Below are 72,089 nucleotides of genomic sequence, written 5' to 3'. Positions count from 1 at the left end.
CGACTTAACTCTGTGATCTGCCTGTATTGTTTGCAAGTCAAAGGTTTTCACTGTGCCTCAATTCATTGTTGGGTATCACTAAAAGGACAGCTAAACTAAACTGACTCTGTGTAGAATGAGGAGTCAAGAACAGTTGGATCTCTGTGCTGCTCGAACTCAGGCCATGTTCTCAGAGCTATTAGGCAGAGAGGTGTGTTGTCAGGGATTAGGAGAATTCCTAGAAGTTGTGGAAGTTCACAAGAATTAGGGTGCCAGTAAGTCAGTACAGTTGCGATAGAGGTTTGAAACATCCTTAAGTACTATATGTGTCATGCAAATTTGCAATTCTAGAGCTCTGCAAATCCAACAAATAAGTTTATCACTCATTGAGCTTACATGCCAGTAAAGGGCTGGAGCTATGCATATAAATGATCACTGGAATGCAGTTTTGGAGTCCAGTGGAGCTTGGACTGAGGAAAGGAAGTTTTTTGACCTGAGTGGGAGCTATCATGGAAACAGTCCATGATGGTGTGGCTCTTGGAAAGGAATTCGATCCATAAAAGTGAAAAATTCTGATCTCTTGTGAAGTTAAATGAGAGTTGATGACCCACTGCATCATTAACATCCGGGGTGGATGCTGAGAAAACCATGGGATGTATCTTGGTCGCTTTTGCTATTTGATGTGCACTGTGGGTGTTCAGTCACAGAATATTACCCTTGTTTATCACAATGTGTGTTTGAAACAAGTTACATATGCATTGTAGATTGTACTACTGTTTTAACTTGTACAGTAAAGTATTGTTTATTTAAAATCATGGAATTTTGAGGCTTTATTCTTTAATAGATCTCAAATTTTGCCTACTATAATAAAAAAGGTTATTTGTTCCTCAGCAGATTGTAACATAATTTAATAATCTCGTCCATGATCATCATAATTTGGGTGTCTGGTTTGGGATCATTTACATGTACCTTGACTATTGTCTTTTAGAAATCTAAATACATAACATCCACAACTCCCCACCCCCTTCAAAAACATTACTCATTGTTTTGTCAAAGAACTCGAAATTAGTTAAACATAATTTGACTTTCACTGAACCATGTTGAATTGGCCTGATTGCTTGAGATTTTCCAATCTTTCCAAATAGATTCCATCATTTTCAGATGTTAAGCTAATGAGCATGCAGTATTCTGCTTCTTTTCTTCTTTCCTTTCTTGAATAAAGGAGTTATGTTTATGATTTCCAAATCTAATGGGACTTATCCAGAATCGAGGAAGTTTTGAAAATTAAACCAGTGCATCTGCTATATCAGCAGTTACTTCTTTTCAAACCCGAGGATGAAACTTATCTCTCTATCTATGGACTTGGCAGCTTTTAATCTTTTCCCTCATGGTTATAATCGTTTTAATTTCCTTCCTCTTTTTCAACTCTTCATTCACAATTGATCCAAAGAGGTTACTTGTATCTCTACAGTGAAGATAGATGCACAATTGATGGTCATTTTGCCGTCTTTTTCACATTGGCAAGACAAAATGCAGACTGGGTGACCACTTTGTGGAATATGTCTGCTCCATGTGTAGGAATGACCCTGATTTTCCAGTTGCTTGCCATTTCAATAAACCACCCAGCTCACATGCTATCTTTTCTGTACTGGCTTTGCTGCAATGTTCCAACAGAGCACAACATGAGCTCAGGTGACACCCCTCCCCAGAACACTCAACCCCGCCATCCTCCCCCCCACCCCATTTTCCACTTTAGTCTCTCGGATTCAATATTGAATACCACAACTTCAGACCCGATGACATTTTGCTTACATTCTTCCATGGGTTTGTCTCATTTGTGTTTTGTTTATTCTGAACTCATTTTCACCCTTCCACAGCTTAATTTACATCCACTTCTCAATTTATTTTTCACTCCAATTAGCAACCTTTTTGTCTTTTTACTGTGTCTCCACACCTTCTAACCTCTCAGCACTTCCTGCTCCTTTGTTAAAAATATGAAAACACTCTTTTCCCACCCTTCACTTCCAAAGAAGAATCATATTAGACTCAAAATGCTATCCCAATAATCCCATCATAATTAATATCTCTGAACACCATGAACAAACAGCAGTAATTGATTAAAATATTTTAACATAATTTGCTCTATTTTATTGAATACACAATTATAGCCTTGTTTGTCGCTTTGTATCATAGAGTCATAGTCATGGAAACGTACAGCACAGAAACAGACCCTTTGGTCCAACTCGTCCATGCCAACTGGATATCTCAATAATTTAGTCCCATTTGCCAGCACTTGGCCCATGTCCCTCGAAACCCTCCTATTCATATACCCACCTAGATACCTTTTAAATGTTGTAATTATACCAGCCTCACCACTTCCTCTGGTAGCTCATTCCTTACATGCAATACCCTGTGTGTGAAAAAGTTGCCCCTTAGGTCCCTTTTATATCTTCCCCCTCTCACCCTAAACCTATGCCCTCTAATTTTGAACTCCCCACCCCAGGGAAGAGGGATTGTCTAGTTATCCTATTCATGCCCCTCATTATTTTATAAACGTCTATGAGGGCAGGATAGAGGCAGCTAGGAAACAATACAATGATTCCTTAAAAGATGTAAGATCAATCATTTCTTCATCATAACAGTGGGAAGCAAAATGTGTTATCCATGGTTAATTGGGAAATAGCATGCAAGTTGGAATCCCACCTGAATTCCAGGTCAGCTCAATATCATCTTCCCCTCCAAGCTAGCTGACACATTAATCAAGACAGCCCCCAAAATCATCACTACAAGATTTGCAATAAGGATTTTAAAATTACAAGTGAAGCCTCAGGTTTCTTTTAGATTACCTACAGTATGGAAACAGGCCCTTTGGCCCAACAAGTCCACACCAACCCTCTGAAGAACAACCCACCCAGACACATTCCCCCATCCTATATTTACCCCTGACGAATGCGTCAAACGTCAATGGGCAATTGGGTATGGGCAATTCACCTGACCTGTACACCTTTGGATTGTGGGAGGAAATTGGAGCAAGCCCATACAGACATGGGGAAAATGTGCTAACTCCACAGAGACAGTTGCCCAAGGTGGGAATTGAACCTAGGTTCCTAGCACTGTGAGGCATGAGTGCTCACCGCTGAGCTATCGTGCCACCTGTGTGTTTGCTATTTCCTTGCTGGTGGGCTGTGATGTTCTGAGATTAGTGCCTCTCCTCCCTGATTCTGAGTGACAAACTAATCGGTGAGCTGAGAGCACTTTGCTATAGATCCCACTGTAATAAAACACCACCCAGTCAATGAAACAGCAATGAAATGATTCAACACAGAAAGAGACGCATTAATGTGTTGAACAACTGAAGATGTTTGGGGTTGTAGGTAACACAGTTGAAATGAAAAGGCTAGTGGAGCTCGGAGCTGACAAAGTTGGTTATTAAAAAGCTACAAGGAAGGAAACTGACTTTATTCAGGAAAATAGTTATGTTCCAGTCAGGCTTATGCAAATTGAGACTTGCTTTAAGATGTCCATTAATCCTCTGAGCACTTACTTTTTGCTTAAGCCTGTGGTTCAACCATTTTCCCGTGCAATAATAACTTTGAAATATAATTTCTGCCTTGGGCAAGAACTTAATTCTAATCTCTTTAATTTAAAGCTACGAATAACCAAGAGCGGTTTAAGCTTGTTCATTACTTAAAATAACATAAATCGTACTAAAATATTTAAAAGAGCAAATGACTTTTGTTACTGGAGTTCAGAGGTGGTAGCTGTAATGATATAAATAGATGGAGCATGCTCAAAACAACCAGTGTAAAAATGATCTTTCACCCACAAGCCAAAATGAATAGCTCGGAATCCCCAAGGAGAGGAATTCCCAAATAAAAGGTTGATTAAAAACTGGCAATAATGTTCCAAAAGAGCAAGGCACATGATGTTAAAAGGTGTTGAATATTAATTGATCTTTGTATACCTGGGCTTTAACATTTGAACTTCAGCTTTCGTTTCATGTCTGTTCAAGTCACTGTTGACTGAATCTCAACCTTAAATAATCCTGGCTCTTGAAGGAAAGCCTTCACTTACCAATTGTAGTCACGTAAAGGCTTTCCCAAGATTAAAACAAAGAGGAATTTTTACTAATCTCATTGTATTTTTTGTCTCTTTATTCTTCCATAAAATATGTTGTCACCAGCAAGATCAGCATTTATTTTCCTGTATCGAAAAGGCTGGTGCTGGAAAAGCACAGCAGGTCAGGCAGCATCCAAGGAGCAGGAGAGTCAATGTTTTTGGCATAAGCCCTTCATGAGGAATCCTTCCTGTCCCTAATTTTCCTGGAAATCAGTGCCTTCTTTGACCTTTTCAGTGGGCAGTTAAAAGATAACCACATTGTTGTATGTAGGCCAGTCCAGGCAGGAATGGCAGCTTTCCTTCCCTGAAGAACATTAGTGAAACAGATGGGGTTTAGGACAACTGACAAATGCTCCATGGCACCATTGCTGAGATTAGCTTCAAGACCAGGTTTGATCATTGTTTTCAAATTCCATCAGTGACTTCCATTAAAAATGAAGGCATTTGAATTTTTATTTATTTAATGGAAGATTAAACTATAAAAAATACTGTAATGAACTCAATCATGACACTTGGATTACATTTATCTTGTTTGCAAAGGTGAATGGTGGTTACTTCAATTTCTTGGACAGGAGAAAGTTCCAGGGCCATTAGGAAATGGGTTCAGTTGGAATAAGTGGATAATTTGGTCAAGGACAGACAAAGCAAATTAGAAACCCTCTTTCTGCACTCTGTGATTCTATGATCTAAATTTGGAAAGACCCAACCACAGACTGCTGCTCCTGGAATGTTGCAGGGGCAGTCTGACCAGTTGACTTCATAGAATCACTGCAATGTGGTGGCAGGCCTTTTGTCCCATCGAGTCCACACTGACCTTCTGAACAGCATCCTCCTAGACCTACCCCCCCAACCCTATCTCTATAACTCTGCATTTCCCACAGCTAATGCACCTAGCCTGCACATCCCTTTACACAATGGGCAATTTAGAATGGCCTAACCATCTAACCTGCATATCTTTGGGCTGTGGGAGGAAACTGGAGCAGCGAGAGGAAACCCACATAGACACAGGGAGAGTGTGCAAAATCCACAGAGGCAGTCACTGAGGCTGGTATCGAACCTGGGCCCTTGGCAGTGCCAACCACTGAGCCACTTGTTGGTTCCATAACTAACAGAGTGGCAGAATGGGGAAGGGGTGGAGATGTCCTGGGAAGGACAAACATCCACTGTTGCTTTCAAAAACTAAGAAATAAGTTCAAGAGTAGGCCACACAGTGTGTTCATCCATTCCATGGATTGGCAGGAAAGGGGACTGCAACACAGAGGCTACCTTCCACATTACTATTTGTGTATGCACAGATCGATCATGGCCTTTTGATACTGGGGCACAGGCTTTATCGGGCATTCTACCCATGCTGCAAATTAATGTTATAGTTGTGCTAGCCTGGCTGCAGTGACCACGCAGGTGTCCATATCTCCATGATAAATCACACAGGCCTGATGCCAAGCGAAGTGATAATCGAGTAATAGACCGTAGTGCACTCCATATTATCAGTTATTGTGGTGCAAGACCTTCCTAGGACTAGATGTGTAATCTCAATAACTTTCTATTTATGGTTGGGTCCCATCCAACAGGGGTTGCCAGTTCTGCAGGAAATCTGGAGAACCACAATAGCTTATACATGATTGTAATCAGGTCCAGAGAGTTAAAAAGGGACTGGGCCTTGAGCTCAGATCACAATGTGGTTTTCCCAACTCTCTGCAATTTAACATTGAGGCAGAAGTCTCTCTGGCTATTCAACTAATGGTTGCAGTCGGGATGGCTAATATGAATGGTGTAAAATATATGAATGTTGCAGATCACTGTCACACAGGACATTTATAATTAATTCAGTCTCACAGTTGAGTGCAATCAAAGAAGTTTATCACATAGAATGTATCAAAACTTGTGGCATGGAATGTTTACCTTGGCACATTGGTTTTAAACATTTCACGCATCAGTGAAAATGTATTTTTAAGTCTGGCATAAAAACAAACAGAAGATCCTGAGCTATCATTCTGTTAATTTTAGGCTTACAGATTGGTGGAATATTTTGTTGAGAATGAATGTATTTGTGTGTGTGTGTATATGGGGTGCTGTGGGGTAGAAGGGGAGGTGTTGAGTCAGGTCCGAGGTAAGGTAGATTTTATATCACTGGCATCTATGAATTTCACCTCCACATATCTGCCAAAGGACTGATTGCAAGCAACTCTGCCATGGCTTTTGCAAAGCAGGGTGATTTCCACAATTACTGAGTGGCAGCTTGCACAGGAAGGGAGGATAGGAATTCAGTTCCTTTCCCAAGGAACATACAAAACCTTTATAGCCTTTGCTCGTGATGTTTAATTTGTGTCACTTTGAAGGAACACAGGAGGATTTCATCCATTTCAAACTACAGCTTTTACAGAAATGGATTAGAGTGTGGAACTGCAGTCTGGAAACAGACCCTTCGGCCCAACAAGTCCACACTGACCCTCCAAAGAGTAATCCACCCAGACCCATTTCCCTCTGACGAATGCACCTAACACTACGGGCAATTTAGCATGGCCAATTCACCTGACTTGCACATCTTTGGACTGTGGGAGGAAACTGGAGCATCCAGAGGAAACCCACACAGACACAGGAGAATGTGCAAACTCTACACAGACAGTCGCCCGAGGCTGCAATCGAACCTGGGACTTCTGGCATTGTGAGGCAGCAGTGCTAACCACTGAGCCACTGTGTTACTAAATTACTGCCATGTTACTAAGAGGCTTTGCTGCATTCACATTTGCTCAATAACTGATCGATTTACTTCTGTGAGAATATTTTTTATGATGTCTGTAAAGGAATATCAGTACAAGGCTCATGTTTATAACGGTTCAAATGGAAAAATAGAAATGCTCTGTCTTTAATGGACACCAAAAAATAGCCAAACTCTTTCTCAGGCTAGACCAAGGGGCATTGGATCCAATACTTAAAGACAACATGCACTATTTGCAAACCTACATATCCCTGTGTAAGTAAAAGCTACATTGCATTACTGGTGAAAAGTTGGAAAATTTCCAACTATAAAGTGTCAATAAACAATTCAGTCAACCAGTCAAAGAGATTTCATCATCGACTTGTTAAGCCTGCTAATCTGGAACAATCATTTAAGATGTATGATTCACAAAGTCTTACAATCACTAGTCAAACCTCGGTGCCAAGACTGGGCTTAGTTCCATCTTCTCCTGAGAAGGGTGACCTCACATCACACCTGTGCAAAACCATAAGCCAAACCACACATGTGAGAAGGTTAGCCAAAATCCAAGGCCTAATGCTAATATTTCTCCGAATCTAGCTACCCAAATGTGAGGATAGAGAAGAAGTTGTAAGTTTTGGACAGAAAACACCAGGAGTGTGACAGAAAGCCCCATCCATTTTAATAGGTGGGTTGTATTGGATGTTTGCTGTCCATCCATGTTTTGTCATCTTAAAAATGGCTGCGAGATGATAAAGAATGTCAAGGGTAACAGGTTTGATTCTAATTCCTGCTTTTTCGAGTTCCAGTCAGGAAAAGGTAGTACAAACCCTCCCCCAGCCAGCTTGCGCTTTCCATTAGTTTTATTTTAAGATACTAATCCAAATGAGGATCAAAAAATGGATATGTTTTGGAGAAATTGTTGGCCCAGTTGCCTCAAAAGCAATCCAGTGAAAACTATATTTCATGAAAGAGCTGCCCTTCTATCAAATGGTGTGCTCAAAATGACTGGAAAACCTTAGCACCCAATCAATCCACAATGTTAAAACTGTGCGCCAGTATTTCTGCACTTGTTTACATGAAGAGACAAAGACAAAGTAGCAAATAAAGGACTGTTGCTTCAACATTTACCCAACAAAAGAAAGTCAAGAGAAAAACAATAATAAATGGAAAGAAAGCAATAGGCACTTGTGAAGAGACTGATTTTACAGTGTGGGTGGTAATAGAGATTCCTCCTGGGATGCCTAGCAATTCTAATTGCCATCAACAACTTGGGTTCAGAAAATCAATGCAAAGCATTTGAATTTGCAGCTGATCAATACATGGAATGTCTATTTGCATAACACTGTATCACATCATTGAGATATCCCAAAGTGCTACAGATCCAATTAATTATGTCTGTGGAACAATCACTGTTAATTAGGTACATTTGATAACATATATGTGGAGTGAGGTGCATGAGAATAGTTTGTCAATGGAAGCATCAGATAAAAAGATCTGGTAGAGAACTGGAGTAAATGTGAGTCGTAAAGTCTACTGCTGTATTTTCACTTGGTCTTTTATTTGAATTAATCTACTCTGCTGGAACCAATATTAATTTTTCTGGTAGAATTTGCTTCTGGCCTAGACTGTTGTCTCTGCTTCTTGGGAAGGTCTGAAGGACCAAAGCAGTGGGCCCCTGAATCATTTTAGCAAGATGGCAGCATAGAGGTAATGAGACTTTTCATGACTTCCTCTCCTTTTGTTTCATGCCCAACCCAGATCTGCTGAAAGCCCCAACCCTTTTGATCCGATCCTCCTATGTATTTACTCCTTTATCGGTACACTTGGTTCTCTTAAAGCACTATGGGATTTCACACCCAGCAACAATGGTTAGTCTCCGGTTGGTGAAGTTCCCATCAGAAATACCGTCCCCTTCCAAATGGCAATGATTTAAGGTCATTGTTCTAGCAGGGTTCACAATCTCACTGGATGAGAATCCCAGTCACCATTTCATCATCCCTGTCTTGATTTAATCATAGAATAATAAAATGGTTAAAGGACTTTCAGTCTGCCATGTCTATGATGGCTCTAGAGCAGAGCAGTTCACTTGCTTCCACTCTTTCACCTTTTCACTGGAGCCTTGCACATTTCTAACCTTTGGCACTTAAGCAACTCTTCTTTAGAAAACCTTGTTTGAATCTATATCTCACCACAATCTCAGAAAGGTGAATTTCAGATCCAAACCACTCACTATAGAAAAGTGTTTACCTCATTTCACCTTTGGTTCACTTGTCAACACTTTACATCAGTGTTCTCTAATTCACAACCCAATTTACCAAAGGAAACTATTTCTCTCTATCTATTCTGCATGGGCTTTTGATGAACACCTCTATCAAGTGTCCTCTCAATCTTCTGTCTGTCAGAAGAACAACTGCATTCTATCCTGCAACAGAAGTTCTTCAGCTCTTGAGTCACTCTTGCAAATCTTAAAGCCTTGACCTCTTTCCCAAGTGTATATTCTATCAGGTGACAGCATGAAGCTTGACCCAATCTGGGGAGATCGTATTGGCTTGGGTGGGAACAATGTGGAACAATTTAGAATCGTGGGAGTGTTGATGTATAATCTAGATCTCTTCATTGGCCTTGTAACAATGAATATCAACTGGTGCAACTTTTATCTAATTGCTATCATGCAATAAATTATGGCTTGTTAAGACAAAAGTCTTTTATTGAGAATCAGTCGTGATTGTTCTTTGACTACAATAAAGAGATCGTCAGATTCAATCAAAGGAAGGAGCATTTGTGACAGCTGACTTACATTCACAAATACCAACATGTGGTGTCCAGAACTGAACCAGCATTTTATAAATGTTCATCTTAACTCATAACTAAAATTTACACTCCGCTGTCAGATATGGCAATTTTCAAATGTTAAAATTAAAGTACCCGCGGTTGTATAAGGTGTCTGGCTTTGAAGCAGTTAAGGTGGAGGACTGTATTAAGTCTACCCAACATGAAGAATTCACATGAATCTATATAGAGAGAAAAGCTCTAATCTCAATTAAAGCAGACCTATTACTGAGGTCTTCTTAGTAACAATGTTTATCATACCAATTTAAGTTGTACCTAATTGCTATCATGCCTTAAAATATGTCTTGTTTAAGACAAGAGCCTCTTATCATTAAACAACTAAATGGCATTCCTCTATACTCGAGCAGTTAGGTCCTAAAAAGGAGGATGGTGGCAACAAATCTACTTTTATATCTTTCAGCGAGGTGACAATGATGAGGATCCACCATTAAATGTGGTGAGCAGTGCTGTGGATTGGTATCAGATTTAGCTGCACCACGCCAAAGGGTAGGCAGCACTACACACACTCCATGGAACTCAGAAGAATCTTTAACATGGGGTTTTAAGAAGGGTGCTTATGCAAAAGACTGCATCCAAAAGAATTGGATTTTCAAGAATCCAGGGGAAGACAAGCTTGTACCAAGTTTGACAAGGCAGATTCAAGAGTCATTAAAAAGCATTTCAAAAATACACAGCGATGAGTTCCATGGAGCTGGAATACTTGTCTCAGATGCTGATGGAGCTTTGAGCCAGACAACAAATGTGCTTCACAGGCTGCATGTGTAAAGTTGAAATCCTTGGTGTGCAAAGGTAAAACATTGAAAATTATAATGTAGTTAAGAGGCTGAAAAGGCTAGAATTAACAAGAAGTACTTACAGCTCAGAGCAAGCATTGCCACCACAGCAGGCAGGCACCATGATGCATGGCTACAGCAAGGGAAATCAAAGGCCACTGAAGTAATTTAAAAATGAGGTCACAGCACTGGGAATGCAGAAAAGCCAGAATTAAAGAAATAAAGCGGTAATAAAAAAGTATCAACAGACAGACAGACAGACAGAGTCCAACAGAAGAAGGTAGTAAGTAGTCAACTGAGGCCACAGTAAAAGTGGAAGACCCAAAGTTGAAACTACAGTTAAGGCAGGAAGAATATTATTAAAGCTGCTGATAGCATAATTCATTCTGTGAAACCATTAAAGAGAACAGGAATTCGTATCAAAACTGTAAGTTCATGCTTTTCGAGACCTAAGTGATAAATCTAGGGAAAGCTGTTGCAGGAATGGAACATAGTTTTCAAACCATAGGCAGTAGGATTCATCTAGTGAAATCATTTGAGAGGATGGGAATCATTTGTTGTACTGCAAAAGGTGAAAATCCTTTGGTTTGACTGCAAAAGTTTGGGAGAAGCCTCCAATAGAGCAGTAGAAAGAAGCAGCATTGCTGGATTGCACAGTTAAAAGCTTTGGAGGGGGTAGCATTTCCAAAAGCATGTGGGGAATCAGGCTGCAGGCGAAGCAGAGAAATTTATAGGGGTGAGAGACAAAGAAAATGATGGAGGAAACATTAAGGTGTATAGGATCGGGGGGGGACAGGGTGTACGGAAGGACTTAAATGCTCCACAGTGACCACAATTCTGTAAGTTTTAGAATACTCATAGACAAAGGTGAGAGTGGTCCTAAGGGAAGAATACTAAACTGGGCCAAGGCCAGTTATATCAAAATTAGGCAGGAGCTGGGAAATGTGGATTGGACACAGTTATTTGAAGGGAAGTCCACATTTGATATGTGGGAGGCTTTCAAAGACGGGTTAAAGGTAGTGCAGTATATGCATGTCCTGTTGAAGGCAAAGGATGGGAAAGGCAAGATTCATGAACTATGGATGTCAGGAGAAATTGCACAACAAGCCAAGAGGAAAAGGGAAGTCTAGGCAGCTAAGAACAGAATGGGCCCTGGAGGAATATCAGAGGAGTAGGAACTGTCTTAAATGAGGAATCCAGCAGGCTAAAAGGGGTCATGAAATAGCTTTAGTGAGCAGAATTAAGGAGAATCCCAAAGCATTTTATTCTTATATAAGAAGCAAGCGGGTAACTAGAGAAAGGATTGATCCACTAAAGGGTAATGAAGGAAGGCTGTGTGTCGAACCTGAGAGAATGGGTGAGATTCTGAATGATTACTTTGCATCAGTGTTCACTGAGGAGAGGAACATCATGAATGTTGAGATTAGAGATAGAAGTTTGATTAGTCTGGATCACGTTGACATAAGTAGGGAAGATGTGTGTTGGATAGGCTAGAGGTTATTAAGGTGGACAAATAACCAGGACAAGATGGGATCTATCCCAGGTTGCTGAGGAAGGTGACAGAGGAAGTAGCTGGGGCCCTGACAGATATCTTTGTGGCATCCTTAAACACAGGTGAGGTGCCAAAGGACTAGAAGGTTGCTCATGTTGTCCCCCTGTCCAAGAAGGGTAGCAGGGATATTCCAGGTAACTACAGACCAGTGAGCCTGACGTCAGTGGTGGAAAAGTTGCTGGAGAAGGTACTGAAGGAAAGGATTTATTTATATGTGGGAAAGAATGGGCTTATCAGTGATAGACAACATGGTTTTGTGCAGGGGAGATCGTGCCTTACCAACTTAATAGAGTTCTTTGAAGAAGTGACCAAGTTGACAGATGAAGAAAGGCTGTTGATGTCATACACATGGACTTTAGTAAGGTGTTTAATAAGGTCCTCCATGGTAAACTAATAGAGAAAGTGAAGTCACATGGTGTGCAGGGTATTCTAGTTAGGTGGATAAGGAACTGGTTGAGCAACAGGAGACAGAGAGTAGTAGTTGAAGGGAGTGTCTTGAAATAGAGATAGGTGACCAGTGGTGTTCCACAGGGGTCAGTGTTGGGCCACTGTTGTTTATGATATACATAAATGATCTGGAAGAGGGCACGGTTGGTATGATCAGCAAGTTTGCAGATGACACAAAGATTGGTGGAGTAGCAGAAAGCATAAGGGACTGTCAAAGAATGCAGGAAAATATATATAGACTGGAGAGTTGGGTGGAAATGTGACAGATGGTGTTCAATCAAGACAAATATGAGGTGATGCATTTAGGCAAGACTAATTCTAGAGCGAATTATACAATTAACGGAAGAGCCTTGGGAAAAGTTGATAGACAGAAGGATCTGGGAGTGCAGGTCCATTGTACCATGAAGGTTGCTGCACAGATGGATAGAGTGGTCAAGAAGGCATATAGTATGCTTGTCTTCATTGGATTGGGTATTGAGTATTAGAGCTGGCAGGTCATGTTAAAATTGTACACAACGTTGGTTTGGCCGCATTTAGAATACTGTGTACAGTTCTGGTCACCACATTACCAAAAGGATGTGGACACTTTAAAGAGAGTGCAGAGAAAGTGTACGAGGATATTGCCTGGTATGGAAGATGCTAGCTATGAAGAGAGGTCAAGTAGGTTAGATTTGTTTTCATTAGAAAAAAGGAGATTGAGGGGGATCTGATTGAGGTTTACAAAATCATGAAGGGTGTAGACAGCATGGATAGAGATAAGTTTTTTCCCAGGGTGAAGGATTCAATAACGAGAGGTCACGTTTTCAAGGTGAGAGGTGAAATGTTTAAGGGGGATACACGCGGCAAGTACTTCACACAGAGGGTGGTGGATGTGTGTAACACGTTGCCAACAGAGGTGGTAGAGGCAGGCACGGTGGATTCATTTAAGATGCGTCTGGACAGATGCATGAGCAGGTGGGGAGCTGAGGGATACAGATGCTTAGGAATTGGGCAACAGGTTTAGACAGTAGATTTGGATCGCTCAGGCTTGGAGGGCCGAAGGGCTTGTTCCTGGGCTGTAAATTTTCTTTGTTCTTTGTTCTTTCTCTGGATAGAGTGCAGAGAAGATTTACTAAAACTTTGCCAGGCCTGGAGAATTGTAGCTACAAGGAGAGATTGGAGAGGTTTGGCTTGTTTTCCTTGGAATGGAGGAGGCTGAGGAGTGGCATGATTTATGTAAAATTGTGTCAGGTAGGGAGAAAGTAGACAGGAGGAACCTGTTTCCACTGGCAGGAAATTCAAAAACCACAAGTCATAGGTTCAAGCTAAGTGGCAGAAGGATTTGAAAGGAAGTGAGTTCACTACCTGATTTGGTGGTGGAGGTAAAAACGCTAAGCTCTTTTTAAAAGTACCTTGATCTGCATGTTAAGTGCTGTAAGTTGCGGGGCTACATACTGTGTGCAGGAAGATGGGATTACAATGGCTACCTGGGTGTCTTCGGGTTGGCATGGACAAGGTGGGCCAAATAGCCACCTTCTTTGCTGTCTGATTTCTATGGTTCTATGCAGTACAGCACTGGAGGGCATGTTAGACTGGAGGGGAGAGTGACTGGTGTCCACTGGAGTGTTGAGGACAAGGGCAGCTATCACTAAAGTGTAGCATCAGGATTCATTAGGTATGAAGGGCTTCTGGAGGCAAGGTCCAATGCGCTGGGCCTCCATCTGGGAGGATGGATAGAAATAGACTCAGTACCTGTGCAAAAGAAGGAGCCCGATGCTGACAGTGTCCACTGTGAGCTGCATTGCCAGCTATCACTTGCCATTCGCTCAATGCAAAATGCAAATAGAAAATGGCAGGAACAACATCCAATGTGGACTAAGTCTGTGTCACTTTGATGGGTGAAAACACAGGACCTATATCTGCTGCTTAAGAAAACAAAAATAAAGACAAATGTTACACATTGATTTGAGGTGAGAGAATGGAGCTCTACGATTGAGGGAGTAGCAGCCATGCTGGTTATGTTCTATACAGAGTGACTTTATAGCTTCTGTGCTTTTATATTGCCAGAGTTTACATCACAGATTGCCAATACCTATCTGTGTTCACAGCAGTACTTCAAAAATGGCATGGCCATCTTCTGTGCTACAAGTTATTCTGGGAATAGTGTGTGATGAGATGGGGCTAGAGTTGGACGTGGGGATACAATAGGGACTGAGTAGATAGGTATGAAAAGTATTTGGTAAGCTTTGGGAAGAATACCTTAGAAAAATTCAATACAAGTCACACTTTGACAAAAGAAGTAAGATTCAAATCTGAGTCTTTTCCAGGTTTACTGAAGTACAACACAGTTACAGAGCATAAGAAAGCCAAATAGCTTTCCACACAAAGACATTCATAAGGTAGAGATAACTACAACATATGAGAAATGAAATGGATTCTGAGGGAAAATTGCTGATCCAAGCAAATGTTTTGCCATGAAGAGGTTCATGACAATGGACAACTTATCAATTTTAAGTTCAATACAGGAACAAGTGTCACTATATAATCACATGGTGTGCGATTGGTGAAGAAAGAAGGAAGCCTACCACAGGGAAATAAGTGTTCCAGAAAAAACAGACTTCAAATTTAAAGTTATGCTACAAGAAATTCTGCAACATGAGGGAAAAATAGTGTGTTCATAATCTCTTCACAACCAGGCACTCACAAGGATAAATGCTTATTTTTGAACTGAACAATTGGCAGTGAATATCCAAGAGGCAGCCAGCCATGACATGACAGTTCAAACCGATATTAGTCAGAGAAAAACTGGTCAATAAGCAACCATGGAACTGCATCATGAACCTTAGACTGCAAGGAAATGGTAGTTGTTGAACAGCCAGAGGACAAGCAATGGAAGGTTACACTGGCCTTTCTATACCCATGGCAGAATCCTCCAAAAATGATAGAATACATTGACATGATCACTGTTGGCATGAGAGAATAGTTTCATTTGACTCTACAGAATTCTCAGAAATGTTTACCATTAGCGTTAACACTGAAAAGAGCTCAGGCGAAAAATAAATCAGCAAAATTTGTGAGAAGCTGCACATAATGAGGATGAAAATGAGTTGTAGGACCCATCTGAGTTGATTGAAGAATCTTTAACTGAAGTTGCTCAGATAAGAATGCAACCTCGTGAACGAATTATTACAGCAGCTTTGAATTTAATGTCAGATGCTGAAGTGCCACAAGTTCAAGAAGAACTTGTCAATTACTCATCTTCGAAGGAATAACTATCAGTAAGTACTTGTGGCAGGGATCATGCAGCAAAGAGAAAGTGAGGACTGCAGATGCTGGAGATCAGAGTCAGGAGTGTGATGCTGGAAAAGCACAGCAGGTCAGGCAGCATCCGAGGAGCAAGAGAGTCGACTTTTCGGGCATAAGCCCTTCATCAGGAATGAGAGCTCTCGTTCCTGACGAAGGGCTTATGCCCGAAAAGTCGATCCTCCTGCTCCTGCCTGACCTCCTGTGCTTTTCCAGGCCACAGTTTTGACACTAAGTAAGCAGCAATCCTCAAGTCGCATGTCTGAGCAAGTGAATGTGATGATTCACCAGTAAGTCAACAAAAGGCTTTGTATGCATGCATCCAACCTCATTAACAAGTTGAAGTTTAGTGTTTATTTACTTCAGCAGAGGTTTGCCAGCACATTGGGAATACAATTTGCTTAAACTGATTGAAGGTGAGCTACATCTGACTCCATGGGATAAGGAATTATATAAGGAATGACCTCAGTTTGAAGACAACATAAAAAAAATTGCCTGATTCTCGGATCCAGAACATTGTCAAGAGGAAAATATCTACATCATCAGAGCAGCTACCCTCCATGTCGGACGTGTGTGAGATTAAAGGTGTCCAGATGATGGTACAGGGCAATTACTTGTGCCAGCACAAAAGAGGTCCCCTGGAAAGGAAATTCAAGAGGTTCAAGATCTTCCAGCCATTGCTTTAGAGTGATTGCTTGGTTCAGCAGGATCAACAACCTTTCGCAAGATACCCAGGAAATAAAGGGATTTAAAAGGGACTTATAGACCTTACACAGTCAAGAATAGAAAGAAGGTCCTCAAACCAAAGACCTGTCAATCTTCCAAATCCAAGGAGAACTTTTTCTGGAGGAAAAGTGAAACCTCCAGATCCCTGAACTTGTGGAGTCAGAGACTTGGAAGGAGATAAGTTAGTAATAAACATAATTATATGCACAAAATCGTTAACATTAATAAAGGGAAAAAATTTAGCGGTGCAGTGTTGTCTAAGATGTTTGGGTTTGAAAGAGTTAATGCTGAGAAATGTATTAAGCTCTACCCAATTTGATGATCGCATAGGGCTTAGAGGAGAACAGCTCTGATTCTTAAAGGAGATAGACTTACCATCAGAACCTCTACAATAATTTGAATAACAATGTCTATTCACTTACACCTGATTGCTATCATATAATAAATTACATTCTGTTTAAGACAAAAGCCTCTTCCTGTTCAATAACCCAGTTTTCCCCTACCACAGACTAGTCAGGTTCTTTAGATTTCAAGATAAATGAAGGATGGTGGCAACTAATCTACTTGATGTAACTTTCATCGAAGTGATGTAGTGTGGATCAATCATGTATCATCTGCTCTCTCAGGTGGACACAAACGATTCCATGGCAAAATGGTGAAGAGAAACAGGAAGTTACCCCCATGTCCTCGCCAAACCTAGCCTTCAACCAGCATTGTAAAATCAGCAGACTGTCTGGTTATTATTGTCTTGCTGTTTGTGTGATCTCGCAGTGTACAAGTTGGTTGTGGTGTTTCTAACATTAAAGCAATGAGTACTTTTCAAAAATTTCTCATTGTCTGTAAATTTAATACTCATTTTGCAAGTTTATTAATGCCCTTATTTGTTCCAAACTGACTTCTCATGATTAATGTTACCTTTAATCTTTCCTCGACTGAGCTACATATTTGTCTCTCCACATTCTTTTCATCCTCATAGTATCCTCATTGTGTTCAACTAAAGACTTACTACAGAGCGTTCCACTGTGACATCGTCTCTTGATCCTCAAACCTCAGTCTTTCCTCCCTCCATTTTTCTTTTCTCTGATATCACATAAGCTTTTGAAACCTAGGTTTGGCATCATTTAATCAGCACTTCCGGATTTATCTCTTTTTTTTAATCAACCACGTTGGTGTTGTCCTGATATAGAACCTTGACCTTTCACCCTAGTTTCGTAATAGCAGCAAATAAAGTTCACGATTAAAGAGGAAACTTTCACTTGCAACACCAGAGAGGAAATAAGAAAATGACTTTTAAAACTGTGTGGTAATCTGATCTTTTAAAGCCCTCATATATGGGGATTTAACATATATCTTACTCCTTCCCTCAGCATAGAAGAGATTAGGTTCAATAAAGGATTCAGAGCTGAAAATGGGCTCCTGATGAAGGGCTCTGGCCCGAAACGTCGAATTTCCTGTTCCTTGGATGCTGCCTGACCTGCTGTGCTTTAACCAGCAACACATTTTCAGCTCTGATCTCCAGCATCTGCAGACCTCACTTTTTACTCAATAAAGGATTCACACAGCTATTTAAGAGCAATTTATATCTGCAGAAGGATAGTATAGAAAAGTGAACACCAATTGCTCACTTCTGTGAGCAATTAATTTTCTGCTTCTCTCATGAGGAGGAATGCGTAAAATGTATTTGTAAAACCTTTGTCACTGAGTACAGTCAGCAACTGTACAGTTAGATACACTTTTCTATATTCCTGCAATAGGGTTAGGTTAATGTACGGTTAAAATTGCAGGACAAAACTAATGCTTTGTAAGATCTCACATTCCAGGTTGCTTTTTTAAACTAGACCTTCTGTTCAGATGGCCAATGTGCTCACTTGACAGAGGCTGGGTTCTGGGTCTTGCAATGCTATGAGGATCCCAAAGGCAATTTAACAGCTGACTGAGCAAAGTGCCTGTTACATTAATGTTATATATGGGTCTGGAAGGGTTAATGCTGAGGATAGCTAAAAGCACCACCTGCAATGACCATGTCATGTGGACTTGTGGGCGGAACAAGTTAGGATTTAAAGGAGTGAGACCTAAAGTCTGGTCTTCTTCAAAGTTTCTCTATATTTTCTAATTGACCTTTTCAGAGATGATATTACACACCTCTGGAGCAGTAAGATCTGAATGCAAGCCTCCTGGCTCAGAGGTCAGGATACTACCACTGTGCTACAAGAACCCAAAATCAAAGTCTCTCTAACAATGTCTTGTGTATCAATATAACCTGTAATTTGTTCCAGTGAACTATATCTTGTCAACGAGAAGTGATGTTTATCGTTAGACTAGGAGATGTCCCAGAATACAGCAGGCCCTGTAGTTTCCTATGCTCTAACATGAAGATGGCAGAAACCTTCACCTTTGAACAACTCATATAATATAGTAGGCTGGAACACAGTTGAATTAATTTCCTCATCATATATATCTCTCCTTGTACTATTCCCATCTCTGAGCCTCCAATTTGTAGACTGAAGTGCATAAAAACTGAAGAACTGAGGATAGTGTAAATCAGAAATAGAAACAGGAACAGAAATTGTTGGAAATGCTTGGCAGATCTGTCAGCATCTGTGGAGAAAAATCAGAGTTAACGTTTCGGGTCGAGTGACCCTTCCTCAGAACTTCAAGTGAATATTGTGCTGGACTAGCCAATAGTCCACCACTGGATCTGACTCCACCATTTCAAGAAATATCACATCTTTGTCACTGTGGCCAAATCCCATTGCTAATGTGACAAAACCTTGGAATTCTGGAATGGTCTTGGATTCATTAATGGATGGCATCTCCATGGTGGTGATGAGGGAATAGTCATTGAAACATAGAGTGATGCAGCATGAAAAGAGATCCTTTGTTCCAACTAGCCCATGCTGAACATAATCCCACACTAAATTAGTTCCGCCTGCCTGGCACATCTCCCTCCAAATCTTTCCTGATTTGGAAGTGTTGGTGTTGGACTGGGGTGTACAAAGTTAAAAATTACACAAAACCAGGCAATAGTCTAACAGGCTTATTTGAAAGCACTAGCTTTCGGAGGGCTGCGCCTTCATCAGGTGGTTGTAGAGTATAAGATCATTCTTTTGAGAGAATTTATTGCAAAAGTTTACAGTGAGGTGTAACTGAAATTATACATTGAAAAAGACCTGGATTATTTGTTAAGTCTCTCATCTTTTAGAATGGGAATGTTGATTTCAGTTCTTCACTATTTATGTATCTATCCAAATTTCTTTTAAATGTTGTAATTGTACCCACATCCACTATGGAGTTATAGAGTCATAGAGTCATAGGCACTGAAACAAACCCTTCAGTCCAACTTGTCCATGCTGACCAAGTATCCTGAACTAATCTAAACCACCTGATGAAGGAGCGGTGCTCAGAAAGCTAGTGTTTCCAATTAAACCTATTGGACTATAATCTAGTGTTATGTGATTTTTAACTTTGAACACCCCAGTCCAACACCGGCATCTCCAAATCATAACCTAGTCCCATTTGTCAGCGCTTGGTCCGTATCCTTCTAAACCCTCCCACTTCCTCAGGATGTTCATTCCACACTCGAACCACCCTCTGTGTAAAATATTTGCCTCGTATGTCTTTGACCTTTCTACAAAAGATTTTAGTGTACTTCAATTTTTGGCAACTGTATTTTTTTAACGTGAGTTCTTCTCAGAGATTTCTAAAATCCAATTGACTCCGAGCCATGCCCAACCAAAACTCTACTGTTTACATCTTACCCATTCATTCATTCATTATCCATCTCTTCCTTAACCTAAATTCCCTAAATTCAAAATCCTCATCCTTGTGTAGAAATTGGTTAATGATTTATTTCTTCCCTGTCTCTGAACCTGGGCCATTCCTGCATGTCCACCTGTGGTCTTTTGCTTTGCCTAATTAAGCATACCATCCTCCCATCACTGCACCAAGAACACCTTATAAATTTCCTCTTTACACCTATTCTTTTTCTGACTTTAGAAGCCTTCTCAATACTTCATCCCTCATAACAAATCTGCTCATTCCTCTTTTGTTGTTACGCCCATTTCTGCTTGGATTGTTTATTATTTGAAAGGCCTTGTATAACTGCAGAAAGTGCTGGGTAAATCCAATAGGCATGGCATCATCTATGGAGAGAGAAACTGAGTTAATGTCTCAGGTCCAATATGACTTGCCTTAGTCATAGAGTCACAGAGGCCGGGGTTCTTTAGCAGTAAAATCATGCCATCTGAACTGCTGTGCTCTTCCAGCACCACTAATCCAGAATAGAGTCACAGAGTCACAGAGAACTGCAGCACAGAGAAAAGACCCTTCACTCCTTCGAGTCTATGCCAATCAAATAGAACACCTAACTGTTCTAATCCCATTTACCAGCACTTGGACCGTAGCCTTGTGTACTTTGCATCGCAAATGTACATCTCAATACTTCTTAAATGGTATAAGGGTTTCTATCTCTGCCATCCTTACAGGCAGTGAATTTCAGATTCCCACCATTTTCTGAGTAAATATTTCTTTCCTCATTTCCTCATTTCCCCTCTGAACTTCCTGTCCTTTGTCTTAAATCTTTGCCCAGGTCATTGATTCTTCCACCAAAAGAACAAATGTTTTTCTGCCCACCCTATCTATGCCTCTCATAATTTAATACCTTTCAAACATGTCACTCCACAGTCTTCTCTGCTCCATGGAAAACAACCCCAATTTGCCCAATCTCTCTTGAGAACGGAAACTCTGCGGCCCAAGTAATGCCCTGGTAAATCTCCTCTGCACCCTCTCCATGGCTATCACATCCCTCCTGTAATATAGATTCCAGAACTGCAAACAATGCTTTAGCTATATTCTAACCAACTTCCTATACAGTTCCATAATTACTTCCCTGCTCTCCCATCTGTCTATCCCATTTTCTTAGGGATCAGTGGGCATGCACAATGGTGTCTCCGATCCTTGGTGCTTCCTTGGGTTCTATGCTCATCACATATTCCTTTGTCTTGTTTCTCATGCACAAGCACATCACCTCATGCTTATCTGGATTAAATTCTATTTGCCACTGATCAGCCCACCTGACCAACAATCTAAGGACATCCTCCTCACCATCTAACATACCAACAAGTTTGCATCATCTGTGAAGTTGCTAATAAACCCTCCTACATTCAAGTCCAAATCAGTTATATATCCCACCAACTGCAAGGGTCCCATCACTGATCCCTGCAGAACTCCATTGGACACAAGCTTCCAATTACATAACATCCTTTAATCATCACTCTCTGCTTCCTGCCACTTTAGCAATCCTGTATCCAATTTGCCAAATTTCCTTGGATCCCATGGACTCTTACCTTCACTATCAGTCTCCCATGCAGGATCTTACCAAAAGCCTTGCTGAAGTCCAAATGAACTATGTCAAATGCATTGCCCTCATCTACATAACTGGTTACCTCTTCATTAATTTTAATCAAGTTGGCCAGAGGTGGCCTCCTCTGAACAAAACCATGTTCTTGCTTAATTCTATCCCGCAGAATTGCTTCCAATACTTTCTCTACCACTGAGGTTAGACTATCAGGCCTGTAGTTTCCTGGTTTATCCTTTGCTCCCTTCTTGAATAATGGTACCACATCAACTGTGCTGTGGCACCTCTCCTGTGGCCAGAGAGGAATTGCAAGTTATTGCCAAAGCTGCTGTTATTTCCTCCCTTCTCTCATGCAACAGATTGGAATATATATTAGCCAGCCTTCTCACCTCTTAGGTGGTGTTCAGAAGAACAGGCATTTTGGGTCTGAAAAACAACTCTGCTTCACCCTCCACAGATGTTGCCAGTTTCTCCAACATATTGCTTTTATTTCAGTTTACAGGCATCGGTAGTATTTTGCTTTACCCTTACTGTAAATGCAATTTGTTGCTTAATACAGTAATATTTCAACTGTAAAAATCACAGAAATTTAATACTATTGAGTACATGTTCAAATAAAGACATTGCCTCGCTTATATTAATATGTATTGTTTTAGTTCATTCATAAATGTGAAGTTCAAAGCAATTTACAAATATTTTGCAATGTAGTGGCATCTCACTTCATAATAAATATTAGTTTCAAAGCACTCAGTAATATGCTTCTGTCACAGTTGGTGCCACCATCTAAAGCTATAAGCAATTCTGTAAATGGGAACATCTTCATATAATGAAGGATAAAGTGCAGGCCCATTAGCTTACCTGAATTTCCAAATCATTGCAATATTCTAAAATAAACAGGTATTGCTGGAGGTACACGGTGTGGCTGTATAGAGGAAAGGCCAACATTTTTGGTGTAACATAGCTGAATTGTTGTTTTTAAACTTTGAATTATTTGCCTGTTCTCTCCCTTAACGAGCCCATTTTCTATGTTTTTTTTATTTCAGTTCTTTGGCATTGACAATTTTAAACTGCAATGTTATATTTGTGTCTGCCAAAATGTCATGTATCTTCAGCTTAATCCAAAACTTCAGGGCCTTCATAAATTTAGAATACACCAGCAGTCATTTAAAACAACAGTGTCAGATCACAATAATTTAGTGATGTGTCAGATCATCCAGCTGTTTTAGCCAATTCCACACAGGGAGTACTTACTGTCTGCTTTTCTCTTTTGGAACATATTGTGCTAGCCCATTGTGTGACTCATCCATTTTGTGAGCTTCTTATAGAATCCCATATATTCACTCTTCAGGTTTTTTTTTTGCCTCTCTTGTCACTGTCAGTCTTACAAGACTGGGTAAGAAACTTCTGCTCTATATCACTGCAGGGTACACTATTCCTTCAATGAATCTAACATTGTATTCACTTAACTGGTGCTGACACTGGGCTTGTATGATTAATACGATACTAATCAACATGCAGCCACTTGAACTGAGCACTGAATGAAGCCATGACTCACAGTTCCTGTACTTGCCTCCAACACAAAGATCCCAAGTTTCTTTGTGAGTACAATGTATCCGCATCATTCAAGAATGTTCCAAGTTGTCTTAATAATTATACCTCGCCTTGGAGTCACAAGATTGCCAGTTCAAATTTCAGTTCAGAGGCTCAAACACAAAATCTAAGTTGACCTTCCAGTGTGCTGCTGAGGGAGTGCCTCTCTGTCAGAGGCGCAGTCTTTAAGATAAGGTACTGAACCAAAGCCCTGTCAGCCTAGATGGCATATAAGGCTCCCAGGCACCATTTTGAAGAGGAGAAACCTAATCAGTGGGCAATATTAAATGAAGTCAACTGGGGTTTCCTCCAGCAGCTGGGGAGTCAGTAAGAGCGACACGTTTATCTTCTGTGGGGATCGCAAGCTATATTGAGTACCCAGCATTGGGCGACAAAGTTTTCAGAGGGACTCTATCCCTGGGATCAAGAACATGGAGATTGGAAATCGGCCACCCATGCCCAAGAAATGTCAGCCCTTCCGAGGTTTGCTCCACACCCACACCAGATCCCAGCTCCCAGCCCTGCCGAGTTTTCACCATCCCTCCAGACCTCCCCCTCACTGAGGACGAACGATTAGTCCTCAGCAAAGGACTCCCCTTCATCCCCCTCCGTCCACGAATCAATGAATTTAATACACACCGTGACGTAATTACACCGGCACCACTCCCCACCTCTTCCTCCGCTGCATTGATGACTGCATTGGCGCCACCTAGTGTTCCCACGAGGAGGTTGAGCAGTTCATCAACTTCACCAACATATTCCACCCTGACCGTAAATTTACCTGGACCATCTCTGACACCTCACTCGCCTTCCTGGACCTCTGCATCGCTATTAATGACGACCGACTTGACACCGACATTTGTTACAAGCCTACCGACTCCCACAGCTACCTGGATTACACCTCTTCCCACCCTACCTCCTGCAAAAATGCCATCCCGTATTCTCAATTCCTCCACCTCCGCCGTATCTGCTCCCAGGAGGTCCAGTTTCACCACAGAACACAGCAGATGGCCTTCTTCTTTAGAGACCGCAATTTCCCTTCCCATGTGGTTAAAGATGCCCTCCAACGCATGTCATCCACATCCCGCACCTCCTCACTCACACCCCACCCCTCCAACCGTAATAAGGACAGAACCCCGCGCTGCTCACCTTCTACCCTACCAATCTTCGCATAAACCACACCATCCGCTGACATTTCTGCCACCTCCAAATGGATCCCACCACCAGGGATATGTTTCCCTCCCCACCCCTTTCTGCCTTCAGCAAAGACCATTCCCTCCGTAACTACCTGGTCAGGTCTACGCCCCCAACAACCCACCCTCCCGTCCTGGCACTGCAGGAATTGCAAAACCTGCGCCCACACCTCCTCCCTCACCTCTATCAAAGGCCCTAAAGGAGCCTTCCGCATCCATCAAAGTTTTACCTGCATATCATTTATTGTATCCGTTGCTCCCGATGCAGTCTCCTCTACATTGGGGAGACTGGATGCCTCCTAGCAGAGTGCTTTAGGGAACATCTCTGGACACCCGCACCAATCAACCCCACAGCCCCGTGGCCCAACATTTCAACTCCCCCTCCCACTCTGCCAAGGACATGGATGTCCTGGACCTCCTTCACTGCCACTCCCTCACCACCCGACGCCTGGAGAAAGAACACCTCATCTTCCGCATCGGAACACTTCAACCCCAGGGCATCAATGTGGACTTCACCAGTTTCCTCATTTCCCCTTCCCCCACCTCACCCCAGTTCCAAGCTTCCAGCTCAGCACTGTCCCCATGATTTGTCCTACCCGCTTATCTTCTTTTCCACCTATCCATTCCACACTCCTCTCTGACCTATCACCTTCATCCCACCCCCATCCACCCATTGTACTCTTTGCTACCTTCCCCCACCCTCCTCCCTGGCCTATCACCTTCATCCCCACCCCCACTCACCTATTGTACTCTGTGCTACTTTCTCCCCATTCCCACCATCCTCTCATTTATCTCTCCACCCTTCAGGCACTCTGCCTGTATTCTTGATGAAGGGCTTTTGCCCGAAACGTCAAATTTTACTGCTCCTCGGATGCTGCCTGAACTACTGTGCTTTTCCAGCACCACTAATCCAGAACGAGGTTTGCAACTGTTCATTGCAAACGGCAGAAGTGGGAGTTCAGTGGACACTACTTGCAATGCAGCTGAGAGAGAGGCCTACAGTTGTGAGGGACACAAGGCCAAAGGTGGAATGAGGATTGGAGAATGAGTGTTAGTGGGAGAGGGAGGGGAAATGGTAGCAATGGCAAGGATTGGTTTTAGTAGACTCTCCCTTTTCAATCCCTCATTAGGCATTGAGTGGGAGACCACGCTATTGCTCTAGGGAGCCAGAAAATAAAACTAGCCTCGGAATCTCATGTGGTGATAGCCAAGCCTACCATTGAGTGTGTTAAGGGTGCTGGGTTGAGGCTTTTAATTGAGCATTAATTGCTTGTTTAAAGATCTCAATGATATAGGGGAGGTGATGGTCTAGTGGTTTTATCACTGGATATTAATCCAGAGAGCTAGGTCATGTTCTGGGGATCCTGGTTTGCATCCTGCCACAGCAGATAGTGGAATTCAAATTACATAAAAATCTGGGATTAGGAGTCTAACGATGACCACAAATCCATTGGTGATAGTCAGAAAAAAAAAGATCTGGTTCACTAATGAGGGAAGTAATCTGCCCTCCTAGTCTGGCCTACATGTGACTCCAGACCCAAGGCAATATGGTTGACTCTTAACTTCCCTCTGGTCAATTAGGGATCGGCAATAAATTCTGCCCTAGCCAGTGACATCCTCATCCTGTGAATGAATAAAACAAATGGTGACAAAGAAGGAATGCCATTCATCAGCCTCCCTGTCCTGTACTTAGCTGAGGCAGTACCAAGGAAATGCTGGGGTTCTGACCCTCTACCCTCCTGTTTGACTACATCCCCTGCTTCCCTAACTCCAAACGCAGCTTGCGGTCAGGAATTAAATTCTGCTGATTCTCAATTTTTTTTTTCTCTAACAGAACATCTAGTCACGTTCAAACTTTTATTTGTGGGACCTTGCTGTGTAATTATTGCCTTTCCCACTTTACAACATTGACCAACACTGGCTAAAAAGCACTTTGGCATGTCCTGAGGTCATGAAAGGCACATATAAATGCAATTTCCTTTTCCAACAGATAAGAGTTCAATTTCTAAACTGCATCGAAGAGAGACGAACTGAGAAATGTTTTCATCAAACGAATCAGTATAAGTAAAGAATATTTACAAGAGTAATAGTGTATAGTATTATCAGTATGTGATGCTTATTGATCCAAAAATAAATTAAATGAAAGAAAAATGATCGGTGACTAATATTTAAATGCACAGTTTCAAAACAAATTAGAAAGCATTATTTGAACCATTGAAGTTAATTATTTTACCATGCTGCTCATTAAAATCTGTTTTTAATCGTTATCTGATGATAAAACTGGGCCAGAACACTTAAATGAGTGATCAGTGTGCCAGGATCCTGTTTGTCCCTTGTTAAATGTCTATGACAAGTATTTACGGTGTATCCTTTTTGCAAATTTATTGTCTATGGTTGAGGATTTATGCCAAGAACATAAACAAATCCACCCATCAGCTATGAAGGCCTTTTGACCAAGCAGGTCTCCCAGAGGGTTAGGAAGCAGACAGAACTATTTTAAATATGACAGAACTTTCTTACTAAATTGACTGAAAACAACAAAGAATGGAGATCTCGCAGGTCAGTCAGCATCCATGGAGAGAGAGCAAACTAAATTGATCAGACCAAAGAGTCATCTAGACTTGAAACATTAGCTTGCTATCCCTTTCCATGGATGACAATAGACAATATAGACAATAGACAATAGGTGCAAGAGTAGGCCATTCTGCCCTTTGAGCCAGCACCACCATTCATTATGATCATGGCTGATCATCCTCAATCCGTATCCTGTTCCTGCTTTAACTCCATAACCCTTGATTCCACTATCCTTAAGAGCTCTATCCAACTCTTTCTTGAAAGATGCTGCTTGACCTGCTCTCATGTCCAGCATTTGTTCTTTACAGTACATATTCCAGTATCTGCAGTAATTTATTCTGACATTGTGTTGCTTCTGAATTTCTTCTCTTAACTTTACCCTTTATGCATTCACGGGATTACAGTGTCACTGCCTAGGCCGTGCATCCCTAACTGCCCAGTTAAGAGTCAACCACATTGCTGTGCGTCTGCAGTCACATGGAGGCCAGACTAGGAAAGGACGGCAGTTTCCTTCCCTAAAGGACACTAGCGAATCAGATGGGTTTTCCTCAAAAGTCAACAATGGATTCATGGTCATCATTAGACTCCTAATTCCAGATTCTTTTATTGAGTTCAAATTCTACTATCTGCATGGAAGGTAGGATTTGAACACAGTTCCCCAGAGCATTAGGTAAATTTCTGGATTAATAATCTGGCCATTATATCAGTAGTTCATTGCCTCCTCATTTATGACTCCATTCCAAGCCTCTTTCTTGCTCTCTCATTCTCTGAAGTACAAATATCTACCACAGCTTCACTTCAAGAATGTTAATGTTGCTTCAACACACACTTGAAACCAGGGAGCTGGAGGCTAGCTAGGATCTCAGTGGCACTGTAGTGCAAAGAGTTACAGTGGACCCCACCACCAGAGATATATTTCCGTCCCCTTCCCTGTCAGTGTTCCGAAAAGACCACTCCCTCAGTGACTCCCATGTCAGGTCCACACCCCCCACCAACCCAACCTCCAGTCCTGGCACCTTCCCCTGCAACCGCAAGAAATGCAAAACTTGCGCCCACACCTCCCCCCTTACTTCCCTCCAAGCTCCAAGGGATCCTTCCATATCCACCACAAATTCACCCGCACCTCCTCTCATATCATTAACTGCATCTGCTGCACCCGATGTGGCCTCCTCTATATTGGGGAGACAGGTCGCCTACTTGCGGAACGTTTCAGAGAACACCTCTGGGATACCCGGACCAACCAACTCAACCACCCCATGGCTCAACACTTCAACTCCCCCTCCCACTCTACCAAGGACATGTAGGTCCTTGGACTCCTCCATCGCCAGACCATAGCAACATGATGGTTGGAGGAAGAGTGCCTTATCTTCTGCCTAGGAACCCTCCAACCACAAGGGATGAACTCAGATTTCTCCAGTTTCCTTATTTCCCCTCCCCCCACCTTGTCTCAGTCCCTACCCTCAAACTCAGCACCACCTTCCTAACCTGCAATCTTCTTCCTGACCTCTCCACCCCACCCCCACTCCGGCCTATCAGCCTCACCTTGACCTCCTTCCACCTATCGCATTTCCAACGCCCCTCCCCCAAGTCCCTCCTCCCTACCTTTTATCTTGGCCTGCTGGACACACTTTCCTCATTCCTGAAGAAGGGCTTATGCCCGAAGCAGGAGAATCAACGTTACTTGGATGCTGCCTGACCTGCTGCACTTTTCCAGCAACACATTTTCAGCTCTGATCTCCAGCATCTGCAGTCCTCACTTTCTCCTCCTATTTCCAGAGAAGAGCAATGGAATGATTCCTGAAGAAGGGCTTATGTCCGAAACATCGATTCTCCTGCTCCTTGGATGCTGCCTGGCCTGCTGCGCTTTTCCAGCTACACATTATCAGCTCTGATCTCCAGCATCTGCAGTCCTCACTTTCTCCATATAAATAAGTTTGCCTACATTTATAACTGGGCAATGAAGTTGAAGAGTAGCATCGTGGTTAAGGGGTAGGCTTAACCTGTACTCAGTTTGTGGATTAGTGATGCTGAAAGAGCACAGCAGTTCAGGCAGCATCTGAGGAGCAGTAAAATCGATGTTTTGGGCAAAAATCCCTTCATTAGGAATAAGGGCTTTTGCCCGAAACATTGATTTTTACTGCTCCTCGGATGCAGCCTGAACTGCTGTGCACTTCCAGCACTACTAATCCAGAATCTAGTTTCCAGCATCTGCAGTCATTGTTTTTACCTGTACTCAGTTTGTGTCTATCATGATTAAATAAAAGGCAATGTTGGCCAACAATCAAGACTCCTGAAAACGTTATCAAGCCCATTCGTGGTGCAATCAAAGTGGAATCACAGAGTTATTATCTGGGAAAACTGCCAATACCTGTCATGCCTCCACAGACACTTCAACTTTCTGTCAGATCAAATTTCAGGCCTCCCTCTTTGCTGACAGTGTGGAATTGCCAAACCTTCAGGATCATCCGAGAGTCAACAGAAATTGAAGATTAACTTCCTTCAGCCATACTTGGGCTGTCATGGAGCTGAGGACAGGAATGGATACAATGGTCAAATTCTCTTTGTGAATGTAGAATGCGTTGGTGGTTGGACTTACATTCGGTTTTCATTGCATGAAGCTTTAAATTCCCTGAGTTAACATATTACATCTGGAATTAATTTGCCAGTGGCAGTAACTGGACCTTGCATCTTTGGATGGAAATTCCTGCAACTGATTCTATTTTCATCATTTGAATATCTGATACCTTCACTATGCTCCAAATTACTGAAAAAGGCACCAAAAAGTCAAAAATGTTAATTTTCTGAAAATTAATAGTATTAATAACAAAGGGAGCACAGGCTGCCTGACATTCAAACATTAAGACTGTAAGGTAATTAGTTTATTGAGCGGAAAGAGTTAGGCATAAGTTGGGATCTCTTCCAGGGCAGGAGGAATCAATACAAAAGGACGGATTGCCCAGAGGGGCACCAATATCTTGGAAGAAGATTTACTAGTGTCACTTGTGAGGGTTTAAACTAAAGTAGTGGGATCAGCATGTGGAACAATTATGGAGAATATAGAGATTAAGTCAGTATGTTTAATAAGAAGAACAGGCACTTTAATGATGAAGGCGGAACTGGCAGTCTGACATATATTTATTTTAATGCATGGAGCATCTTAATGCTTAGATCCTGGATTAGTACATGGAGCTACAATGCTATAGACATTACAGAAACTTGGTTGAGAAGGGCAGGACTGGCAGCTCACTGTTCCGGGGATTTTATGGCTCAGGTCTGATAGAGATAGATGTAAAAGTGGTGGGGAGTTGCAGAACTGATTAAGGAGGGTGTGCTAAGAGAAGTTATCTGTAAGGCTAATCCAGCGAGTTCATATAGGTAGAACTAAGGAATAAGAACAGTGTAATCGTTATAATAGGGTTAAACATGAATCCTCCCAATAGCCATCAGGAGAAAGGAGGGTTTCTTGAAACAATGGTAGTCATGATTTGGAGATGCTGGTGTTGGACAGGGGTGTACAAAGTTAAAAATCACACAATATCAGGTTATAGTGCAACAGGTTTATTTGGAAGCACTAGCATTTGGAGCGCTGCTCCTTCAGCAGGAGCACCTGATGAAGGAGCAGCGCTTCGAAAGTTAGTGCTTCCAAATAAAACTGTTGGACTATAACCTGGTGTTGTGTGATTTTTAACTTCTTGAAACAATGTCGATAGTCAATCTAGGAAAGGGGTGTAATCAACCCTGTTTTGGGAATGAGCCTGGCCAGGTGGAGTAAGTATCAGTAGAGGATCATTTTTAGAAGAGTGATATAATTTCATAAACTTTAACATAGTTATGGATAAGGATATGGCTGGTTGTTGGGGGAAATTCAATAGCAGAATGGGGAAGGCTGTTTGAGGGTAAATCCACATCTGGCATGTGGGAGTCTTTAAAAGGCCAATTGATCAAAATTCAGATCAACATATTCCTCTATGAATGAAATGTAAGGATGGCAAGATTTGGGAACCCTAGATGAGGAGAGATACTGAAAAATTAGTCCGAAAGAAAAAAACAACCATGTGTAAGGTTTAGGAAACTGAAATCAGACAAGAACCTTGAGGAATATCATGGAAGCAGGAAAGGATTTTAGCAATGAACTAGGAAGGTTGAAAGGGGCAATGAAAATGTCCTTGGCAAGATCAGTGTTAGGAAAGTTAATGGAGAAGAGTCTTTGGGACAGGATTTACACACTTTGGAAAAAAAAAAATTTTTAGGGATATTCAGCATGGCTTTATGCAGGGAAGGTCTTGTCTCACAAACTTGATTGATTTTTTTTTGTGGGGCCGTTGCATACAGGAAATGTTTCCAAACTTTAACCTTTATTTGTCCACAGCCAAAGTGAACAAAAGTCAACCAAACAGAAGCTTCATTGCCTCTTGGTACAGAAATGAACTGCTTGCATGCTGAACACCAAGAATTTTACTCTCTATGAATGACTACCACAACCAACTCTTACTCTTCTAGACCCAGGTGTCAATTAATGGTTTGTAGTGCCAGATGCTCAGTGTTCTTATCTTCTTCCTCAAGAGACTGCTCCAAGTCTTCAGCTCATCAGCCTGCATCAAATCCCCTCCTTGCCAGTTTCAGTTGTGCAGAGAATTGAACACTGGAATTATGTGCTACAATCAGTCCAGAATGTACTGCAAAGTCTTCCAAACTCCAGCGAAGCCCCATTGTCAGCAAACCCTCTGATGAAGAATGCACAGCAGGAATATTAGAGTTCTCAAAGATATAAGCATTTGGCATATCCTGACCACTGGGCACAAAGTAACGATGATCACAATTACTTGCACATTGATGGGATGGAAGCTTTATTGATTGATGAAGTCAGCGCCCTTATGATATGAACCTCTCAACATGATCTGTATACCGTTTATAGTGCCATGTATCTGGGAGAACCAGTTATCGCCAAAGCCTACAGACAGGCAATGAGATAAAGTGTTGTGATCTGATGCAAAAGTCATTGGTAACAGCTTTGATATATTTGTAGCTGGATGATTGTGAGATCTCACATAGGCCCTCAGTAACTCCTTGGAAGGATCCAGTTGTATAAAAACTCATTGACACTGTCATGCTGATGGTTAGCGGGATAAAAAGACCACCCACCACTTCAGGTCTCAGGTATTATCCCAGCATTGGCACTTGGCCGTGTCCCAGGGCATCCTTAGTCTGCAGTGACATTCTGCCTCACTCATCTGAAGGGAAGAACATCAAGAGAAATAACCTCGAGCTTTCCTGTATTTCCCACATATCTTCATGTGGAGGCTATTCAGTATCTGCTAAAGATTGCTTCTGGTTCTATGCTAGTGCAGCATCTGTTCCTGCTGCATTTTTCTTCAGCAGCTGTGAGGAGAACACCTGCTCAGGCTGGAGTTACCAGTCACACTTGCATTGAACCTGTTTGGGGGAACAGAAGAAAGAGAACAGGTGTTTTGTAATGCAAGCAATGGAGCATTCTGCCAAGGAGTGCCATGAAATAATTCGACACAGAATATTGACATCAGAACCCAACCGTCATATTGCATCGATACAGTCGGAATTCTTTCAAGGTCTCCTGGAATGACTTCTGCTTCACAGAGGTGCCTCTGCAAGGATCAATGACATGGTAAAGATTGCTTCTTATTAACATTTGCACCCTACACAGTTGTATGCTACATGCATTTTACACACATTATTCTGATGTTTCACAAGATTTCAATCTCCAACTCTGCTAGTGCATGGTTGATGCAATTATTCCTTGACACCTGCCCATTACTGAGGAGGCCAGCCATATGTTGGCCCAGGAAACATCATCTATGCTGGGCATGGTTGCAGTCATTGTCCATATACAGCCTTTTGGAATTGAAAGATCATGAAGGATAATACAGATTGCATTAAGCATTTTAAATCCCAAACTCCGTCTGGTTTTCAGATTTCCTTCTAAAACCTCCACGCCCATTTCCACCTGGCAATCCTGGTCAGTCCCTCACTATTGATCCCATCCATGTTCCCACCTGCTCCCTGGAGTACGACTCCAACTCTCATTCCCAACCCTGAGCCCTGTCAGTCTGGTCCAGTCCTGCCCATCATCACCACACTCATTTCCCCTGTCAGGGATATACTGGATGCGACAACCTAGAACCTCCACCCACTCCCCCCACCCTGACAGCATGTCCTCCCTGTGTTACTGGCTCCCTCGTTATATGTCACCTTTCACCCCTCCACTGATCTTCATAGAATCAAAGAGATATCCCAACCCAATCTAGTCCCACCTGCGAGCACCCAGCCCATATCCCTCCAAACCCTTCCTATTCATATACCCATTCAAATGCCTCTTAAATGTTGCAATTGTACCAGCCTTCACCACATCCTCTGGCAGCTCATTCCATACAAGTACCACCCTCTGCATGAAAAAGTTGCCCCTTAGGTCTCTTTCATATCTTTCCCCTCTCACACTAAATCTATGCCCTCGAGTTCTGTACTCCCCGATCCCAGGGAAAAGACTGTGCCTATTTATCCTATCCATGCCCCTCATAATTTTGTAAACCTCTATAAGATCACCCCTCAGCCTCCGACGCTCCAGGGAAAACAGCACCAGCCTGTTCAGCCTCTCCGTCCTTGTCCGCCCAATATCTCAGGGAGCTGCTTCTAATCCCCAGTGTTGAGTCCCATCTCCATTTCCCTGTCACAACAGCGTTTCCTGATAAACCCCCTCTTAATGTTCATTCTCTGAGTTCCCAGGACTGACTGAGGTCCACACCCTTGATCAACTTGCACATCCCCAACTCATGACTGACCAGAACCCTGACTACTGTCCATTCAGATCCCTGACTGATGATCCATCAATGATCCAACCAGTTAGCTGGACCTACTGGACTGATTGTACCCTGGTCCCAGACTGTAGTGAGACAGAGTCCCTGACCTAGACAGTGCAAGCAGACTATTGACTGTTACCAAGCCTCTGGACTCTGAGTTGACACTTCACTTGACTGAGTGGACTAGGACCCCTGACTGATGACAGCCCAGCCGCCTTGACTTGAGTAAGCACTATTCCCTTTCAACTTTGAGACATGGCTATTTGGTTGACACACATGTTCACCATGTATGCTTTGTGGCACCTTTGTACATGTGAAATTGATACAGCACAATGCCGTATAGCATCATGTTCACACCCTTGATTGATTGATTACTGCTGGCAACCCATTCAAACTGCCTGGTTTCATGTTTGAGTTAAACAGCAAGACAAGACAAAGATACTGGCAATTTTTAATGTCAGAATGAGGAGGTAAAGTACAAAAGGGCCAAGAGAAAACTAACGTCAGGATGCAAAGGGCATCCAAGGCAGCAGAAGGTGTACATGTGCATTGAGGGCCAATGAGCAGCCCTGAGTTGCAGACTGGTCCAGTCTATGAGCTGTGTGCCAGTCCATGTGCACAATGTGTGCCATGTGTAGCCCAGTGTCCACACAGCAGCATGGTCATGAGAGATGCCAGTACACTCCACATTGCAACACCAAAATGCTGTGGTATACCCGAGGTGGACTGGAGATGTGGCATGATTACATGGTGAGGCTGGTACATGTTAGGTGTAAATGTCATGGACATAGGACATGTGCAGATGCTGTACATGGACCATGCACTAAGATGTGTTGCTGAGTGTCCAGGATGCAGATTGTGGAGGAGTATGTGATGAGCTGGAGTCGCTAGGTACCTGCTGAGAATTTAATGAGAGGAATCAGACAGGAATTCTCAGCATTTAAGTTCTATCCGATGTGTGGATATTAATGAGCAGACATTGGATAATAATGAAGGTTATAATGAGCAATCATCCACGGTAATGGATCTTGTGCTTCTCGCGAGCAAGAATCTCATCTTGTTTTCAAGGACTTGATTAAATAAGTAGACCTTTCGACTGCTAACTTGAGAAGGGCCTCACTTGAGACCACACCAGAATCTTCCAAGTATCTCACCAATGGGAAGATTCTGTTGTTCATGTCAATAGAAAAGGAAATCAAGCTGTGACATGAACTGCTGATTTTTAAACTATCAAAGTTCCATTTTACTCTCATCATGTCTCTTCACAATTGCTTCTCCATGTAAGTCTCTCCTTTATGGATCTCTCAGTCTCTTTCACTTTGCAGACCCGCCAAACCACAATTTGGTAAATAGTGCAACACGTGGATAATATAAAATATGAATTAACAGCTGATTTTATATCCAATTTCATGGATACAATCAGTAGCCATTAAAATGGGCTCCTGGTTCACTAAACAGACTAGGAACAGGAGGGTTTCCTTACTCAGTACTTAGACCGACGAAGGGAGAGGCCATTTTGGAATTGGTGCTCGGCAACGAGCCAGGACAGGTGCCAGATCTCGCGCTGGGAGAGCACTTTGGTGAAAGTGATCACAACTGCTTCACATTTAGCTTAGCCTTGGAGAGTGAAAGTTGCAGACACTGAGGGAAGTTATTTAATTGGAGAAAAGGAAATTATGATGCTATCAGGCAGGAGTTGGGAAGTACAGACTGGGAGCAATTATTCCACAGAAAGGGCACAGCAGACATATGGAGACTATTTAAGGAGAATTGTTGTGAATGATGCACAAATTTGTTCCTCTGAGACAGGTAAGAAGGGGTAAGATTAAGGAACCTTAGATGACGAGAACAGAGGAGCTTCTTGTCAAAAGGAAGAAGGCAGTTAATGTAAAGTGGAGGAAGCAAGGATCTAGCCCAGCTTTAGAGGATTACAGGCTTGTTAGAAAGGAGCTCAGAAATGGAAAAGGGGCACGAGAAGGATTAGGGAGAACCCAAAGGCGTTTTACTCATACACGAGGAATAAAAGAATGATCAGGGAGAAGGTAGCGCCGATCAGGGATAGCGGAGGGAACTTACATGTGGAGTCTAAGCAGAGTGGGGAAGCACTAAATGAGTTTTTTACTTCAGTTTACACCAAGGAAAGGGAACTTGTTGTAAATAAAAACTTAGAGGAGCCGGGATATAGTCTTGACCAGATCAAGATGATGTGCTCGAAATTTCGGAAAACATTAGGATTGCTAAGTCCCCAGGGCCAGACAGATTTATCCTAGGCTGCTCTGGGAAGCGAGAAAGAAGGTTGGTAAGCCGCTGGCGAGGATCTTTGCCTCCTCACTCTCCACAGGAGTCATACCGGAGGATTAGAAGGAGGCAAATGTTGTTCCACTTTTCAAAAAGGGTAATAGGAAAATCCCTGGCAATTACAGACCAGTCAGTCTCACGTCTGTGGTCAGAAAAGTTGTGGAAAGAATTCTGAGGGATAGGATTTATGACTATTTGGCAAAGCATAGTGTGATTAAAGGCAGTCAGCATGGCTTTGTGAGGGGCAGGTCATGCCTCACAAATCTTACTGAGTGCTTTGTGGAGGTGTCAAGACAGGTCGACGACAGTCGAGCAGTGGATGTGGTGTATATGGACTTCAGCAAGGCATTTGATAGGGTTCCCCATGGTAGGCTCATTCATAAAGCCAGGAAGTATGGGATACAGGGAGATTTGGCTATCTGGATTCAGAATTGGTTGGCTGACAGAAGGCAGAAAGTGGTTGTAGATGGAAAGTATTCTGCCTGGAAGACAGTGTTGCGTGGGGTCCCACAGGGCTGTGTTCTTGTGCCTCTGCTCTTTGTAGTTTTTATAAATGACTTGGATGAGGAGGTTGAAGGGTGGGTTAGTAAATTTGCAGATGATACAAAGGTTGGAGGTGTTGTCGATAGTATAGAGAGCTACTGCAGGCTGCAGCACGACATAGACAGGATGCAGAGCTGGGCGGAGAAATGGCAGATGGAGTTCAACCTGGATAAATGCGAAGTGATGCATTTTGGAAGGTAGAACTTGAATGCTGAATATAGGATTAAAGACAGGATTCTTGGCAGTGAGAAGGAACAGAGGGATCTGGGTGTGCAAGTACATACATCCCTCAAAGTTGCCACCCAAGTGGATAGGGTTGTTAAGAAAGTATATGATGTTTTGGCTTTCATTAACGGGGGATTGAGTTTAAGAGCTGTGAGGTTTTGCTGCAGCCCTACAAGTCCCTGGTGAGGCCACACTTGGAATATTGTGTCCAGTTCTGGTCGCCCTATTATAGGAAAGATACAGAGGCTTTGGAGAGGGTGCAAAGAAGGTTTACCTAGATGCTGCCTGGACTGGAGGGCTTGTCTTATGAAAAAAGGTTGAATAAGCTCAGACTTTTCCTTCTGGAGAGAAAGAGAAAGAGAGGAGACCTGATCGAGGTGTACAAAATAATGAAAGGAATGGATAGTCAATAGCCAGAGACTTTTTCCCGAGGCAGGATTAACTGGTACAAGAAGTCATAGTTTGAAGATATTAGGAAGAAGGTATAAAGGAGACATCTGAGGTAGGCTTTTTACATGGAATGCGTTGCCAGCTGAGGTGGTGGAAGCAGAATCATTGGGGACATTTAAGCGACTGCTGGACATGCACATGGATAGCAGTGAGGTGAAGGGTGCGTAGGTAATGTAATATTTTACATTAGGATTAAGTCTCGGCACAACATCGTGGACCTAAGGGCCTGTTCTGTGCTGTATTTTTCTATGTTCTATGTTCTAACAGAAAATACAGTGGGATTTTGACATTCCTCATTAGAACTTCAATCCAGTTGCAACAAAAAGTCACTTTCTCAACATGAAAGGAAACTATTTACATTCCCATTCAGGCTATGAGGGCATCTCGAAACATAACAGAATTTCGATTAGATTTAAAATGGATTTCGATTAGATTAGATTACAGTGTGGAAACAGGCCCTTCGGCCCAACAAGTCCACACCGACCCGCCGAAGCGCAATCCACCCATTTCCGTACATATACCCCTTACCTAACACTACGGGCAATTTAGCATGGCCAATTCACCTGACCCGCACATCTTTGGACTGTGGGAAGAAACCGGAGCACCCGGAGGAAACCCACGCAGACACGGGGAGAACGTGCAAACTCCACACAGTCAGTCGCCTGAGGCGGGAATTGAACCCAGGTCCCTGGCGCTGTGAGGCAGCAGTGCTAACCACTGTGCCACCGTGCCGCCCCATTATATTTTGGCAGAAAGGCCTGAGACAGTGGCCTTCTCCACTGAATTTTGGCAGCAACTGCCCCAAACTTTAGTGCGTCCCTCAGCACGTAGTCCTGGACCTTGGAAAGTGTTGTTACACTGTACCAGATAGTGAGCTACAGTGCATCATGCTCCAAGCAATGCACGATTCAAGCGCACCAGCAGTACACTAACACATGACGATTGATGTCACGGTGACTTCAAAGCTTACTTCAGAGGCTCATTTACATTTTAATTAAATCCTATCATCACACAAAAATGGTTCTCAATGTATTATTTTAAAAAGTAAATAAAAGGATAATATTTCAAGTTGAAATGAAAATTTGTTATGTAAAGAACTCTGTACAGATTATTGCTCTCTCCAGATACTAATTATCTTCTGTCACAGCTTCTGATTCTATTTCTTTCCAACACATTGCTGGAGTGAATCTTTGAGGGTTAGTAGCATTGGTAAATTAACTTAATGATGGCCGAAAGTATGCCGGTAATCAGTTGAATCCTCTTTAACACATTGGATCATGTGAAGTCGCACCAGCCATTACAAAACCAAATCGAAAAGCTTTTCCCTACCAATTTGATCACTCTCAAGTTTTACTTATTTAGCCCTCAGTGCTAGTAGGTACATATTTCTAATTTAATCACAACTGTGTGCTTCCTGATAGCATCAGCAGGGCACACAGCCCTCCTCTGTCAATCTTTCATTTAATGATTAAAGACACGTTTAGTATAAATAAACTGTAATTGTAAAAGTAGTTGAACTGAAAGAGAACAAAAGGCATGGAGTGAGTTGGCGTAAGCACCATTCTAGGTGTTCATAAAAAAACAAATGTCTTGAGGCAATAGATTTTTAAAATTTGATTTAAAATTGCAGTACCCCCTCTTCGTGTTGGAAACAGACCAAATCTCCATTGATACGTGCCAATTCTTTTGGCCCCAGTTTTAATGAGAAGGTGAGAAAGACAGGAGTCATAGGGGCTCGGTCAGTCTTCACAGGATTGGGCTTCTCAATCATAATATTTTAACACTTTACCTACCTGACTCTATAGCCTGCTGGCTGGGATTAAAATCAAATCTTTATGCTTGTCATGGTCTTTAAACAGATTTATGTCATTTTTCTTGAATCCCCTGTAACTCTGTTACTCTGGATTTGAACTATAGATGCTGCTCTTTTCCAGTAACTGCAGCTACAGGGACAAGGACGGAGAGTGTGTTAAGAAAAAAAGCAGCAATCAATACTATAGTTCAGTCCTAACTGCCCACAGAAGTGGTCATGCAGACGACTCCGTTCATGTTCAATTAAGGATGTGATGAGCAATGCTCACATCACATGAATAAATAATAAAACAGCAAACTCCTCTCTGTAAGTGTCAACACAAACAGATAATATTATTTTGGTGTAAAAATTCAATATGGGAAGTCACAGTGTTTTTGTTTTGAACAGGTGAGTAGAGTGGTGAGGGTGATTTTGAATTCTGCTGTTGAGTAAAATGAAGAGGATTGAATGACCCGCCCAGTTCTCGGTTTTCCAGCTCTTTTCTTCAGCAGAATGGGGAAAGAAGAAACGTGGTTTATCCAATATTGCCCATTTTGCAACATCACTTAAAGTTAAAATTGCTCCCTGAGTCTCTGAGTGCTCTTGAGTAAATGGTGTTAGATATAAATTCCACTCTCTCACACTCTGGAGCACAATCTGTGTGGACACCATGGATGTTATGAATCTAGGAGGAGAAAGTGAGGTGTGCAGATGCTGGAGATCAGAGCTGAAAATATGTTGCTGGAAAAGCGCAGCAGGTTAGGCAGCATCCAAGGAACAGAAGATTCGATGTTTCGGGCATAAGCCCTGAAGGTTCCTGAAGAAGGGCTTATGCCCGAAACGTTGAATCTCCTGTTCCTTGGATGCTGCATGACCTGCTGCGCTTTTCCAGCAACACATTTTCAACATGTTATGAATATACCCAAGAATACCCAAGAGCCATCCATACTGAAGGGAAACAGACCCTTCGGCCCAACTCGTCCATGTTGACCAGGTTTCCGAAATATAACCAGTCGCATTTGCCTGTTTTTGGCCTTTATCCCTCTTATCCTTGCCTATCCATGTACCTGTCTAAATTTCTTTTAAACATCGTAATTGTACTCACCTCTACTACTTCCTCCAGCATCTCGTTCCATATACCTACCATCATCTGTGTGAAAAAAACTGCTCCTCAGGTCCTTTTTTAAATCTTTCCCCTCTCATCTTTAAACTATGCCTTCTAGTCTTGGACTCCCCTACCATAGGAAAAGATATCATGATTTCATAAATTTTGATAAGATTACCCCTCAAAAACATCCCAGCCTATACATCCTCTTCTTATAACTTAAACTTTCCAGTCTAGGTAACATCCTTATAAATCTTTTTTGCACCCTTTCAAGTTTAATGAAATCTTTCCTACAGCAGGGTGGCCAGAATTTTATGCAGTATTCCAAATGTGGCCTTACCAATGCCTTGAACAACTGTAACATGACATCTCAACTCCTTTACTCAGTGTTCTGACTGATGAAGGCAAGTGTGACACTTTTAAGGAGCTGTGTACCTGCATCCCTAGTTCTCTCTTTTCGACAACCTTCCCCAAATCCTAGCATTAACTGTGTAAGTCCTGTCCTGGTTTATCTCACCAAAATGCAACACCTCGCATTTGTCTGAATTAAAATTCATCTGCCATTCTTGGTCCACTGGCCCAGTTGATCAAAATCTCATTGTACTATTAGATAACCTTCTTCACTGTCCACCATATCGCCAGTTTTTATGTCATCCACAAACTTACTAACCATGTCTCCTGTATCCTCATCCAAATGATTTATATAAACAATGAACAACAGCAGACCCAACACTAGTCTTTGTGCCACACCACTGGACACAGGGCTCCAGTCTGAACAACAACTCTCTACCATTATCATCTGTCTCTCTAACCATCAAGTGAATTTTGTATCCAATTGGCTAGTTCTCCTTGGATTCCACGTGATCTAACCTTACTAACTAGTCTACCATGCGGAACCCTGTCGAAGGCCTTGCTAAAATCCATGTAGACAACATCTACCACTCTGCCTTCATGTTGGTTACCTCTTCAGAAAACTCAGTCAAATTTGTGAGACACGACCTTCCATGCACAAAGCCATGTTAACTATTCATAATCAGTCCTTGCCTTTCCAAAGGATGCATGTGGGACCTGTCTCTCAGAATCCCCTCCAAAATCTTACTCATTACTGACATTAGGCTCACCAGTGTGTAGCTTCATTGGATTTCCTTGCACCCTTTCTTAAATAATGGCTCAACATTAGCCACCCTCCAGTCCTCTGACACCTCACCCATGACTGCAGATGATACAAATAACTCTGCTAGGTGCCTCGCAATTTCTTCCCTAGCTTCACACAATGTCTTGGGCTACATTTGATTAGGTCCTGAATATTTATCTGCCTTTATGCATTTTTCAAGACTTCCAGCACCTCCTCTTCTGTAATGTGGACTTTTTTCAAGACATCACTATTTATTTCCCGAAGATCACTATCTTCCACATCTTTCTCCACAATAAATACTGATGTGAAATATTCACTGACAAAGTTGTTGTGGGGGGAAGTTATTTAGCCGAGCACTTGAGCACATCCTGCGCACTGACTGATGGGATACACCATTATGATCCAGTAACCCTCTAGCCAAAATATAAAGCCTGAATAGGAAGACCCAGTCTTGAACACAATGTCCTGGCCTGGGGAAGGCATGGGCAGGATCTAAATCAGGTGTCTGCTGTCAGGTTAAAGTTCAGCCGCCTCAGGTGAATCTGAATTTCACGAGTGGGATATCCAAAACATGACTTGCGCACCTTTGATCTGGTAAGAAAAAGTCTAAAGCAGTCAGAAACCTTGTGAGAGGTAACCTACAACTTTTGGAAATGGGTTTCAATCATGTTCAGGGTAGAATTTCATGAAATCCATACAGTGCAGAAAGTTCCCATCAAGTCCACACGGACTCTCTGAAGAGCATCCCACCCAGACCCAACCCTCATAACCTCACAGTTACCATGGCTAACCCACTTAGTCTACACATCCCTGGACACTACAGGGCAATTTTAGCACAGTCAATTCACCTAATCTACACATCTATGGACTGTGGGAAGAAACTAGATCACCCAGCGGAAACCCACACAGATATGGGGAGAATATGTACATTCCATACAAACATTCGTCTGAGGGTGGAATCAAACCCGGGTCCCTGGCATCGTAAGGCAGCATGCTAACCACTGAGCCACCATGTTGCCCATTAGGTTAGCTATCCTTGAGGAGAAATAATATGTTTTTTTTGTCAAGGTAAAGTACCTTGTGGAATTGTTAAAAGTAGACATGAATGTGTATGAAAAATGCACAAAAGCATTGGAACTATCAATGGAACTGTTTAAGGGAATGGCCACATATAAAGGCATTTGAGACACTTGCCTCGTAAATAATTGAAAATCCTGTTCAAACAAAATTGATACAGGTTGTCTTCCTGTAACGCTGTAGTTGTGTTCCAGTGAAACCTCGCTTAATAGAAAATCGCTTAATATAAATAACGGGGTCTATGGGAAAAGTGTGGCAGACCAGGAAAAAATATCACTCACAATTGCTCAAAAATCACCAAAAGGCTAACACAAAGTACTGATACAGTAAATTTAAAAATATTGTTAAGGCAGGGACAGTGGGTCATCAGAGTGCATAAGGTAGACTCATTCATTCCTGTCAAGGGAGCAATAATACATATTCTCTCCTTACACTCAAAATACTTTATAACATATGGTTTCTCTTCCAGTGTCAAAGCTTTTCGTTTGTATTTTGTTCACAATCTTGTCACTATGCTTCTCCATTTGTTTAAAAAAAATGGATAATCTAGGAGTACTGTACTTTTCATGGGAAGCTGTACCTCTCACAGAAGGTTGCTCTGTTGGCAGCTGACATCGGTGCATGTGCAGAATGAAGCATGCAAAATGATCGCTGCTAGAATTACACAATTATGAAAAAATACCAATCCTTAATTCCTCAGCGACATTATAAGCAAATTGCACTGCTGGAATGTGGCTTATTTGAGAACTGCCTATACTTGATATTTCACTGTCTGATGACATAAGCCTGAGTGGATACAATAGTCAGCACATGTCTGATTTAGATTGGAATGGTGCTGGAAAAGCACGGCAGGTCAGGCAGCATCCGAGGAGCAGGAAAATCGACGATTCGGGTAAAAGCCCTTCCTGCCTCTATTCCTGATGAAGGGCTTTTGCCCAAAACAGCGATTTTTCTGCTCCTCGGATGCTGCCTGACTTGCTGTGCTTTTCCAGCACCATTCTGATCTAAACTCTGGTTTCCAGCATCTGCAGTCCTCATGTTTGCCTAGTTGTCTGATTTAAACAACCCTCCATAACCCTATTGGGATAATCAGTGTAAATTTCAGCTCCAAGTGGTTGCAAGTTAAATGCAATTGTTCTATTGTCAATGACTTTTGATAAAGCAAAATAACAAAATCCTTAATAGTCAGTTAAGAACTTCATTTTATCTCATGTTTACTTGAATCCTGAGGTCTGCCTATGGTGGATTCTGGGTGAGTTGACTTGATAGCTGCAAGAACAAAGGGTAATGGGTGGGAGAAATTAGATTTGCACTAAGTTGGCATAGAGGCTAGGAAGGGCTATGTGGAGTGTGCACGGAAGGATAGGTTGGAATGGAGAGTAGGGAGATGTGGAGGTGGGTTTATTGATATAAATTGACATAGAAAATACTAGAGGGCAAGACGTGTGTAGGGATAGGAGTTGATATATGTTGTCATGGATTGGACATGGGGAGTGTGCATTGGGGCTTGAGGACAGAAACTGTCTAATGTTTTACTCTTTCTTTTTGACGCAATGCCAGAATGACAAAGCATGCCATCTGCTCAGTGTGTCTCTATACCTGGTAGACTCTTCACTATTGTTGAGGGTCACCTGCTATGACACCCAGGAAATCTAGTGGCCAAGAATGAAAATCAGAAGTCCCAGGGCACTTCCTTCTGACTCAGGTTTGAAGAGCCAAAAATTGCCCTGACTCTGCAATTCTAACCTTGGAGCAAGTATTCAGGCCTAAATAAACTCTTAGGTTTTCTTCCATCTTCAGTCCAATGGTCCACTCTAACTTTGGGAGTCAGTAAATAGTACAATAGATAGATTTTGATTTAAGATTCAAATAAAAACATTGGGCCACATCTCAAACAAGTGGTAATCTCATGCAGATTGAACCAAGTCAAGAAAAGGTTATTGACAATCATCTGTCTACTTTATTCTACCATCATTGTGCTAGTTAACTCAACCAGCCCAACTTGTGCCCCACCACATTGTGCATTCTACCTACCTGACCAGAGTATAATCCTGTCATGCTAAAACAGACCAAGAGAAAGTACCAATTTCAAAAGCTTTGTTTTATTAAAAATATGCACTGATGAAATCTTTAAGATGGCTGCCAAGGATCTCGGTAAATTTTATAACTTCAAAATAACTAGCAAGCTTCTGGTGAGTCCTGACTTGATTTATAATGGGTGGATGCTGGGAAGATGGGAGGTCTTTACCTTGAATGGATAAGCCAAACAGCACTTATCTGTAGAATTTCATGCCTGCCATTGTTAAGGTCTATCCCAAAGCACAAGATAATGGGCTTCTAGATGTTACATCTTCAAGTTTATGATATAAGAACAGAAAGCTATTCAGTGCGGTTATCCACAGTTTAGGTGCAAAAGACCACCATTGACTTCCTGAAGAAGGGTGACTGGATCCAAAACATTAACTCTGATTTCTCTCCACCAATGTTGCCAGACCTGCTGAGTTTTTCCAGCAATTTCTGTTTGTGCTTCTGATTTCCAGCTTCGGCAGCTCTTTTGTTTTTTTTAACAATTGACCTTCTATTGAATATCAATTACATTTAATCATGTGACTGAAACTGATTTGTTGGTACTGCAAGTCCACCACCTACCTTTTGTTGTGCATCAATGGCCATTAATCATGTGATAGATACTGGTTTTTCGCTATTGAAATACATTATCTAAAATGAAGAGAGCTGGCAGACTTCACAATACAAGAGCTGCAGTGAAATACTCTAACACACTTGCCTTACAAAGAGCTGCAAGAAATAAAAAAAACTTTCAAAGCATCGTCAGCCAGATTCTGAAAACTCTGAGATCACCTGTGAAGAGGTTGGTCCTTTTCATACAGCAGCTACAAGTGCCTGTCTGCATGACCTGCTGAACAGATTTCACTTTGAAAGGACCCTGCAGTTAACTTGACCTCACCCCAGCCATCTGAACTACAACTCTAATGGGGAGAAAGCTCCCTTCTTCAAAGCAGTCTCAAAGATGGTTAAATATTCTGTTGAATTAAAACTTGTGACATTCACTATCGTCTTTCATTTTGAGCTGCTTTTTATAACGATATTACATAACGTTAATATTTCGGGTGTATCTGCTGCTGGTGACTTTTAAATTGACCACACAAATTAGATTAGAAACACACACCTTTTTGAAAAAAAATTAAACCATACTGATTATGGATAGAAGCGAAGAGAATTGAGAGATTTGATTTATCTCTCCTGCCCTGTCTGTAACATTCCCTTCTTCTTTTCAAACCCACAGTTAAACCTCTGGAACTCTGTGCTTTCCAAAATGAAAGCGCCACCATTTTCTGTTATAACCAGAGTCTCTTAAGTGCAATAGCTAAGGAGTGAACTTCTCTCAACCTTTTACTGGCTTTTGATTTCCCCCAAAAAACCTGGACACAAGAGTCCAGATAAGGCTTGGTCAGACCTGCATAAGCTTTCGTGTGGAAAGCAATTTTAAATCATTCATGCTTGTTAGTAAAGATAATGTCTGGCTTTCAAAAATTCAGATAAGATTAATCATATTTATACTAGTTATCTGATGTGAGGTTGGATTACCCCAACCTCATTTATTTTCCTCTACCCAGGAAATATTTGGGAGTCCAGATTGGTGTTAGATTTCATGACAACACGCACATTATGTACATGCTGATCACGTCATGCACATCCCAACATTCCCACGTGTTCAATACCCAGTGCCCACTGTACAGAACCACAGGATATCTTTCACTTTGAATGGCTTGTTTACATAGTCTAACTCCTCAATGAAAATGTAACCAATTCCAACTGGGAGCAGGTGTAGGCCTGAAGCAGTTTATTTGGATACTAACTACACATTCTGCTGATTCCCACCATTGATATGGATCCTTTAACTAAACCCAGAAACTGAACTTGCTGTTCATGCATACACTGTGCTGACTTAGCGAGTAATTAATAAAGCTGTTAGTCGAAGAAGGCAAATGCAAAATTTGACGCTTTCAAAAGGAATTCCTCACCTCTAAGAAAACATGCAATCACTGAAATAGATTTGAATGAGGTTTGTTAAAAAGTAAATCAAAATTATCGAAGAGTTAAAGCACAAACTGCCTCTTTAAGATGAATTATGCAAATAGGAATCATTTTTGCATAAAGCAAACAGAATTTAAACATGCTAGACAATGAATGCTATGGCAGACTCAATTGCTGTATACAGTGTAGCTGGCGACATTAGCTTGGCCTAAGGGGCTCCTCAAGGGTTTTCAACACATTAGTTCCTGCTTCAAGTTTCATAGTGTGCTGTCACAACCACTTCAGAGAAAAGTAAACAAGGCCCAGTTTTACCGATCCTATGATGCCAAATCAGTATGCCTTTTCTCAATCAGGAAAAAAAAGTGATAGTGCAACAGGTTTATTAAAGCCTGGAGGATCAGTTTTATAATTAGTTCAATCCTGCATTCAATTAATAACCTTTTCTTTACAGCAGTTATTTATTAACTCTGTAGTCTATGGAAGAATTTTCACACCGCTTTAAAAACAAAATTACATGGTTGGAAATGTTCTGTTTATTTGGAGATAACTAATACTAACCAAATGTTTGTTGTGTTATATCAAAGATGGATACAAAGAATTTATATGAAAGCGCCTCTTGTCTAATTGGAATCAAATCAAATTCTCCACATGTTTTAAAGTTAACAATCTGATCTCAATGTATTATCTCTTCCGCTTACATTTGTTCTTCACAGTATAGAGAAGAAAACACTGTAGAACAGCATGAGTACCTCAAGAGATTTCTTCCTATTGCTCAGCTGCTGTTTGCAGGTGTCAATAATGGCCCACGTACAGTTTGAAAGTCACAAAAATAGTGTACAATGTTACATTTGTGTAACAGTAAAAAACAACTTAACAGTAATATCCTGAACATAATAAATTGCGATACAGAGCAAGCTACTAGAATAATTAATTGCCTGGTAAAGTCTATTTCCTCAAAGTAATAAACATTTTAACGTGGAAAAACATAAGTGTTATTATGTAATTGATGGAAACCAGCTTTCCCTACTTTTTTTGTGTCAAGATTAAAGTAGTGCTGGAAAAGCAACGTCATCCATTGAGAAGCATTTCAACTCAAAACAATACTTTTCACTGTAACTTGGTACATGTGACAATAATAACTCAAGCTCTTACATTTTTCATAATATAAAGCCATTTGGCACTGCAAGAAAAATGTCCTCCATCAGTCAATCCAGACAGATACAGAAAATCACGTCTCTTCAGAAGGAACACAAATGTGGCCCTTAATGAGCATATGGATCCAACCTCCAGTGCACATAAGAAGCCAGCATTTCAGCCTATACCCAGCAATGATATATCTTTCGTATTTGTGATGTGGAGATGCTGGTGTTGGACTGGGGTCGACAAAGTTAAAAATCACACACCAGGTTATGGCCCAACAGGTTTAATTGGAAGCACTCGCTTTCGGAGCGCTGGTCCTTCATCAGGTAGCTGTGGAGCATGATCATAGAAACAGAATTTTTAGCAAAGGGTCACAGTTTCATGCATGCAACTGATATGATATATTGAACAAACCTAGATTGCTGTTACAGTGGGTTGCAGGTTTCAGTTCATTAATACCTAAATTCCAGACCTTCTTTCAAATCACATTCTCGAGATAATTTAAGGTTTTATAAAAGAAGATGACATCTTAGCTCAGACAATGCAGTCAAGGCATGAGGTGTGAGGTTAGTGTCTGTCTGTATCCCAATCCTGAGTCAGACTGTCTCTACTTCCAAACAAATTTGTTGGACTATAATCTGGTATTGTGTGATTTTAAATATTTATATTTGAAAATATCTCAACAGAATTGAATCGATTATCACATCATAATGATAATGCAGTTTTTAGAATTTTAGATTAGATTACTTACAGTGTGGAAACAGGCCCTTCGGCCCAACAAGTCCACACCGACCCACCGAAGGGCAACCCACCCATACCCCTTACCTAACACTACGGGCAATTTAGCACGGCCAATTCACCTGACCCGCACATCTTTGGACTGTGGGAGGAAACCGGAGCACCCGGAGGAAACCCACGCAGACACGGGGAGAATGTGCAAACTCCACACAGTCAGTCGCCTGAGGCGGGAATTGAACCCAGGTCCCTGGCGCTGTGAGGCAGCAGTGCTAACCACTGTGCCATCGTGCCACCCTCCACTGTGCCACCGTGCCACCCTCCACTGTGCCACCGTGCCACCCTCCACTGTGCCACCGTGCCACCCTTTTCAAAATGAATAGCTAATGCTTATGAACTGACACTTAAATGTAATGAGTGTCTCCCCATTAGAATATCTTTTAGAAAATTAGCATCTTGCCCAAGCTGCACAAAGAGGTACAATATTAGGAACAGTTTTTGCAGAGAGAAAGTATGTATTCAAATGGAGCTCCACTGCTCTTGAATTGGGAGACCTCAGCATTCCAGTCTGCAGAATTTGTGCATATGGATTAGATCTGCCTTTTCAAAGCACACTACTCCAATCAAACCCCCTCATTTAAATCTCTCAGATTTCCTAGTCATAAGCCCAGAAATTTCCTGGTAACTGACAATATGCCAATAACATTACCAATTCCTCCACCACCCACTGTAAGTCAGTCTCATCCTTTGTAAGACAACATTGATTCACACATTACTATCCTACAAAATAAACTTATTGATTAATAAAATGAATGTTACGCAATCTTCATGAGATCCCCAACTCTGGGACAGTGCCGTTAGATGCAGTGGTCATTACGCAGTTGATTCTACATCAAAATTAAGATCCATCTTATGTTTTTGGTGTGACTGATGGTAGAATAGTGGGGAGAGTTAACAGGATAAATTCTTGCTCTTTGGATTTGGCCATGGGATCTTCAAAATCTGCTCAACCAGGTGGATGGCATATCTGACAACACAGCGGTCAACTCTGTGCAGTCACCTCGAAATTTACATGCTTCAACCTTGGTGTTGGACCACTATGTGATGAGGAGACATTTCTTCACCTAGATTGTGGGGAGCCTGTGGAATTTTTTGCCCCTGAAAACAGTTAAGGCTTTTAAACTGAACATTAAAGGGGTTAAAGACAGACTGAAGAAGAAATCCAGGGAATTACAGACCAGTTAGCCGAACATCTCTGATGCGGTCTACAATTAATAACAGAGTAACTGAATGACTTGAAAATGTTCCGTTAATCAGGTGAACCAGGTCAGTCAAGCCTCATTGAAACTTTTTGAAGAGGTGACTAAGATAGCAGGAAGAGAATGCCTATGGCTGTTGTTTATATGGACTTCCAAATGGCATTTGATAAAATTTCACATAAGACTGTTAAGCTAAGACAGAAGCCCATGGAAGTTTGGGAGAATTATGACACGGCTGGGAAATTGGTCAAGTGGTAGGTGACAGAAAATAGGGATAAAGATTGGTAGGATGTCACCATATAGGTTCTGTTGGAGTTTCAATCAATCAATCATTCACACTATTGACTGACTTGGATAATGGCATAGAAAGTCATATATCCAAATGTGCCGATGACAAAAAGTGAGGCAGCATTGTAGTCAATGTAGATAATAGCATAAAATTACAAAAGGGATATTGATAAACTAATAGGCAAAACTGCGACAGATAGAGTTTGATGTAAGTGCGAGGTTATTCTTTTTTGGTCCAAATAGGATAAGCCAAATAGGATAATTTTGTAGCACACTTTGCTACTGGAGGTACTTCTTTGGTTGTAATGTGCTTTGGGGCATGCTGAGATCATGAAAAGCTTTATAAAAATACAAGTTTTCCTTTGATAATTTGGTCAACTATAACTAGTAATAAATTGACCAAGTTTTAATTTACACATCTGATAATCACATCTATCTTATGCTCATGAATGCCAATTTAACTGCCTATAGGGCTGGTACGTAGCTCTAACGTCTAAGAAAGACGTAATGGCCAGTATCACATGGTGTAAGGTGCAGTTCAATTCTTTGCAAAAGACAAGGCTGTTGCTGTGGATGAGCTTGCCTAGTTTCCCTGGGACCTTGTAAAAAAAAACCAGCTGAGATGAACACAGTGAGAAATCTCTCCCTCTCTGCTACAGCTGAAAGACTCCTTTTGTGAAATGAGCTCCAGTAGTCTGAATCTAATACCTTGTGGGCTCAAGCCCACAGGCAAACTTCAGCATCAACTGATATTGTGTCAGCCACTTCACACAGAGAGCCACTGGGAGAGGAAAATAAGCATGTGACACAAGATCATAAAACGTGGGATCAGATATAGGCCATTTAGCCCACTGAGTCTGGTTTGCCATTCAATGAGATGATGCCTGACCTGGTAATCCTCAGCTCCACTTCCTCACTTTCCCCAATAACAGTCAGTGCCAATGCTTATTAAAAAACTTGTTTATCTCAGCCTTGATTGTACTTATTCATTTTAACCACCCTTTTACAGCACTCTGTGATAAAGAATAACATAGATTCATAGCCCTCAGAGAAGTTCCTGATGCAATTTGGGATATTCATCTGTGATGTTGTTACAACAACGCTGAAGAGCTTTTGATCTACATCTGACTGATATTTATGGAGTGGATGATTCTGGCATTGTGCTCAAAATGGAACAGCGCTGATCTTGGTAGACACCGAAATAAAATCTTTCATAGAATAAAATACCAGTAATGAAAGGAGCGAGGTATTCCTTCATTTCAGTAAAATTAGTTGGTCATGGGCTTTCATCACTGTGAAGAATTAAAGGAAGCAAGACAAATGAACTCATCTAGATAGGTTGCAATTTGAAGTCAAATGTGAAGGAACAGATCTCAGAATTTCAACAGCTAATCTAAATACAAACCCAGGCAAAATATTTAAATGCATGTAAAAAAAGATTAAAAACTATTTGAAGGAGGTCAGAGTACCACAACTGGTTTGAATTTTATGGCAAAAATAATTTTCAAATTATTTTGTCCCTGGAAAACATTATTGATTGATTGAATATAGTTAAAGTGCATCATTTGCAATTTGAAGAGCTGTTGAGTATTCCAGGTAGTCATTTCTCCAATAAAATTAATTTTTATCATCTTTACCTTTGTTTTATGCAACCAGTTCATTATCCAATGTAAAGGATAAAATGTTGCATGCAATGCTACAGACTATTTTCTAACTTTTGGAATAATCATCACAACATTTAACAAGGTTTAGTAAGTAGTTTTACATATAAGAAACTTCAGAGTCACATTGTATGGTGTATAATTGCTGTTTTTCTATTTTTGAAGGACTCTGATGCAGTTCAAAGGCAAATGAAATGTGGGAGTTTAGCACTGTGAAGGTGAATATAAATATATGTAACACGAGTGGTCAGTCACTGACTCTGAAAATTATTTGCTGGTATCTATCTTTTACAATGGAATCCAATGTAAAGAAGCAATTCTGTATCATATCTTTTCGGATAGAAATACCTCTTGCCTTGCGGAAGTCACATGATTGCCACCAGGAAGCACTCACCACAGGCATCCATCTTATGATCAGATCAATGAAAACATGTAACACTTAGTGAGTGTAAAACCTGTAATTAAAGCCAAAGGCAAATTGTCTTTCTGAAAATGTAACTGAGAGTATAACTTGTTGCGGTTTCCCTCTCCTCACCATTTAGTCTTGACACCCTGATAAATAAAAGAAGGTAGTAATATCCAATAAACAATTAATGAGACTGCAGAGTTGTGGTTAATGTTTCATTTCAACATTCATGAAATATATGAGGTATAAATAAGTACATAAAGAGACTACCACAATATGAGCCACAATGATGAAAGTGCTTCAAATATACTCTATATTTAACATTGGTGACTTTTTATTGTGAAGGACTGTGGAGTAAAGAATTTATTCCAAATTTTGTGGATCTACTTGGAGTAGTTTCTTGAAAAGAGATCATTGAAAGTTCTTGGTAGATTTTAGGCATTTTTTTTAGCAAGGCTTCCTAGAAATCACATGACTAGTGCTAACTGTTTGAGATGTGGTAGATCCCAAGATGGCTGTTCTAAAATATGACTAGCTTGAGGATGGTTTATCTGGCTGAGTTGGAGGGAAGCCTGATGAGAACCAGCTGCCTAGCTGATCTCTCCCATTTCTGAAAAGGAATAGTCCTGCATTTATTCAAGGTGAAACCTATTGCTCTTTTGAAAGAGTGATTGAAAGAAACTCTCAAGATAAGGTTGCAATTCCTGAGCCAACAGTGTCTGCAATATTTCAGAGATAACAGTGTGACTCAACTGCACATGTCAGAACATTAGAGCAAACAACTTCAGAAAATCATATTCTTTATCATTTTGCTTTCAAGAATAATCCATTGGCCAAAGATTTTTTTTTGTCAGAATGCCAGAGAAATCTGTATTTAATTCTCTTTCCCTGTCGTGTGTATATATACATGTGTGGAGAAAGTGAGGACTGCACTTGCTGGAGATCAGAGCTGAAAAATGTGTTGCTGGAAAAGCGCATCAGGACAGGCAGCATCCAAGGAGCAGGAGAATCGACGTTTCAGGATTCCTGAAGAAGGGCTTATGCCCGAAACGTCGATTCTCCTGCTCCTTGGATGCTGCCTGACCTGCTGCGCTTTTCCAACAACACATTTTTCAGCATATATACATGTGTGTTTGACAATATTTCAAAGGGATAAGCATTTATAATTCGATACTACTAACTGCATATGTTAACTAATTATTGCATTTTTATTGACTAGGCTTTATTTTGATAATAAATCAATAGTTGTATTTATTAAGAAACCTGATCAATTGATCTTTTGTTTAAAACCTTATGTGGATAAGACAGTTAAATGGTTGTTTTGTTAACTGGAAAACTTATTTTTATTTTTTTATTGTGACTCACAGAGTAGTAGGACTAAGTAATGGGGCACTCCTCCAGTTTCAGTGGTAACTAAGAATACAAAGGTATGCTTTTTGAAATGAAGTTTGTTTATCCTTATTAGAGTACACAAGAGTAACTGGTAAAACAACATGATCTAAGTTTCAAAATCATGAATGGAATCAAGAAAGTTGTTATAATGACAGTCTTTGTACAGAATAAATTGGAGAAAAATTGAGGTAAGGTCCAAATGATGAGTAAAGGACGCCACAAACCAAACAGGGGATTATACAATGTATAGACATTTCTGATATCACCAAGTGTGAGGAGTTATAACTTAACTACAACATTAGAAAAAGGACAAGTTTCCAACTAATCAGAATTGAGGTGTATGGATTTAAACATTGGCAAAAGGAATGTATTTGAGCGTACTAGGAGCTACATATATATGAATACACTGGAACCTGTGGGCAATAGGAATTTGTACATTCATTGCGTTTTTCCCAAAAAAAGTAGTCATGGACAAACTCAATCTCTGCTGAAGCTCCAATCCAGGATCTACCTGAGAATTAAGATTGACAGGCAACTGTTTATTTTGCAATTCTATCCCAATGCTGGCCCAAACAATCAGCACCTCATTTGGTATAAACTAGTAACCCTTTGTTCAAGTCTTGTGTCCTACTTCTGATGAGTGCAAGAAGAAAAGCTATAACATCTTGTCTTTTTCCTATCAATGTTGAAATTCCATGCTAACTAGAAATTGTACAAATGGATTTGATGCCAAGGCAGGAAGGATTAACAAGATGAATAATAGCAGGCACAAACATGAACCTTAGGCTGCCAATATATGGCAACTATTGCTCTTAGAACAAGTATTTGTTTGTGTTCAAGAATCTGAAAACACTTTGCACTGGCACAAAAGTAGCAGTACAATGACATGCTTAAACAATGAGGAAAGCTGAAACGTATGAAAGCCCATCTATATTGTCATGTTATTTAAAATAATAGGAACATCAAGGTTTGCAAAATGTAGGAAATAAGACATTAAGCGGGGAAATGGTGAGAACAAAAGATGCTCCAACACATAATATCTTTACCTATTACCAAAAATATTCTCACTTATTAAAAGCATTCTTTTTATTTATTCATTCGTGAGATGTGGGCATCTCTGGCTGGGCCAGCATTTATTGCCATTTTCTAATTGTCCTTGAACTGAGTGGGTTGCTAGAACATTTCAGAGGGGAGTTAGATGTCAACTATAGATTGATGTGTCTGGAGTCACATTTAGGCCAGAAGAGTAAGGATAGTAGCTTTCCTTCCCGAAAGGAAATGGCAGCACGTTGGCTCAGTGGTTGGCATTACAGTCTCACAATGCCAGGGACCTGGCTTCGATTCCAGCCTCAGACAACTGTCTGTGTGGAGTTTGCACATTCTCCCCATGCCTGCATGGGTTTCCTTTGAGTGGTTTGGTTTCCTCCCACAATCCAAAGATGTGCAGGTCAGGTGAGTTGCCCATAATGTTAGGTGCATCATTCAGGGGAAATGTAGAGAATTAAGGAGGTGGGTTACTGGTTGCTGTGGACTTGCTGGGCTGAAGGGCCTGTTTCCACAATGTAGGGATTTCTAAGAGCATCAGCAAACTAGATGTGTATTTATAACAATTGACAAGGTCACCATTAGACCAGCAATTAATCCCAGAATGTTAGTGAATTCAAATCCCATGATCTTAAATGGTAGGGTTCAAACCCTTTTTTTAAATTAATTCATCAGATGAGGGCATTGCTGGCTGTGCCAGCATTTATTGCCCATCCCTAATTGCCCAGAGGCAGCTGAGAGTCAACCACATTAGTGAACCAGATGTGTTTTTCCCCCAACAATCGATTCATAGTCATCATTAGGCTCTTAATTCCAGAATTTTATTGAATTCAAATTCCACCATTTGCCACAACAGGATCCAAACCTGGTCCTCAGAGCATTCCCTGGGTCTCTGGATTAAGGCCATTTCCTCCCCCCAAGGGTTGCTAGTCCAGTGACATTGCCACTATACCATTAAATACTCATACAGCAGGACTCAAATATGAGAATCCCTGATAATTAGGGTGGCACAGCGGCTCAGTGGTTAGTACTGCAGTCTTACAGTGCCAGGGACCTGGGTTTGATTCTAGCCTCAGGTAACTGTCTGTGTGGAGTTTGCACATTCTGCTCTTGTCTGTGTGGGTTTCCTCCCACAGTCAAAGATGTGCAGGTCAGATGGATTGGCCATGGTAAATTGCCCACTGTGTTAGGTGCATTAGTTGGAGGGAATTGGGTCTGGGTGGGTTACTCTTTAGAGGGTCAGTGTGAACTTTTTGGGCCAAATGTCCTGAATCGCACAATCTCTCTTCAGTAAAATCATACTTTTCTTTTGAACTCCGATTCTCAGGCAGCTTACTAAGAAATAATTCCATGGAGCTATTGTAACTGCTGATTCAAGAAAGCATCACCAAAATTGAGTTGAATAACACAGCACCTTTGGTTTATGACAAATTAGAAGTAATTTTTACTTACCTGATTGCTGGAAGTAAAGTTGGGGTAGAGAGTGTTGGAAAAGCATGAGAAACAGGAAATCAGGACTGTTCTACAAAGTTTATGTACAGAACAATAAACAATCGCAGAGGTAAAGCAGAATTGCTTTTACAAAAATGGGCCACTAATTTATTAGAGTTATATAACCCTCTTCCTTGATTTTCAGAGGTCATCCAACTATGGTTTTGGACATGTCTACCACTTGTAGATATTTATGGGGCACTTATGAATGTAATATCTTAAAAATTCAATATCAAATTGACTGGAAAGTGGTGATATCCTGGATTAGTAACCTGGAAACTAACACAGAGAATGCTGGAGAAAGTCATGGAAAAAGAAAGACGACTAAAATTTCAAGTCTGATATGACTCTTCTATAGAATTTGCATACAATTTATCCAAAGCCAAGATGGAGATTGAAAACAATCAGATGAACAAGCCAAACGATTAAAATAGAAATCCTGTCAGAGAGACAAGCAGGTGGACATACTTGAAGGAGAAGTTGCAGTGAATTAAACACTCAAATTAAAGCAAAGTACTCGAGTAAGACTCAAATTCTCTGAGTTCCTAAGAAGTGTCATACCAGAACCGAAGCATTAACTTTGTTTCTCTCACTACAGATGTTGTCAGATCTGCTGGCTTTTTTTTCCCCAGCATTCTCAGTATTTGCCTCTGTTTTAGCTCTCCAGTGGGGACTAGTTATCTCCCACTGAGATGGTTGGCTTGTGTTGTGGAGTGATATTAATAGCATGGGTTCGATTCTTGTACTGGCTGAGGTTATCATGAAGGACTCTTCACATGAGGCATGATAACCCTCAGGCTAAAGTACCCCCAGTTGTCTCTCTCTAATGACAGAGCAACCCTATAGCAACTTTACATTTGCTATATTTTGCTTTCACAGCAATCTAGAGACTCAAGTTATGGTTCTTGGGATATGTGTTCAAATCTGAAAATGTGTTGCTGGAAAAGCGCAGCAGGTCAGGCAGCATCCACGGAACAGGAAATTCGACGTTTCGGGCATAAGCCCTTCATCAGGATTCCTGATGAAGGGCTTATGCCCAAAACGTTGAATTTCCTGTTCCTTGGATGCTGCCTGACCTGCTGCGCTTTTCCAGCAACACATTTTCAGCTCTGATCTCCAGCATCTGCAGACCTCACTTTCTCTATATGTGTTCAAATCCCATGAAAGAAACTGGTGGAATTTAAGTTCAACTGGTGAACGAAAGGGAAACAAAAAAAAAATGGAGCTATGAAAACTATTCTCAATCAAAGTGACCATGGAACAACCAACGATTATCATTAAGAATCTTTTGGTTCACTAATGTCTTCTGAGAAAGGAAATCTGCTGTGCTTTCCTGGTCTGGTCTCATCTGGCCTCCATGTGACCCCAGACCTACAGCAATAGTGTTGACTCATAATTGTTCTCGAAAAAAGCCACTCGTATCAATGGCAATTAGACATTGGCAACAAATGCCAGCAAAGCCTGCATCTCAAGAAGGCATAAAGATAAGTGCGCAGGAAACGGCACCCATCTGGTTTAAAAGAAACTCACATCACACCACCCATGTTGTGCAGTAAGATCATCTGGGTTATGTGAAAGTGGTTGTTAAAGATAGATTCGTTCGGAGAATTTTAACCTTCTTCTGCGAAGGCAGAAATCAAATAGACTGGTCAAATGTCCAGGACTCCAGCTCTCTGTTTGAGGTCAAAGCTTACCCAGTTAAAGCATTACAGTGTAAACCAAGGATAAAATCAGAGACTTATGTAATTCTTTGTAATTTGATGTAGGTACGGTCTGAAAAATGCAATGTTTTGATAATGCTGAGAGCAGCTGATTATTGCACTGACTTTTATACCAAGACAATTTGTGGTTGCAAACAGCTTTGCCTCAGGCATAAGATCTGCTGTGCTGTAATGGGACTAGTTTGTTGACTGTCAAGATAATGGAGAAACTGGTTGCAGAGGACCACAGTGCTGTAAATAGTTCAGTTAATTAGAAGCTTCATCAGATGTAAATGACGGTTTTACATCTGCCTTTAAGTTGTACAACTCTCTCAGAAATGATACGCTCTGAAGCTTAAGTATTAATATGTTGCAACTTCATTTTATTTAGGCCTGAGGATTTTGATACCATTATATGGGTTTAACAATTATGATGCTTTTTTTTCTGATTCAGCAATTGTAAAATATAATTAGCTGCCACTCCAGTAGTCAAAAATCTAATTAACTTTATTTTCTAGAAATGTTCTTGATTTAAACGTATTTTTGGATTAATATAAACTTCTGGGAACAGGATACTGAGACTGTCAAGTGACTATTACCTTAGAGAAAAATTAAACTGTATTGCTACTAATTGCTTCTTGAATAATTGTTGCTTTCTGAATTAGTGGAAAAGCTGAATTATGGTTGTTGAGTTTATACCTTGGTTACTATAATGTGTTATTAACAAAGTATCCTATTACATGCACTGTGTAATTTGAGTAAGTTTATCCATGTATTCAAACACTCCGCATGAGTGGAAAAATGACAGTCATTTTGCATTAAATAGTTGATGAGACAAAGTTGAATATTTCAATGCAGAATTCAGCAATAATCTCACTGAGTTTCAATTGTAGCAACTAGTGGACCCTCATAACAATATCCAAACATATTGATTAGCAGCAAATTATACAGGCACAGACTTCCTTGAGCAATACTCCAGAGGACTGAACAAAGAATTAGTGTCTAGTGACCTTTCTGTACCATGCAGCATGCTGGCTTCTTCCATGTAGGGCCCAGAGATGATACTAAAATCAAATGTCAGCATGTTTCAAGTTTCTCTATACATTCTAACACACATTCCTCCAACCAAGTGAACAATATAAACTCACAGTCCTTCTTTCTGCCAAACAGGCGATTGAAAGAGCAGAATTCATATGCATTCTTTACAAGAAAAAGCAACAATGCATGGCTTTGCTGTAATATTGACAGTTTGAGAATTGCTTGGGTATTATATTACTTACTTACAATGGAAGTGACTAAAGCAATGGAACATTTTAGTATTTGTCACTGTGAACCCTGAGGTTTGGATTCCAGGATAAGAAGTTATGGCTTTTGTGCTTGAGCTGAGAAGGTTAAGGGGTGACCTGATTGGTCTTCAAGATTATAAAGATGCATGGTGATGGATCACTTTCATTGGTCAGTTAGGCAGTTACAAGTGAATGTATCTCAAAATGCAGCTCAAAAAGAATTGTAGGGGAGATTTGCTGTTCGAAGGAAACTCTCTGACGTGAACTGCAGCATTGTTCAATAGAACCCATGACTATTTTATAAAATGTTACAATCCTTTCGGAGGAGCCTTGCATCAAAATAACCAAATGTACCAAATGATGCTCATACTAAGAATTGCTAGCAAAATTTTACCTTCTTGCAACTTTTGCTGTGACATGAATTCGACCTAACATAAATTAAGTACGAATTAACAAGCAAATTACAGTTGGTGTGAACTGTAGTTGCACATGGAATCACAAGTGCATTAAAAACTATCACACAAGATTACAGACATTCCGATTACTCATTACACAAATCTGGCATTGCATGGAATCATATCAGACAGCATTTCCAACTCAGCCACTGGTAATGTTGGTTCTTTTGTGGTTCTTATGCAATGGATTTGATTTTCAGATCACTTGCAAATATAGATTCACTCTTTCTGAGTTCCCTGGAGGATGTAGCCACCAAAATAGCATACTGCTGCAGAACCCCTTTAGTTACGTTTAAGACAGCCTTGATGGCACACATTTTCCAAAGACTTCTTCAGCTGACTCCTCTAATGACCCTGTTAGAAAGTTCTGGTCAACTTCATGAAAACGGAAGCATTGCAGTGGAATTGTGCAGTTTACAATCCTGGTTCTAATCCTATCTTCCGCTTTTAGTCTCTTTTAACTATGTTCCACACAGTTCCTTACAAATATGCCATTTCTGCTTGTCCTCTGTTGTAGCTTCTTGTTCTCTGGCCACATGACATCTGTATCTTAGTTTCCTTCCTATTGTGGCCTCAAGGTCAAAAGTCATCTCATCACATGGACCAATATTTCTTATTGTCAAGGAAAATTACAAATGATCCTTTTACATTTGATGGAAACTTTAAAAAAATTTCTTTTCAATCATTTCTACAAGCAATTACGGATTCCCTAGACATTTCAAATAAATTACAAAATTTCCTTACTGTGCTGCTTCTGGGTCAAATGTCATCAGAAAGAAAAACATTAACAGCTGTTTAAAATAGTAAATGCAAAAGGGCATAAGATACAAAATATAAAATGGCTGTAAATGGTTTGGGTGGGGATAAATGTCAGTACAAATTTGAGTGACATATTTCTGAATTTTAAAGTATTGTGACTCCACAGTATTTGAAAAGTTATCTATCGTTAATTGGTTGTAATAGGAATATAACTGTTGCAATGCAAATAGTATTGAATATCATAACTTCAGCTGAAAATATGTGCATTTTCCTTCAAATAAATGTAGAAGGCCAGTATCCCATTTGAAATAATAAATATTAATGGTACTCAAATGCTTAAAGGTAGGCACATGAGCAGCAATGTATCCTACAATTTTTACTGCCTGTTCTTAAAACAGTAAGCAATGGATTATAACATCATTGGGTGGTATGGTGGCTCAATGGTTAGTACTGCTACCTCACAATGTCAGGGACCTGGATTCAATTTCACCCGTGGGTGACTGTCTGTGTGGAGATTGCACATTCTCCCTGTGCCTGTGTGGGTTTCCTGCATGTGCTCTGGTTTTCTCCTACAGTCCAAAGACGTGCAGGCTAGATAGATTGGCCATGTTAAATTGTCCAGAGATGCGCAGGCTAAGTGGGTTAACCATGCAGAATGCAGGATTACAGAGATGCGGTGTGGGTCTGGGAGGGATGCTCTTCAGAGGGTCAATGTGGATGCGATGGGCTGAATGGCCTGCTTCCAGACTGTCAGAATTCTACGATCACAGAAATGCTATGGCAGTGAAGGAAGCCATTCAGTCCATCATCTCTGCATCCGTTCTTCAATTAGGATTATGACTTAGTGCTGTTTGCCCATATCTTTCCAAACTATTTCTGTTCAAATAATCATCTAATACCTGTTTTGATTCCTTGAAGAAAGCCATTTTGGTTTTGATTTGTAGAAGCTTTGGTTGAAGCTGTGTGGAGACTGTTGCTTCTATAGAATGTACATATTTCAGAACTGCTAATAAGCAGGTTATCTCAGTATTAGAAGTTTAGTGTAAAAATTACAGAACTGAAGTGATTGGCTAAACCTTAAAGGGTCTACATGAAGCTGAAAAATATCTCAGCTCAGTTGGATGAAAACACGAGGAATACTTAAGAGAGGAAATTGAAACATCTATTAAAAGATAAACCCTACAGACATGATAGAGAAAGGAATAATGTTTTGTTTAAGTACAGTAAAGGAGTGCTGTTGAGATTAATATGATTGTATTTTACCATCTGATGTCTTTACTCTTGTGTTATATGTAAATCACCTGGCTTATACCAGGTGTTATCTTAATTTCTTCTGTGTAATAAACTTCTGTGTTATTGTTAATACTGAATCTACAGCATTCCATGCTTCTGTTCCAATGAAAGACCACCTTATTGAAACAAAACAATCAGCAAAATACCATCAATCCAGCCAGATTTCAGTCTGGGATCAGACTCATCCAGTAATAACATCAACTGGAATCATAATAATATTGCCTGAGGAATTACTAAAATGTGTGAACAATGCTATTTTCCTTTTCAAAGGAGACCAGATCCATTCTATGAATTCAATTAATGTGAATAATTTCTTTTTCTTTTAAAAAGAATAATGTGTTTCCCAGGATTATTAGTATCAGAGCAAAACATCTGGACAACTTTGTGCCCTCTTTTACATTGTAGGGCACAAAAACTACCAGGGTCCAACATTAGAATTGTAACCAATCCTGGCACCTCTAATTTGGTCACAGATAAACTTAGCAATGGCTCTAAAGGCTCTAGATACCCCCACTGGGAATATTTAATAGTAGAAACACCTCTATTGTCTTCAATTTTAATACTTAATCCAGAACTGACAGTTTTCAATGTTAGTATATGAACATATGACACTTTGTATGACATTCCTGTGCCAACTGTTTCAACAAAGCCATCAACCTGTTTATTTTAAATGGGTTAAATATTTTTTGTTAAAATAGAGCTTCAAAAAACTGTCAGCTAAATGCTTTGCACCTCCATGCACTAAGACCCATTTCCAGATTTGCATTTAAGATCTGTAATTAATGCATACAAGCTTAAAAGCTAAGTTATAAAAGATAAAATAAAATTCCTGTGCATATATGCTTTGTTTTTTAAGAATAAGACTACCATTTTAACCAGTTCTATTTGCATCACCTTACAAAGCACAAATATCTATTTGAACCACATAAAGGGAACTGAATTGACATGACCCTCTCCCTCATACGCATTCAAAATCTAATACTGTCTGAACAAGGAACTAAAGTTAAGGTTGCCTCACAGAAATGATCATTGCTAGCTGTACCTCAACAGGCCCAAGACAACATTCTTGCGGAAGTGCGCTTTAGAAGAAAGCAGACAATGTTCTTGGGAGATGGAAATGCTTATGACGGTCTGCTGGGAAAGTGGGAGTTTTAACAGTTTAAACTATAGCGCAAATTATCATTTTTCAGAAACGATCAAATGGAGAGAACCCTTTAGGATTTGGGGCATGAGAACAGTACATATTTGAGGAAAGTATTATGGCCTGAGGAAACAGCTGTGACTCTACCAATAAACAAAATAAAGGAAAGTTCAGAAAAGTAAATGTTTTTAATTCACGACTAATGCAATCAGAAGCAGAGGGATCACCAGCATGAATTAATCCATTTTCTTGGAATGCATTGAAGATTAACCATTTCTAATCCCGTACAACAATCCACCAATTTGGATTCGAAGCTCGAGTTTGCTTTTTCGCTCTCTTATCTTGGCTGCCCATAAAATTACACTCTGCTTAATGCTGTTCAAACATACCACAGATTCAGTCGGTTGTTACTCAGGTCATTTTGTAATGCTTGCTGCATTTTAAATTAGTACAAAAAGTACCTATTTGAATTCATCAAAATATCAAATAATCAACGCCTTAGAAATATGGATGATAATTCCCTGATTAGGACTAATTTTCTTGTTGGACTATTTACGTTAGTATCATTTACTGTAACAAATCCTATACTTGCATGACTTTTGCTTAAATTTAGTTATCAAAGTGTGGTATCTGATAGTTAGCTAATCAATAGTTTCAATGAATCTATCCCAGAAAATAGTGGTTGGGAACTTTCTTGTAGCATTGCAGTTGCTTTGTCCAGTTAAGAGATCTCAATGTTGGAATCAAATGCTTCTCTCTTTTTAATGTCCCTAGTTTTAGCATGAACCACTTTGAGATCACATGGGGTAGATAACTTCCTCTCACTGCCCTGTCCTTGATCCTAAAGCTCAAAAGACGAGCCAATACACTGTCAATCTGCCATCCGACAATTCCATTTCCCACGGCAGCCATTTTTGTGGCCTCTCTGAGTGAGGTTTACAATTTAGTGCCAACTAGTAATGAGTTATGAAGATTCCATGCTGCTGACTCACAGTCAATAGGAATTGACTAGAGAGTCCTTAAAATTATTTTGTTTAGCACCCGTGCAAAGCAGAGGGAGACTCACACGTACAGAGATTTTTAATCTGACTAGTAGGGGATGGATTTTGGCTGAATGTCAGATATGAAGAAATTGGATGTGAATTTACTATAATGTAAAATTCTATACATTTTACATCAATAATTAATACTTAAAGTGAATAAGCCAGAACATGTAAAGAAAATGCACAAATTCATACACTTCACAATCTAATCACTTATTCTGATTGTGCAGTATAATGTATGTCTATCCCAGTTCATTGTGTATTATGAGCAGGGGCAAAGATTCTAGCATATCTTGGTTCCACTTGAAGGGTTTAATCTTTGCTCAGTTGTTGGAATACATGCAATGCGGTATTCCTATGCCCTTTGTCATCTCCAACAATCACCAGACTTCTCAAAATGAATGGAGCTAGTTGTTGATAAGATTAAAAAAAATCTTTGAAGGAACAGAAGTGACAAGGCCACACAGGTAATTGCCAGTGTAAATCAAAGGAATTACTGTGATAAATCTCTGGCGTATTTCTGGTTACCTTCAGACAGCAACAATTTTTGAGTTCTGAAGATACAGTTTCCCCAAAACTTCAACATTGACTTACATTGTCAAAAAGTCCTGTCTGCAACTTCACAGAAGATTTCATTTTTATTTTTGTAAGTATCTTCTCATGTTGCTGTTTTTGCCGGTATTTGGTGGGTGAAAATGTGAGTAAACATTGCCTTTGTGAAATCCAGTCCTTCTAAACAATAGTTCTGCTTTCACTGAGCCATGGATTAAATGTTTAGCCATATCTGCTGTTTACTCCAACCAGACATGCTTTCTGGGAAAGAACAAAATGATTACATGTATGTTGATCCCCAGTGCACATTAGCAAAGATAATCCTAATGTGTGATGCAGTACAGATGAAACAACGAACTGAAATTGCTTTAGAAATATCCTGCTTCTTAAATCCTGAACTGCCATTATGACCCACAACATTGGTAAATCATACCAGAGACTATATATCTTTTAAATGAATATCAATGAATCCGTGTTGTTTTACTTTTAGTGATTGCAAATTTCAATAAAGATCTAATGTGGAGAAAAGACAAGTGTTTGCTTTGAACAAGATTCAATATTTATCACTACAATCAACGAAGCATTTAATAGATTGAAGTTTGCTTTTGAACATATGGAGTCTGTATCCTGTATATTTACCTTTTAAAGAGGTAGACAATAAGGAAAGCACTTGCCTTGCAAAATGTGCCTTAGTGGATGTGATAAAACCTGAAGGTACTGAGAGCTCAGGATTTATGTATGAGGTAGGCTGATAGAAAATGAGATGAAATCATTTGGATTTTATTATTCCATTTGCTTTGACCTGGGTGCCTAGTGATTTGAGAACCCACTTTATGTTTTCAGCTGGTCCCTGATGACATGCATTTGGATGTAGTTAAATAGACCAGATCAGCTGCAACAACGTATCAAATGCAGGTTAAGTATGGAATGCTTAACCCACTGAACAATCCTGACTTCCAGCAGGTGCCCAGCAGGCAGCCTGTTCCTGAATTCAGCAGCGGAGCAACAGGAATGTGATGGATAATAAATAGTTTGGAGAAAAGCCATCTCGCTGACATATTATTTTTGAATATCTTGATATACTCTTCACAAAAAGTTCACTGAAGAGGTGTGCTCTGCGACAATGTGGAACGTTGCAGGAGATTGAAAGCTTGTGAGTAACGTTTTACTTTTGACTTGTTGGTCAGTTACTGGCAGTCCTTAAAGGAGCATTGGCTGAAAAAGATGCAAGTAAAGCTTTTTTTTAAAAAAAGGAAATACATACCAGTCACTCGGTGAACTCTTAATAACATGTTTTATATTTTAAAACTACTAATTTGAGCCAGTCTGTGTAGAGCTCCAAGGATGAGATAGCGAAGGGAAATGCTGGACATGCATTCTGATGTCATAGCAGATGTTTTCCTTTAAACATTCATAAGTGACAACATAATTCCAATATAATAAATGGATTTTCAATTTTATTACATATTCAGCTTGGAGTTATCTGATTTTTCTTGTAGTATCGAGGCTACAGCTTCATTTAGAGTCAGAGTCACAGAGGTGTACAGCATGGAAACAGACCCTTTGGTCCAACTAGTCCATGCTGTCCAGTTATCCCAATTTAATCTAGTCCCATTTGCCAGCATTTGACTCATATACCTCTAAACCCTGCCTATTTATATACTCATCCAATACTTTTTAAAGGTTGTAATTCTACCAGCCTCCATCAATTCCTCTGGTAGCTCGGTCCATACACACACCACCCTCTGTTAGAAAAAGTTGGCCCTTGGGTCACATTTGACTAAATATCTTGAACACATATGTGGCACAGTGGTCGATTACCTAACCCTGAGACAGAGGGCCTGTGTTCAGTCCCCCCTACCCCATCTCCAGAGGTGTGTCAAAACATCTTTGAACAGGTTGATTAGAAGATCACTCCCTGAGCACTGATGAGAGGTTCTTGTGCCACAATGGTAGTATCTGTAGCTCTAAGTCAGGAGGCCTGAGTTCACGTCCCACTTATTCCAGAAGTAATAAACTTGAACAGAGTGATTAAAAATATATATTAGTTGAAGAGCAACACAGATTTGGTATATAAAATACTTGAACAAGAACAGAAATTCCTAGAGAAACTCAGCAGGTTTATCAGCATCTGAGCAGAGAAAGGTCCAGAGACCTTCTTCACAGTTCTGTTTTATTATAGGATACTGGGTTTTTCTTAATGAGCAGCTTTTGTGATGCAGTCATAGTGTCCCTACTCTGCACCAGAGTTTGAGTCCTACCGGCTCCACAGGAATACCATCAGGCCTTGAAAATTCCACCCATTATGTTTAATATTCCTTTAAGGAGCCGTCAACCAATTAATTTGATTAATTCAGTGTTTGTTTTCTTCAAAGAAGAACTGGGTGTTGGGGCACATCATCAGCTCTTGGTATCTTATTCTGGTTTGATTTAATCATCTATTGCATTCTTTGCTCCCAGTGTTGTCTCCTGTTTACTGGGGAGACCAAACACAGATTCAGGGATTGGTTTGCAGAGCATCAGCAATCTGCATTTCAATTCCTGCTCCCATTCTCTCGGCAACATGTTCATCCCTGGCCTCCTCCACTGACAGAGTGAGCCAAACAGAAACTAGAAGAACAACTTAATATTTCACCTTGGAAGCTTGCTGCCAAATGGCCTCAATAATGACTTCACCAGCTTCAACATCCCTTCATCCCCAACCTTATCCCGTACCCAGCCCCACCCCTCCTCCTTGCTTCCCTGGCTTGTTCTAACCTGTCCATTTTCCTACTCACCTATCCACTCCACCCTTCCCACTAACCAATCACAATAATCCTCTACCTGCATCCATCTATCATCATCACCAACACTTAGCCCATCCCCATCCCCATCCCTCTATATATTTCTGGGCCCTCTCTCGCTCCCCAGTCCTGATGTGGGGCTTTGGCCTGAAGTGTTGACTTTTCTGCTGCTCGGATGCTGTCTGACCTGCTGTGCTTTTTCAGACTCACATTGATTCTGACATCCAGCATTTTCAGTCCTTACTGTCAACAGTTTGTTTTGAAGATTTGTTTTTGGTTTTTGACCCCTTTAAGGGTCTGTCAATCAGTTAATTCTTTTATGTTATGGTGCAGTCAGAAGAGAGACTGCTATGGTATGTCCCTGCCTGGATGTCACTCCAGCAGGAGTGCTCAGTGCAGGTGGCACACTTAAGGCCTTTCATGACCAGTGGGAACCAAGAGGTTGGATTGCAGATTCACCCCACGGAATAGCATTCAATTTTGACTGATTTCCATTCACAGTTGTGTTTTCTTTCTTCACAATAACATGAAAGTATCCTTTTAAAGGGACATCCATTTATTTATTTAGTTTATGAAGATGTATAATGTGGAACTGCATGGCGCCAATAGAGTTGGTGGATGGTGTCAGGTCCTATACAATACTGCATTCTGTAAATGGATACGTTATCAACAAAGGGATTTGGTCTTGTTCATATTTCACCATGTGACATGGGATTAATTACCATTTGTTTCTGCTGAATTTCTTCCCAAAGTTTAATCACTAAACAACACAACAGTTGTAATTCTATCCCCACTAGAACATATGAACAGAAACAGGAACAGGATTAGGCTATTCAGCCCCTTTACCATGTTCCTTCTATCAATTTGATCACTATGTTGATATACATTGCTAGTTGAGTATGTATTGATATTTAATCAGTTGGTATTTAATCTGATACTTAATCTTAAAATTCTTCAGAGACTTACAAAGTATTTCAAACTGAATGGTCAGTGTATGCTGGAACTATATATATTTTTGTTAATTTTCAAGAACTTTATTCTCAGAATAATTTGGGATTTTTAATAGTTAAGGAACAAAAGATGTCAAGACCATCTTACAAAAAAAATCAAAGTATTATTTAATAACACACAAACAATTTCATGATCTTCATGAAATGTGCAGCCTGCTAAATAATTGTACTCCAGTTGTATGCCCTAAGTGTCCCATAAACAAATCTCCAGTTCATGTATTTTGTCATCATACAATCATGAAAATCTAAATAAAGTTGGGAATGATAACTACATCACTTGATACTGAGGAGGAGTGAAAGGAAGTCCAAGACTATATTCACAGCATATTATTGTCCACATATTCCACAGTATCTAAAAGAAAGTCTGCAGTGTAGGAAAAAACAGGTACTTGCAAGACAAGCAAAAGGAAATATTGAGTGGGGTGCCCTAGAGACTAGCGTGGGTATCACTGCTGTTTCTAATTGACATCAATGACTTAGATTCAGAAACTCAGTGCAAATTTGAAGAAGCACTGGAAGAGGAGTAGGTTTGTAGGAGGCAAGCCAGAAATGACAGAAAGAACTAAACACAATATGTGAGTGGGCTGAACAATGGCAGATGAAATTTACTGCTGACAAGTGTAAAATATTGCACAGAGGAAGGAAAAAAAATGAGGAACATGTGTACTCCAGAAATGTTGTTCAGAATAGCTATGGGTGAACGTGAAAGAGATCTAGGCATCTTGCACCATGACATTGTTGGGAGGCAGTGGGTGTCAAGTGGCAAGGAGGAGTTTTGTCCTGGTAATCCAAAATCCTGGGTTTCCCGACATGCCTCGTAGCTTTGATTGTGGATGCTGCATTTTTTTTCTTTCTTAACTGGATCCTTTTCAGAATTCAGCCTTAGATCCCTGACTGGTTTTATGCAATTTTCAGATTGGAATCCAGTAGATCTTCTTGCAGAGAGAGGTGAACATTTGAAATAGGTTTCCAAATCAATGCAAAATAAGTGAGAACTGGGTACAGTTAGAGGTAATTGTTTTAAATGAATCCACATTATACCAACTGATTTGCCTTTTGTGTTAAAATTATCCCTTAGAATCAATATTCAACATGTCCAACCAACTCAGAACAGCACTCACCAAAACCACAAGAGTGGTGAAGTTTTGACAAAGCTTTAATTTTACATTTCTCATCCTTGTTTTACTATTTCTGCACCACCTTGTGTCCAACCTCCATAGCTTCCTCTATAACTTGCTCTTCTCTCATCTGAAATGTCCTTCCTAAACCTTTCTGTCTCTGGATAATCTCTCTTTCCCTTTAGGAAATTCACTCAAACCTACGTTTTTGACCAAACTTTTGGTTACCAGTCCGAATATCTCCTTTTCTGGCTCAAACTACAATTGATAACACTCTCATGAAACATCTTGGGATATTTTACAATGTTGAAAGTGTTCAATAAATATAGGTTGTTGTTGTACATATCCAGAACACAAGAAGCATCTTAAAAGGAAGCCTTGATCAAATTATCCACTGCACTGGTAGAAAGCACTGAAAGAAAATTAGATTAGATTAGATTACTTACAGTGTGGAAACAGGCCCTTCGGCCCAACAAGTCCACACCGACCCGCCGAAGCGCAACCCACCCATACCCCTACATTTACCCCTTACCTAACACTATGGGCAATTTAGCATGGCCAATTCACCTGACCCGCACATCTTTGGACTGTGGGAGGAAACCGGAGCACCCGGAGGAAACCCACACAGACACGGGGAGAACGTGCAAACTCCACACAGTCAGTCGCCTGAGTCAGGAAACTGTTCTATACATTGAAAAATAAGGGAGATATTCAGGAAGGCAAATATTCAGGGAGACATTGATAAATACGCAAGAGCAACAATGCCAATACCTGTAATAATGAACTTAAAAACACTGAAGAAACGTGGGCTTTTCAACCTACAAAATCAGCATATGAGAAGCGATCTAACAGATTTACATAATACCTTTAAGGCAAAGGAAGCGCTTAATCCAGAATAACAACTTAAATTAAACTGCACGAGTAGGATTAAAGGTTTAGACTGGTTCGATGCAACTTTCAGACCAGAGTCTGAAAGTTCTTCATGCAGAAATTGATCAACAGTTTAAATAGGCAAAATGCAAGATTCCCAGAATCAATTAGCTGTAGCAGTGGGATAGCATAGAGTCTTTCTCAATGGATGAATTAAGATGGGCTGAATGGTCTTCCTCATCCTCAAGTATTCTGCCATCTTGTGTCTGTTTAGTGATGAGAAGGCAATGCCTAGAAAGACACATTGCTACAATTATCCCAAAGTCCGATAGTTTTGGACAGCAATCCAATTATGAGAGTGGAATTGAGTTTGTAATATTTCTCTTCCTCCTCCTTTGTGTTGTTGCCAATGATTCCATGATGTGAAGGTTGACAGATTCAGTCCAAAGGTGTCCCTCTCCAAATTTTGGCATATCAGAACCTAATCCATAAAATATGCACATAACATATGTGCGGGCTATACCTGCCGGAAAATGTAATATACGGCATACATCTGGAACTGGAGAGATATTTGAATTCTGTCACCTTACCAAATATTTTTTACTTGAGTGTATGAGGAAGATCGTAAAACATTTGCTAATTAGCTTTCCTGACACAGCAATGAAGAAACAGCTTGTCCCAAATTTCTACAATAGATAATAATTGACCTAGTACCTGCCTCGTTCTTTCATTGACTGTTCTTCAAATGCACCCCCCCTTCCTCTATTTCAAAGATCCCCCATTCCAGTCTCACCAAACAATCTGAATCACCCTTCAGTGTACAACATAATCTTGCCTTTGTAACATTGTCAGAAGATCATACGGCACTAATGGATAGGATCAGTGCGATCTTGCAATTTGATAATACGCAAACATAATGTACGATGTGATGGCCTAGCCCACAGATATTGTCAATGTCACTGTATGACTGTCCTCTGTTCCTATGCACTGGCAATGCCTATTTGCATTCACATAATGTTATGCCAATGAAAAGCATCAGACAGACCTTGAAATGGTCATATCATTAAAATTGATACAAAATTTAAATTATTTGAATGAAACTCCACATAAGTCAATATTCTTCAGGATGACTGGTTAAGTGACTGTTCCATCGATCTTTCTAACAGTAGAATATTTAGCTTCATTGCCTTTTGAGCTAAATGTATTAAATTGTTGTAATGACATCTGAAAGTTCTTAATGGAAATGTTGAAATTATATTTTTGATCATTTTAGAATTGGCAGGTTGACAAAGGCTTTACTGTGTCTTTAAAGTCACATCCTCATTTCTGATTGCAAGTTGTGGTTCTCATTTTCTTTGTTTTGCTACTGAACCCTTTGTAATCTCGATTGGTGCCACAGGATGTGATACAGAAGGACTGCACTGAAGTATTTGGAATAACTGATTTTCATTCTGTTGAAACCAATATAATTACTTGTAATTATGTGGGAAAAAATACAGTTCATTTGAAAGAACATACAATGCAAAATAGATTTGGCATTTCATGCTGTCTTCTATTTAAAGTTAAATCATACAACATCCTTTTGTTATCGTTTTAGACCTCCAACAAAGTCTTACACTGGCTTATTCCAAAGAACCCAAACACATGGGTAAGTCAAAGAGTTTGCAATCTGCAGATCAACATATTATTATTCAAGAAAACTAAAGCATTACAAAGGAAAGGCTTGTAAGCTTGTTCAATTCTGAAAGCCTCTTAAGTTCATGGGAGGCTGCAAGGAGGTGGGATGTGATTTGGGGGCAAAGAAGAAACCTCAGCCTACCGACAGCAATCATCCTTGGTCAGGCCAGTTGGCATATGTTGGGTGAGTATTGGGCACCTGTGCAGTTGAAGTGCCCCATGTGAGGAAGGCTGTGACATTTATCAGTATTCATGGTTCCTGTTATTGTCACCGATAGTTCATAATATCGCACTCTTCTATCATTATTCAGTGAACATTACCAATCCAGTGAA

This window comes from Hemiscyllium ocellatum, chromosome 39, assembly GCF_020745735.1.
Source record: "Hemiscyllium ocellatum isolate sHemOce1 chromosome 39, sHemOce1.pat.X.cur, whole genome shotgun sequence".
In the NCBI taxonomy this organism is placed as follows: Eukaryota; Metazoa; Chordata; class Chondrichthyes; order Orectolobiformes; family Hemiscylliidae; genus Hemiscyllium; species Hemiscyllium ocellatum.
Note: the sequence above shows the minus strand (reverse complement) of the source record.